The 72089-nt window shown below is 34.3% G+C and overlaps 1 protein-coding gene and 1 long non-coding RNA gene across 2 annotated transcripts; one reads left to right on the top strand and one right to left on the bottom strand.

Annotated features, from left to right (window-relative positions):
- Positions 1–13987: 13987 nt before the first annotated feature.
- On the bottom strand, positions 13988–14419 carry LOC145240382 (uncharacterized). The gene has a single exon (XM_080103962.1). It carries the CDS (start codon positions 14417–14419, stop codon positions 13988–13990), a length of 432 nt encoding a protein of 143 aa, XP_079960088.1.
- A 5525-nt stretch (positions 14420–19944) lies between these two features.
- Positions 19945–34856, top strand: LOC145240019 (uncharacterized). The gene is made up of 3 exons (XR_013862464.1): positions 19945–20179; positions 21135–21194; positions 32011–34856. It is a non-coding gene; the product is annotated as an uncharacterized LOC145240019 (long non-coding RNA).
- Positions 34857–72089: the final 37233 nt, after the last annotated feature.

Raw genomic sequence — 72089 nt, 5'->3', positions numbered from 1 at the left:
TGAACAAACATCGTTTCACAACTCATTAAGGATGTTCTGTTCTTGTGGTCTCTAATATATAGTATCCCTTATGTGTCAATGTACCCAGTTTGGGATTAATGATATTTTTTAAAGTAGTTAATTAATATGAAGAAAAGGTCTCCGACCATACACGCTTATTTTATTGAGTGAAAAAGCGCTAAAAAGTCAAAGGGTTTTGTATTTATATAAAAAGCCATGGGATTTTGTGCTTACTTAGTGGAGTAATACCGAGAAAAGGCCTGTAATCATACACACTGGTTTGAGTGAAAAGTGGCGCTAAAACGCCATAGGGTACAGATCTTTATATGTGTTGCCTAAAGACTCAAACAAAAAGAACTTATTGTAAAGATATGCAGACATTGATCACAACATTTTTAAGACACAATGATAAACCAAGGGTGATAAAAGAGTATTAACTCGTCGATCGTTTTTTTAGAAGAAGCAAACGCGTTCAGAAAGACAATTAGAATTAAAATGATAATTGTCCATCAGCCTAATCAAACACTGAAAAAGTTCTTGGCATGAAACAGAATGCACCTGTGAAATTGATAAATGTAAGAACCTCACAGGAAGGTACACACACACACGCACGCACACACACACACATATATATATATATATATATATAACTACTTCATTTACTCACATAAAATCAATATACGAAAGTATAGATTTATGCGTAAACTTTAAGTATTTACTTCAAAAGTGCTGAATATGTAGGTAGAGCTAGTTAGTAATTTAGAAAATATATATGGCGATTAAGCTACACTGAATATTCGGCGTTTCATCCACTCTAGGACCCTTCAGGCTTATGCGCATAAGCCTGACGAATCCTAGAGTGGATGAAACGCCGAATATTCAGTGTAGCTTAATCGCCATATATATTTTATAAATTACTATATATATATATATATATATATATATATATATATATATATATATATATATATACGAGCAAACAGTTTATAAAACATGTTAAAAAACACTTTGAAGTGAGTTAAAAACATATTTAATCTGAATAGGAAACACTAGATAAGTGGATAGTCCTTAATCCGCGGAGTTTCGAAGAAATACTTTCCTTCTCATCAGAGGGTAGGAATTAGCAAAATACGGGATCGCATATATATATATATATATATATATATATATATATATATATATATAGTAATGTGATTGACAATTTAAAATTCAAATTAGAATTAAAAATGTGTTTCATAAGAAGAAACAACAACAAAGGCAATAATCTGTACGATCGTTTAGGAAAACAATGTTTTTATTGTGATAGACATTAAGCCACAGACAATAATTTTGACACATAGTATTTTTTTTAACAAAGTCTCCTCATCAGCAAAAATTTTTGGTAGGGTTTTTTGATATATGTAAAAGACACCATAAATAAACCTAGCATTTTTAAGTAAGGCAGATGTATCTGGAAAAAATTAAAATAAAAAGGAAGATATTTACTTAATAAGCAAATTAATATGGGTTGAGGATAAAAAATAAAAATAGAATAAAATTATAAATCTGAATTTGGTTTAAATATAAGGTTATAATAATAAAAATTTAAAAAATACATATATACATATGCACACATACGCACACACACACATATATATATATATATATATATATATATATATATATATACATACATACATACATACATACATATGTATATACATTTACTTATTTACCTTTTAATTCTCCGCCTTTTGAAAACCGTAATTATCGTCAAAGCATTCATTTGGATGTTGATTGTAGCTTATAATCGCATGAAATGATGGATTTTCAAAAAGAACGCCAATGGAAAATTTAATATCGGTTAGAATATGTTTGTAAACGCTTAATTTAAAATAAAGCAAATATTTCAAAAGAGGGGAAGATAATCTTATTTCTTTAATTAAATAATCAAAGGGAGATAATTAGTGTTTATTCTATTTATATTATAATCTATTTTGAATTTACTGAATTTAGTATTTAATAATTTATTTATTGAAATTAATAAATATAGTATAGGTTAAGGTTAAGTATATATTTAAATAATATACAATAATGGTACATATATCGGATAAACTAATAATAATAATATTGATGATCAAAATTTTTATTAATAAGGGTATTAAGTTAAACTATAATTTCAAGATTAAATATTAATAAGTAACATTTTTAATGAGTTATGGTGTTTTTTTTTAATGAGTTATGGTTAAATTTAAACCAACGTTTATGACTGCATGCGGAAATAAGTTCCTCTCTTGAATTTAGGAGGGTGGTTCTATTTTTGATATCGTCATATTTTAAAATCTTTAGGGTCTCTTGTATACAAAGTGCACAGAATCTATCTCCTGGTGTATATGCTTTATATAATTATATTATTTGCCATTTCAAATTGAATGAAATATTCTTATCTTTGAGTCGCCAAATATGCTTGGATAGGGTTGTTTGGTTCAATAGGGAGTGGTTTTTAAAGGAAGTTTTATGGGTTGAAATTCTATGCTTAAAAAGTCCAGATATGGAACCAAAGTAGATTGCGTCTTTTTTAATGTAATTATTTTCAGGTAGATTAGGGGTTGCATTGGTATGTGGTGGGTTAATCTGTATTTGATTGGTAGATTGGTTAAAGTTGGTGTAGTTATTTAATTGGGTGGTCGAGTTATGATTGCTGTTAAATTCATTTACATTTGGGGTTTGTGATACTGTGCAACTATAGACTACATTTTTTATTTTGCATGAGCCTTGTAGGGGACATCTATTTTTTCTTCTACAGTTACAGCCTGCTATATTTTGTATATTTGTATTTTGTATCTTATTAATTTTTTTATTGTTAGAACTAATTATTTTTATGGAGGTTTGGCATAGTTGAGTAAGACACTTTGATTGTGTTCTTATTAAAGATTTTACTGTATCTATGAGGGGCTTTAAAGTTTTTATCCAATATTTTAAAAAATTCTCTGGCTATGTTTGTCTCAAAATTTTTGGAATATGGACGGTTGAACCATAGGGTCTCCCTATGTCTGTTTTTACATTTACGGGCTTTGGTTTGCTGTTTATTTGTTTTAGTATCTAATACTTGTGGTTTGATTTTGCTTTGCCTTGCTTTTTGGTCATTTTTTAAAATTCCTACACGGGATGACATGGCCATATTATAGGTTATTATGCTCTTAGTAGGTTTATTTTCAATGCAGTTTTTGTTTCTATAATTTTTATTTAAGAATTGAATTTGTCATTTGTATCCTGAGTTTTTAAGGGCTTCATTGTAATATTTTTCATTTTTGTTAAATACAGATTTGTTAGAAGATAGCCTAGAAATTCTTAAAGAGACATTGGGAACTATTGATTTCAATGTTGATTTAGGGTGGTTTGATTCGTTATGGACATATAGTACAGATTGGTTAGCTTTATGATAGGGTTCAAAGGTAGAGTTTTCAAGATTTAAGGTTATGTCTAAGAAATTAAATTGTTTTTCCTTCTTATGAAACAGATTTTTTATTTTTTATTCTAATTTGAATTTTAAATTGTCAATGACATTACTAAATATTAAAGTAGTTCTAGGATATTTACCTATCGAGCTTATTATATATCTGAATTACAACGAGAACTGTTCTTTTCTTGTATTTTAATTTAATTTTTAATAGTAATTTTACTATCACATTAAAATACACTCTGCTCTTTAGATTACTGTTCTAATCTCCTTTAAATTTATATATATATATACATGCACACACACACACACACAGACACACACACATATATATATATATATATATATATATCATACTCATCAGTTCAGTATGCCCTGTATTTAAGAATTCTGGTGATCGGTCATCTTCTCATTACAGACCAATTAGTCTCTTGTGCGTCATAAATAAATTGCTGGAATCAGTGATAAATAGAGAAGTAACCAACCGCCTCAAAAATAATCTTCTTAGTGGCATACAATATGGTTTCTGTTCTGCTAGATCTACAGCAGATGTGCTGACAATATAACCGCCATAGAATTAGTGAATATTTTGACGGCGGCTTCCTTTCTAGGACAATTGCGCTTAACATATCAAAGGCTTTTGACAGGGTGTGGCATAAAGGTATAGCTGAAAATCAGAAGCTTACAGTATTAATGCTGGAGTCCAACAGGGGTCCATCCTGAGCCCAACTCTCTTCCTCATCTGCATCAATGATCTTCTAAATAACATCCTAAAATCATTCGTTGATATCTATGCTGATGACGCTACCATCTATGGCAACACATCAAAGGCCGTCTGACTCTTTCTCCTCTGATCTTAAGCATGTGGTGCAATGGGGAAAGTGGTTGCTGGTTACTTTTAATGCTTCTAAAACCGAACTTCTATCTTTATATCATCACCAATCTGATCCTCATCAGGCATCAATTGAAATTAATGGCTCTCGTCTTAAAGAAACTGCATGTTTTGATAAACATCTGGGCTTGACCTTTACTCCTGATCTGAAATGGAACACATACATCAAATCCGTTGTCAAAGCCGCTGGAAAAATGGTAGGATTCTTCTACTGCTCCAGAAGATATCTCACTCCTGGTGCAATTCTCTACCTATATAAAAGCCAGATACGGCCAATGATGGAGTACTGTTGCCACATCTGGACAGGAGCTGCTAGAAGCAGCTTGTCCTGCCTTGACAGAGTTAAAAATAGACTTCGTATCTTAGTGGGGGATGCCCTTTTCTCTTTCCTACAACCTCTTTCCTACAGAAGAGATATTGCGAGCCCGTCTCTGCTTTATCATTGTTTTCTTGGCAAGTCCTCGTCTGAGCTTCAATCTATGGTACCCCCCTCATCAAACTTTCATGAGAAACACTCGTCTAGCCAAATCCACTATCAATGATTTCCCACACTCTTTATCTGTGCCTAAACCTAAACATAGATTCCATGAACAAAGCTATTTTCTTAGAAATACACGCTCGGGGAACTCTGTTCCGTTTGCTTGCTTTCCAGTTTACTACAATTTGATTGTCTTTAAGTCTAACGTAATTAAGTTCATAATGAACTATCCCCCTAAGTAATTCAATTTACAACATTTCCACTACTCATGTATACCTATTAATCCTTATCCTCGAGTGACCTTCGGACTTTGATAAGTGGTGATTCCTTTGTAAATATATATGTGTGTGTATATATATATATATGTTTGCGCGTGTGTGTGTGTGTGTGTGTGTTTGTTTCTTGTTTTCTGACCATGATTAAAATCCTACAATTAACCATATAAAATAGCTCTATGCATAATTGTCTTTTAGCAATTTCTGGGGATTTTGTTATGTGTTTAAATTAATCTATAGGTTGTGAGCTCAATCCCAAAATATTCAAACATAAAAATAATATCATTTTAATGCTGATACTAAAAATCTTGAATTTCTTTTATTTTTCATTTACAGATGTTCCAGCTTAAACTGCTTTATTGAACTTTATTGGACTTTAATGGACTATCATTTTCTTTAAACATTATTGTTTAAACAGTTATTGTCCTATGTGAAAGACGATAGAGACATCTAAGTGGATATTTATTTCTATTGATGCAACTACAAATTTTCTGAAATAGTTAAAAATCAAATATTTTGAAGATAATATTTATATTGACGAAAAATGTTTTAACATCCAAACGTACAAAGAGATCAAAGAACAAAATGTGGCTTTGGAAATAATTCTGAATTGTGTTTCTCTATATTGCTAAAACATATGTAAACTTGAACAAAAACTGCAAGCATAAAAGACCATATTATTTATTATTACGTTTTTTAATCTTATTCCAGGATAACTTTCATAAAACATGGAAGTACACTCTGAGAAAAAGCCGCATTATTGTGAATTTTGTGGATATATGTGTTCTAGAAAATCAACGTTAGTGAAACATAGGAGAATTCACACTGGGGAAAAGCCACATGCTTGCGAAGTGTGTGGATATTCTTCTACTGAAAAATCAAATATAGTGAGACATATGAGAACTCACACCGAGGAAAAGCCTCATTCTTGTGCAATGTGTGGAATTTCTTTTTCGGAAAAATCAGATTTAGTGATACATGTAAGAACTCACACCGGGGAAAAACCATATTCTTGTGAAGTGTGTGAATATTCTTCTGCTGCAAAAGCAAACTTACTGGCACATATGAGAACTCACACTGGAGAAAAACCACATTCTTGTGAAGTTTGTGGATATTCCTGTTCTCAAAAAATAGATTTAGTTAGACATATGAGAAAACACACTGGGGAAAAGCCACATTCTTGTAAAGTGTGTGCGTATTCTTGTTCTAGGAAATCGCATTTAGTACAACATGTAAAAATTCACACTGGGGAAAAGCCACATTCTTGTGAAGTGTGTGGATATTCTTCTTCTGGGAAATCAAACTTAGTGAGACATATGAAAACTCATGCAAGCAAAAAGGTCAGTGCAGGTTTTGCCATTCAATGAATAAGAACCCAAGCCATTTAATGTCTGGATGCTCAATCATATTGGTAGATGATCTTTACACTGTCTGCCACAACAAAGTATGTAAATACCTCCATTGGAAGATCTGTGGAGAGATGCAACTTGACGTATCATCCAACATCTGGGAACACGAACCCTCACTGATAATATCACATGGAAAGCAACATGATCTCTGTAAGAAATACACATTATACCGGTTGTGATATAAGCAACTGGCCTAATGATAAAAATCTAAGGAAATACTTGGAAGCAATACCTAAAAGACCGAGTTGTAACAAAATATGGATAGCAAACATAAAGAGAACAGTGTCTATTTTTAAAAGACATCCTTGGATATAAATTGTAATGAAAACAAGTGTTAGCCCTAGGACGGAGCCCTTGATATCATAATACTTACTAATGTAAAATAATAAAAAAGGAAAGAGAGCCTCGAATATAAATCCAAATCTTTTGAAATTAACTGAAGTAAATTATAAAAAGGAATGAAAAAGTCAAACTGGAGAATAGGCCTCATTCTTGACGAAACTATTCCGAATTCCTATTGCTAATAGTATAGAGCAAGAGGAGTGAATATAACAATATGAGGAACTATTGAATTATTTTATAAATAAAATGAAAGAAAGAAATATTATGCATATTATTATAGGAGGACCAAAATCCTAAGAAATACAGACACTATCTTTGGAAGACTTGTAAATCTACCCAATGAATCAACTGCAAGATATATATATAGTATAAATGTATAAGATAGCGAGTGAATGTCTTGTATTAGTTAATATGTTCCCTCTGTATTATAGGAGAAATTTAAAAAAAATTATTAATAAAGACCCAATAGATATTCATTATAGCTCAATGTAAAGAAAACAAGACTGAAATTCCAGAACTTGTAATATTAGCCGGAATGTTAAAGTATATCGTTAGATCTAGAAAAAATCAGTGCATATAATGCTGTGTGATTTGGATTTTATTTTTAAAAATACGATGCACACAAAAAATATTAACAAACATCCATTAGATATTGATTATAGTTCAATGTAACGAAAACAAGGCTGCAATTCCAAAACTCTGTGCATTCAGCAAATATCTGGTGGAAAAAGCTAGCAACATTCGATAGCAATTACAATGCTTGTTTCACCAAATGGTATCGATATTTTGACAATTCTTCTTTATAATTTTTGTAATGCTGTGTGATTTGGATTTTATTTTTAAAAATACACAAAAAATATTGACAAAGGCACATTAGAAAATGATTATAGCTCAATGTAACGAAAACAAGGCTGCAATTCCAGAATCCGTAATATTACTTGGAATATTATCGATATAGTTGAATCGATTACAGTATACAAAATCCGTGCATTCAGCAAATTTCTAGTGGAAAAAGCTAACAAGACTCCATAGCAATTACATTGCTTGTTTCACCAACCTGGTTGATAAGGGGGTTTCTAATATAGATGTTTTCACAATACTTCTCTATCTCTCCTGGATTTTATGTTGTTATATTGAAATGTCTTGAAGATATCGATATTTCGACTGTTGTGTCTGCACAAATAATTAACAAGAACACGGAAAGTAAAGGTATTGCAATAATAGGACGAAAAGTTATATACATATTTACATGTCTTCAGATATACTTCAGTTGGAGATATTCCGGCAGATGGCGTGTTGCATGTCTTACTGGAGGCAACATAGGCGTCTTGCATATTTGGCGGTCGTTGCCGAACTCTCCCAGTATTGGTGATTGATACCTTTATATATCTCACTCACCCACCTGTGTTAATTAGTGGGCGTCTCCACAACAACGACAATACTTCTTTACACTTTTCATAATGCTGTGCGATGAAGATGTTATTTTAAACAATACTATACACATATATGTAAATTTCTGATGAATATCATCGATATTCTAACAATACTAATCTACAATTGTTGTAATTATGTGTAATTTAGTTTTATTACAATTCTATAATTATTGTGATATTCTCAGGTTTATTGCATTTTCATGCTTCAGTCGTTTATGATTTCTTTTATATTTTTCATTTTCAGTTAGATTTTCCCAGTTTAATAACCTTATAGTTTTAAATAAAGTTTTAATTCCAGGAGAGAGTCCCTTGATCTTTTGAAACTAACTGACGTAAATTAAAAAAGAGGAAATGAAAAGTCAAACTGGGGAATGGGCCTGATACTTGTGAAATGTGTGAATGACAAAACTGTTCTAAATTACTATTGCTAATAGTATAGAGCAGAAGGGGAGAATATAACATAAACAAAAGGCAGGGGTAAAGAGTCATCCAGCGTAAGTGACAAGTTTCGCCGTTGCCTACAACGCACCCACCCTTACCGTAGTCCGTATGTCTGTCTGTCTGTCTCTCTCTCTCTCTATATATATATATCTTGTCAATGATAATCATCGAATTGTAAATAAACTCGTATGGTGACAACAACTATCATAACAACAAAAGAATTTGCAAATGTATATATAATTTTGCAATATTCTGAAAAAGTGCAAACCAGAAAATTATATGTACATTCAATAACGGAAATATCTACTTAATCGAGAGGGCAATTGAAAAAAATAACATTACGGAACCTCAGATATTGAAAATTAGCTACTTCCCTTTTAAAGGAGAAGTTAATGCCTGGCAGTATTCAATTCATGACAAATAAAGTCTTATCTCACCAGATGATAACACGAAACCAGGCTCATATTAGCAAAAAAAAAAAAAAATTGAAAAGGTACTTCACTTTTGCTATGAACTTACTGTGTTCTAACATGCAAGGTTTAAAAATGTCATTGTAAGTTTTATCGAATAAAAACTAATTAAAATAATGCTTTTTATATCTTCATATAATTTTTTTAATGACTTTGACACACACACCAAAACATACACTAAATAAATTCCAAGAAACCTTGATAAACTATTCTAAAGTGTGCCGATTTCCAATAGGAAGCATTATATATGTCACATCGTATTACAGGAAGCATCGACTCAAGACGGAGGGGGTGATCTTAGCAAGGCAAAAAAAAGTCTTTCACCTAACAATGGCAACTGATGGAGAAGAGGAAATAAGAAGAGTATACCTTACCTTAATTTTTGCAACAGATTGCTGATGTTGCGAACTCGTGTAAAAAACCCTGTAGCAAGGCCCGGTAGTTTCGGGGAATAATAGTAATAGTAGATCCAAAAGGATCTTGATACGGAAATACAAAAAATAACGCTTGAGCTGCCAAAGGGAAGAGAAGAGAGAAAAGCAAAAAAATGGGTGCACCGAGCCTCGTTTATGGCAGACGAGTGCCACGTGACACTGATTACAAATAAAGTTAATTGTTAGCAAGGCACTCACTTCCTAGTCTCAAGCATCTCCGTCAGAAGCTGCAGGAAGGTGAGTACTGTAACTTTTTCTGGCATTCTCCCATCTCAAAAAAATAAATAAAATAATAATAACAATAAATAAAATAAAGAATAAAACAATATTAATCATCATGCTGCAAGCTTGAGAGGATTGACTCATTAGTCGTCTCTCTGGTTCAGGCAATCACGACAATACCAACCTTCCTCGATTGGTGCAGGTTGACATATACCCACGCAATAAAAATGATACCAGTTATCGCACTGATCACAACATACCATGGCCCTACCATCATCTGGTTGGTCGCAGTCAGGACAGATCCAAATGCGACAACTATCTTCTGCTGGAAGATAATCAGGATGAAAGGACGAATGGCCATCAGAATCGACAGAGTCATTTTGATTTTGTAGTAGCAAACCAGGACACTCAACAGGATCCTCAATCGACAATTCCAAAGGATGGAGGTGTTTCAGAGAATGAACAAGCAAGGATCCATCTCATCGCTTGATTTGAGCAGATCTAACCGATCAATCATCCCCTGGGTAAAGATGTGTGACTCTACCCAAGCTTTATTAGGTATCTTAACTATTACAATCTCTCCAATCTTGACTCCAGATGCAGATCCCTTTAATTGCTTTTGGGCATGTTCCTTTAGGCTCAATAAATAGTTTTCGTACCAGATCCTTTTAAACATTTTCAATGCTTCGTAGTCAAGGAGTCCAATAGCTGTCTTCTCAAGGAGGTTCGAGTTGGTAGATATGTTACATATTTATTGTCATTATTGTTCTTGTTGTTATTGTTTGTTGTTAGGACTTTTTAATAGTGAGAGTCTTAGAGAGAGATGTTGTATCTTAGAGAGATGTTGTTGAGTGAGATGTTGTTGTAAGAGAGATTGCTTGTGTTATGACGCGATTTATATATATATATATTAAAATGTTCATACTTAGAAGTGTAATAGAAGCTCTTAGAGTGAGGAAACAGTGTTCAGACAGTCTTAGTATTCACATTGTAGATATGAGATGTGTATGTCAAGAAATTTTAAACCACATGATATACAAGACATAAAATAATAATTTTCACTTTACCTTTTGGTAGAATTACAACACAAAGACGACGTTTATAAAAACACATGATGGGTTTATTTCTTCTCACGACCGGTCGTGGTTTTCATCATCAAGAATTCAAAGCTTCACATATTAAGTTTCAAAAGTGACCGTCTCGCTTCTAGACGTTCGAATCCCAACTCAGACTATCGTCTCGTCCTCAAACTCCCTCTGACTCTCCCTCAGTCTCTCCTTGCTTAACTCTAAAGTTTTCTAACTATATTGAGAACTTCCCATTTTTCATGACGTCATACACATGTTAAAACATGTGTCTTCTTTCACGTGTTCTGGAAATGAGAGTCCAAAACTTTTTCCTTTGTTTACAAAAGGAATTTTAACCTATATTCCCAGTAACCTATATTTCCAATATGTTAAAAACATGTTTATTAAATTATCTTGTAGTTGCATTCCTCAATTGAATTTTTCATAACAGAATTGACAACGCACATTCTTTTCTTGAAACTATTTTATCTCTAAGCTAAACAATGGTTTGTTTTCACATTCCATTGCTAATTCTCTCTCTTAATCTATTTCTTAACCTAAATTACGAGGTTCGAATCTCGTCTATGCTATTTCATTTTCATTTTAACTAAGTCTCTCTATTTTTATACTTACATGAAAAGAGGAATGTCCTTATCATGTAACAGATACTCCAATTGTTCAGTCTCAATATTATCTTTGGGTTGACGGTTGGGTGCAAAAAATGATTTGGAGTTATGATTTCCAAGCTTGGATCTGCTGAGCTCCTATAGGTCAATGGTCGATCATTGACAGCATTCTGAACATCAGAAAGGATGGTCAACAGATTGAAATAAGAGTAGCTGGCACGGCTAATCAATTTATATAGACAAGATTTTATGGTCTTAATTAATCGTTCCCAAACGCTTCCATACCAGGGTGAGTGTAGAGGTATCTAAATGTTCTGAATTACACTAGCACTCAAACCTTCCTAAAATTCACTGGATGGAATCACATCCTTCAACGAAGGACTTGGCATGGTCACTATATGTGTGATGGTATGCCATAAATGTTACTAAATCGGATAAACGCCATCAAAAATAAGTACATCGTCATGTCTTCAACCACTTCCAAATGTACTGCCCTCACCTCCAAACAAGTGAACACAAGGATATACATTTTCGTCCTTTCTCCACCATTTAGGGCCCACAGATGACCCGTATAATCTTCTCCATTATGTAGGAAGGGTTTTATCATATTAACCCGATGCTTGGGTAAATCCGTCATCCTTGGGTAGGTGAAGGAGATGGTGTTAAATTTCCGGCACCGGATACATCCAGATAAGACCTTTTTTACAGCTTCTCTGCCTTGAGGTATCCAATAGCCAAACAGCCTCACCTTATTCAGGGTTGTGGAAACGCCAAGGTGCTTGCAACGCTTGTGGCAGTCCAATATGATGAGGCTGGTCTACCGGTGGTCCTTAGCTATTAGTATGGTATTGATAACTTTGTATTCATATACTGACATCTTACCAATTCTTCTTCCCGAACAAATCGCTCCATCCTTATCCAAAAATAAATCCAATCTGCCCACCCTCTCATGTACTGCCTTTCCAGAAGATCTCAAGGACTCCAATTCTTCAAAGAAGGCCTGCTATTGCATTACTCTTATTAGGTGGAAGCGAGCCGCTGTAATAGGATCCGCTTCTTCCTTCCTTAAATTATTAATAAACCTAAACACATAGGCTGTAAAGTTCACAAGTTTAGACAACTCCGAATACCTGTAAAATTGGACAATAGGTTCATCCAGACGACTCGTTGCGGTGTAATATACCGAAGACACAATCCTCCTATTTGCAGGGCTTAAGCAGGGCAAGGCATTCTCAGGCCAAGCAGTTGGTTCTTCTATTATCCAAGATGGTCCAGAAGTCCAAAATTCTATATTGCTCTTCAATTTGGCGGTAGACAATTCTCTGGTTTCAGCAGGATTCTGTCCTGAGGGCACGTATTTGTAGTGAATAGAGGTTTTAAATTCAGATGTTAATTCAGCTTCTAGTTGAGAAATTTCTCTTAATCGGGTTTTGGCAAAAAATATTGTTATTGTTAGTTTGCTAGGTTAATAACCAAGACAGAACTATCTGTGCATCCACAGCAACAAACACGTTTTTGAAAGTTACCCCAGAATATGCCTTCAGTAATGTTGGGAAACATTTAATAGCCAGGAATGCTGCTAATAGCTCAAGCGTAGGCAAAGTTTTTGATTTTAGTGAAGCTACCTTGGCCTTGGAAAAAACTAAAGAAGAAAGGCCCCTCTGAGCAGCAGAGGCCGCAAACCCATATGCCCCTTTAGAGGCATCACAAAATAGAAATAAGTTAGTCTCCATGCCCTCATTAAGGGGTTGCCTTTGAAAATTTATGGAACTAAGTTATGATAATTCCCTCGCAAGGGATGCTAATCTAGACTGAAATTCCTTTGGAATAATCTCAGCCCCATCTTCCACAACCCACTGATGAGAATTCGAGCTTGTATGGTGACTGGTAGATACAGAGAAAGGGGGTCAAATATTTTGGAGGCATCAGACAGTATGTGCCTCTTGGTTCCTTTTCCGGGGTCACATTCATGGTGGGCAATGCTGATGGTATCGGTTTTGGGGTTATATCGATAACCTAATACTTTCTCCCAAGAGCATTCGTGTTTTACCAGTGTACCCTTTTTCTCCATTAATTTCCGTAGTCTAGGATTATTTGAGTTGCAGGATTAAAGTTCAAACTCTCCCCTCTGGAGTCTCTCCACTACTTGCGAATATAGAGATATTAATTGACTTGGAGAGTTGCTCGTTTTGATAAGATTGTCCACATAAAAGTGGGATTGCAACATTTCAGAGCAACTGTCCGATGGAAACTGTCTAGTGTGATATTTATAACACAATTCCAGATAAATGGACTTGCATTAAATACGAAATTAGAAAAAAGCAACATTTATTTTTATCCGAATCCCGTGCTAAGTAGATCATCAAAAATGCCTTCCTGATATCCGCCAGAAAGACATACTGATTAGTCCTGAAACGTAATGCCAGATTTAGCATATTTTCTGTCAAATTCACTCCAAGCTAGGCCGCATCATTGAGCGAAATAAAATTCTTAGTTTTGAAGGAGCAGTTGAACACAGGTCGGATTTTGGTTGTGCTGGTGTTCTCGTTCTTTAACACTTGTCTATGAGGAACCCATACATAGTCCTTATACTTTTCAGGTGGGCATTCTAGGGGCTCGATTATTCTCTTTTTCTCCTGGTCCCAAAACACTTTTACATACTCCTGGTAGAGGTTTTTCTTCTCTAAATTTTGGACCACCCTATCCAGATCCTGAAGGGCTACATGATGATTAAAGTGGACATGCCGCAATCTGTCTTCATGCCATGGTAACCTCACCAAGTAATGACCATTCTGGTATTCAATGCTGTGCATGAATTCATCCACTTTTTGATGATCATAATCTGATATAATTTTTGCCTCTGGGAGGTCCAGATACTCCAGACTAAACATCCATTCTAGCCCCTATCTACTGAACTCTCTTCAAATATATCTGCAAAAGGATCCGAATAGGAAGGTGCAGGATGTATAATGCTGTGTACAAGGGAATCGGGGTAAGAATGACCCTTGACCATCTGATCATAGTTCTGAATGTTGGTAACTGTGTTGCTGGGATTGATCTGTTCCTCGTGCAGGAAATGGTTCGTGTTTCCGATTGGAATAATTCCAGTTGGAGTCTGCCATGCAGTGCCACTCATACATCTTACGACCTAAATAGGGTGCATATATTGAATTAAGTCCACTCCCATGAAGCCCCACAACTGGACACAGCCACTTCTTATCTCTGCTGCGAACTCATACTTCTTGAAATTTTTACAGACTACTGGTAAGTCAGGCACTTTATATGAAAGATTTAATTACTCATCAATGAGAATAGGTAGCTGGGGAGAACTTTCTGGAAACAACTCCACAATAGCCGTCACCTGCCCGAACTTTCAGTGTTTCCTCTCTATAAAGGTCACTACCTCCATTGCCACTTCTTCCAAATTCTTGTGGTCACACCTCAGATGATCCAATATTTCCTTTGAAAAATACGATCTTTGACTGCCAAAATCAATGAGACAATTCAGAGAAACCGAGTATTTACCCCTTCTGATGGTGATCTTCACCATAAGAAGAATGTTCTGTGTGTTTTCCATCTGAGCATTTATGCTGGTATTTACTTGGGTTTCCTCCGATTTAAAATGAGGACACACAGATGAAAAGTGTTTCCGAGATCTGCAAAACCTGCATGGATATCTAAATCCTTTGACACCAGGACAGGATTCACCATCATGGCCCGCAACTGTACAAAATTCACTGTAGTACTTACCAACAAAACAAACGCCCACGTGTTTGTGCCTTGTATAGGCATGCGTGACAACAAAACTTGGGTTTTTATAAGCGGAAGTCTCGAGGTTGTCAGGAATCTACGGGCGCATGCGCAAGAGCAGGGATTGAGATAGTGGTATAAAAGGCAGGTAGAGTGAGAAGGTTGTTGTTGTTGTCATTCGATGTTACAGTGACGCGTGCATTAGCAGGTGATTAAGAGGCTGTTTTTTTTTAGTGTCAAGTTGCACACCTCGGTGAAGATCATATAAGTCATGCACCTCGGTGAAGGTGAAGGTCATAAGGTATTTCGGCTATTTCGTTTTGTCTCTTTTCCTGGACAACTATTGCTTGGGCAAAGTTTGATTTAAAACTGATACCCGAATTCGACGGATCCACTTCTGTTGTCGACTGGGTTGAAAGGGTTGAGCTGACCTGCAACCTCTGTGAATGAGTGGGGTGTCCGACTACGACTGTGATGTGCTTGTGTGCCATCAGGGAATGGCATTGCTGAGAAGAGCCATCGCAGCATCAAGAGAATTGCTGCCAGAAAGCAATGCACCATTACAGAGGCCACGTATTGGTATAACATCACACCAAAGGATGGGAAGACGCTAACAACAGCACCGGCCAATACCATACACAAATACCGTGTTAGGATAAAGGGCATTGACACTGTCCAGCCAATCGACGAGGAGAGCCATGACAAATACAAAGGTAGGGGATCCAGTTTGGGTTAGACCCCCTGGAAACCGGTGCACCACCAAGTTCAAGCGAGGACAAATATCTGGAGTGATCAGCCAGCAGTCGGTCCTTGTTGATGGAACGCCATGTGCGCGATCTTCGCCCAGCTAGTGAAGTACATCCCACAACTACAGAGAGTGATGAATCATCAGATGATGAGCTGCTGATGAGTGAGGTCACCGAGCAAGAGAGTGGTAGTTGTAGTTCGTCTGATCAGGCAGGATCAGAACCAGAACCAGAACCACACCCAGAACCAGAACATGAATCCGAGATTGTAAATATCACCCTTCGCAGAAGCCAACGAACTAAGAGGCCACCCCCGGAGTGCACTCTATGTGATCATCAGATCAGTGGGAAGTGTAGTACTTACCAACAAACCAAACGCCCACATGTTTGTGCCTTGTATAGGCATGCGCGACAACAAAACTTGGGTTTTTATAAGCCGAAGTCTGGAAGTTGTCAGGAATCTACGGGTGCATGTGCAAGAGGAGGGATTGAGATAGTGGTATAAAAGGCAGGTCGAGTGAGAAGGTTGTTGTTGTTCTCATTGGACATTGCAGTGATGCGTGCGTTAGCAGGTGATTAAGAAGCTGTTTTTTTTTTTTTGAGTGTCAAGTCGCGCACCTCGGTGAAGATCATATAAGTCGTGCACCTCAGTGAATGTAAAGGTCATATTCACATATCCCGAGCTGTCCACAGCGCATCAAGCGCTCATCATAGGATGGATAAATCTTGCAGTTGAGACTGTCATATCCATTCCTTGCGCAGAAATTGCAATAATATATATGTCTGCAATGTTAATATCCGCATGAAAACTTTCCAAGGCAGATCCCTTGGACGTGTCTTTTGTCCAAGCAGGAACTTTACTTTTTACTCGTAAACTGGAGTTTGTTCGAGGAGTCAAAGTTGGTCTAACCCGGATTAGTGCTCTTATAACATCCTTACTATTTTGCAGTAGGCAATTACAGCTAGGATATGAACTGTTTGCCCCCCTAATAAGTTCAGCCCTGATATCCTCTGGGATCCTATCAAATAAAATATGTGCCACCAGAGCTCCACGACCAGAAAATCATACCCATAATCTGTATCTAATTCCCCCAGTTCATAATGAAGCTGAGCAAGATATTCTTTTATTTGCTGGTAAGACTTATCGATTTTTGGTGCGAAATTTAATATTTTCTTAAAGATTTCTTCTCGAATTCATTCTTTGTCACAATACTCCTCCTTCAGTATGTTAATAGCCATGTGGTAGTTTCGGTCGTTTTCTGACAGATGATGGATCAAGTGGAAAGGGACTAAGACATTGGAACAGACATTGCAAGTCTCCAAAGGTGCTGAGTTCAATCCTGAGCAAAAGCAGTGACAACACAATGGCAGCGACAGCAATAGACGTAGCAGCAACAGCAGTAAGCGGTAGCAGCAGGGACAGCCTGAATGGAACGAGAACATGGTACCCCCGTAACAATAAAGGGTTGGGTTCGAAATTCCAAAAAAACAGTTCCCGAGTTCGAGATACACATGAAGAAGGCCTAAGGATGATACGGCTGAAATGTAGTGGAAAAAACACCGAAGGTGAGGAAGTGAATCCAAAAAATGAAATCCATAAAAAATTACTGCCCCTTAGAATTGGAAGCACTCAGCATAGTGTTCGCCTGCAACAAATTCCATCAATTTATCTTTGGAAGAAAATTTCTCATAGAAAATGATCACAAAACATTAAAGCAAATTTTTTTAAAAATCCATTACAAAAAGCCTCCAAGAATACAAAGATTCTTACTTGCGCTTCAGAAATATGAATTCAAAGTAATATACATTCCAGGGCGAGAATCCGTAATTACTGATGCATTATCACGTGCATATCAAACAGCGAACAAGAAATATCGGATACAGAAATGGACAAATATATCCATACCATTATAAAACAATACCCAATGAGCGACCTAAAACTCAACATATACCGTGAGGAGACTGGGAAAGACCCAACACTAAAACTGCTCATGAAATATGCGACATCAACTTGGACAGAAAATAAGGACATGCAACACACAATAGCACCATATATGCCAGTCCGCGATGATACATCAGTCGTGAAAGGACTAGTATTGAAAGGTGCATGAACAGTAGTCCCAACCTCCCTAAGGAAGGAAGCCCTACAAAAAATCCATACTGACATTTAGGCATAGAAAAGTGCATTGCAAGAGCGAAAGAGGTCGTATATTGGCCTAACATAAACAATCAAATAAAAGAAATCGTTAGCACATGCACACATTGTCTAGATCACAGAAACCGACAACCGTCAGAATCACTAATACAGCATGAAATACCCGTGACACCATGGACCAAACTTGCGACAGACGTATTTTACTTATATAGTAAAACATATGTAGTGATAATAGAATACACAAGATATTTCGATATCCACAAACTTGATGACTTCAAATCAAGTACAGTGATCAATAAAATAAAGAACACCTTCACAAAATTTGGCATTCCACAAATAGTGATTAGTTACAATGGACCTGAGTACCGATCATCAGAATTTAGACAATTTGGTAAAGATTGGGATTCCAGGCATATCACGACAAGTCCGAACTACCCACAGTCCAATGGCTTAGCAGAAAGAAACATTCAAACAATTAAAAGAACATTAAAGAAATCGTTTAAAAGTAGACAAGACCCATACCTAGCAATGTTAGCGTTACGGACTTCACCATTAATAGATAAAACCCCGTCACCAACCCAACAGTTGATGAAAAGAACGCTAATGACAAATCTTCCAAATATCATGCACAACAAAACAATGAAAAAGCATGAAATAAATAAAAAGTTCAAAGAACTACCAAAACTAAAGAAAGACGATACTGCCCGTATTCTTTCACAAGAAAAATGGAACCTAAAAGGTAAGATTGTGAAAAAATTAAAAGAGCCTCGTTCATATCTAATAAAAACAGAACAAGGAAAATATGTACGGCGTAACAGACGTCACATTTTAAAAACAAAAGAAAATAAAAAGTTTAAAGTCAGACATGACTGAAAATATATTTAACCAAGAAAATACTAAAAACAAGCCGTATCAAAAACAAGCTCAGAAAACGAAATAATACCAAACTCCACAAAGAAAGGGAGACCAATTAAACGTCCAGCCCGATACAGAGACTAAATGAGAAAACTTTAAAAATAAAAATACTTTTATTTTTCAGTAAAAAAAAACAAACCTGGAGATGGAGTAAACATGAGTTATTTCCCTTCGACTTAGTAACTGCCACCATCACTCTTGACTGCAACCTCCCACTACGGTTGAGTGACAACGTAGTCAACTGCTTCTTTCTATTCAGTATAAATAAATTCCTTGTTACGATACCACATGCGTTTCGTCTCTTCAATGAATGTTTCACTAACAAATTATTAACATGATTCTAACTAATAGTCACCTGTATCAACCCATAATATAAACCAAATTAAAACCAATTTGAAAATATTATTGCACAATATTAAACATTTTGTAGTCCCACCCCCTCATATTTTCTTTGTCTCTTTTTACCGAACAAAATATAGAAACCCGTAGGTAACCAAAAGAACATTCAGTAAAACCGTATTTCATATTTAATATACAAATGTTTATAATATTATTAATCATTAAACTGTGTAAATCTTAAAACCTAATGGAATTATAACAAAGATTAATTATTAATTGCAGTTTGAAGAACATAAACAAAGGTTTTAAAAAGTCATTAAGTCGCTTCTGCTTTTTCATAGTTTGTATAGTACACACAAATCTGACGTCACGGGAACATGCGGTCCAATCTTCACAATCGTTTGGCAGTCCCTAGAAAACAAATTCGGACACTCACTTGCACTGCACTAATGAACGGATATTTTTATACAAGGAACGACATAATATTTACACCGTGTTACGATGACCTAAATTCATTGTTCTTTGGCAGTTGATTTTCTTTTTAACTAATTTCACGTTTAAATCGTGTTTTTTTTTTTATCTGTTACATTGGATTTTTTTTTATATTTTCATATATTTTTATTTGTTAAGAAATGAGACACACATAAAACGGTGTATCAATTTACTAACGAAATCTTAAGAAACAAAACAAATTGAACAAACAATTCAGCCCGGTTTTTTTTCGTATTAAATTCCTGTAAGAAAAGGTAAGTTTTTTACACTTTAAACAAATTAAATAACTTTTAAAATTATCTCAAATATAAAAACAAGTTTGCTTTTATTGCAATCTAAAAAATATATACATATATTAATGTCGCCATACTTTATAACAGGTGGATTAAAAAAATAAGCATCTCCGCTTAAAAAAAAATATCTCAAAAATATATTATTCAATCTGACATTAGATTTTTTTCAAAAATGTGTTTATTTTAGTAGAATTTGTGAATTTTTTGAAAAACATAATAATGTTTACTATAATAATTGGTAATGGTGTAGGTTGGCCTTCTTTTGTTTACAAAGCCATTTGACGGAAGTGACGTCAGACATATTTTTATCTACGGATGGGCAAAACCGTATAGAATTAACCTTCTTTTTTTCTTTTCTTTTTAATATATATAAGTTTTATTCAAACAGTCTTTATTTGAACTTAATGGACTGTGTTTTTTTATTATTATTATCTGTTTTATTCTTTTTATCAAACAAAAATAGAACTTTTATAATGAAACATCGAAATTTTAAAATTAAAGTTTTATTTAAAAAAAAAAGACCATTAGAACTTCGCGCCAGTGGAACTCTCTGCCGCTTGCCTATTTCCCACCTGACTACAACTTGGATGTCATCAAGTCCAACATAAACAAACTCCTGACAAACCGCCCCCTTAAGTAAGACACTCTATCAAATCTCCAATACTAATGATTACTACAATACTATCTCATTGATTACTGTACACGCAATAACCCTTATCCCTGAGTGGCTTTCAGGCCTTGATAAGTGGTGACCCCCATGTAAAAAAAAACAAAAAAACTTTGTAAATCCTGTCTCTGTTACATTTATTGAGTAGGTTTCGACAAGTATTTTGTTTAATTTTTAATTTTTTACCGATTATCGGGACTCTTTAAATGACCGTCTCATGTCTACCATTTCTTTTCTTGTTCTAACTAGACTATGCAACTTTTTCAAAGAAAATAAACGCTTCAAATTAAAGAAAAGTACAACACCTAGGTAGGTAGAAGAGTAGCTTATTTTTAATAAGATTTGTTTATTATTTATTTCTTTTTTACTACCTTTTCGTGTTTTTTTTTTGTATAAACTATAAAAAATCGCTTTGTGTTTAGAAAATTGTTTATTCTATATTTTTATATATATATATATATTTTTGGTTGATAAACTACAAAAACAACTTTGTGTTTATTAAATTGTTAGATGAAAGAACAAATAAGTTAGCAAGGAGCCCATTCCCCATGTTAAGAATAACTTTCAAAATAATAACATTATTATTGAAGGGAGATATTATTTGAAACTGAACAAAAAAATAAACTAATATGAAATAAGATAATGCCTCCTCCCCAAATTCGAAATTTAAATTAGAAAAAATTGAATCCCTCTATTTTTATAAAACAAAAAAAAAAAAAATAAATGAATAAATTGACAATTTCATTATCAAATATGAATTGCAATAATCAAAATTAAGAAAGCCAACAAAAATATTTTAGACTGTTTTTTGTTTATTAAACTTTTAGGTGAAAGTGCAGAACACTTATCAACTCGTAAAGTCAAATACTCCCTAATAAGATGTGAGAAAACATATATCAAGTATGTATATATATATATATATATATATATATATATATATATATATATATATATATACAGTGATGGTCATATTTATTGGCACGGTAAAATAAAAGTTAAATTTTGTCTAATAAATTCTAAAAAAGGGATTAAATTAAAGAAAATAACAAAGTATATTATGTATTTTTAACTGGCCTTTCCGATGCAGCAATCGGATTTTAGAAAAAATAAATAACAAAGGAACAACAAACATAATTGCAAAAAACCCTTGTTCAAAATTATTGGCACGATTTATTTAATAATCAATTGTATAGCCTTTGGCCTTGATTACCTTCCTCAGTCGCTTTTCATAGTTTACAACCAAGTTGTTGCACTCTTCAGTAGTAATTTTAGCCCACTCTTCCTGACAATAATCCTCCAATTGAATAAGATTCTTAGGCTTCCTTTGCATTACCCTCAATTTTAATGTTCTCCATAAATTTTCAATTGGATTAAGGTCTGGGCATTGTGATGGCCACTCCAAAACATTAATATGATTGTCCTCAAGCCATTTCTTAGTCAGTTTAGCCGAATGCTTTGGGTCATTATCTTGCATGAACCACCAACGACGACCAAGTGAGAGCTCTTTAGCAGAGTCTTTCAGGTTTTCATCCAATATTTTAACATAATCTTCCTTTTTTATGCTACCTGTGACCTTAACAAGTCGCCCTGGTCCAGAGGCAGCAAAGGATCCCCAAAACATCAAACTGCCTCCACCGTGCTTCACTGTGGGTATGGTGTTCTTAGGCAGGAAAGCTTCGCCAGATTTTCTGTAAATATAAGGCACTTTATTATGGCCAAATAACTCTATTTTCGTTTCGTCAGTCCATAGAACACGTTTCCAGAATGCAACATCTTTATCAATATGACGTTTTGCAAAGGCTAGCCTTGCTTTCAGGTGCATAGGCTTCAATAAGAGAGTCTTTCTCGGACGACATGCTTTTAAACCAGCTCTCTTCAAAACTCTACCAACTGTATGTCGAGATACATTCACTCCAGAGGTGCTCTGTTCATCAACAATCTCCCCAACAGAGATCCTTGGGTTTTGTTTTACTTGTCGAACAATTTTCCGTTCATCTCTTGGGGAAAGAATCCTTTTTCTCCCTCTACCCTCTAAACTCATAACGTGGCCTTGCGATTTGAACTTGTTTATTATGGCTCTAACAGTGGATTTGGGAAGGTTTAGCTTCTTTGAAATCTTATCATAGCCCTCCCCATTGGTATGGCATGCTACAACAAGCTTCCTGACGTCTTCGCTGTGTTCCTTAGTTTTAACCATGGCGATTGAAAATTATAATTTAGTCACTTATAATAGTTTAAATAAATCGCTATCTAAAAATTATCTGAAAAAAATTATTCACTGAATTAGCGTTAAACAAGCATAATATGGCTATAAAAAAGTTCAGAAAGCACGTAAACCGGAAATTGATTGATATTATACTGATACTAAAAGAAAAACAAAGCCGTGCCAATAATTTTGAACAAGGGTTTTTTGCAATTATGTTTGTTGTTCCTTTGTTATTTATTTTTTCTAAAATCCGATTGCTGCATCGGAAAGGCCAGTTAAAAATACATAATATACTTTGTTATTTTCTTTAATTTAATCCCTTTTTTAGAATTTATTAGACAAAATTTAACTTTTATTTTACCGTGCCAATAAATATGATCATCACTGTATATATATATATATATATATATATATATATATATATATATATATATATATATGATATAATTTGTCATATTTCTATACCAAGTATATTTATATATAATATACTTTTTCATATTGCTATATCAAGTATATGGATATGTATATATAATTTGTCATATTGCTATATCAAGTATATGTATATATATAATTTAATTTGTCATATTGGTATATCAAGTATATATATATATATATATATATATATAATTTGTCATATTGCTATGAAGTATATGTGTAGCAGTTAACAAACTATTTACTATGAGCGGATCAATGCCCATTGCCAAAGTGATTTGGCCACACTGACCAATCGTTTGGCAGGGCGCATTGATTTGAGCTGTTCCCTTAAGGACTATTTTTAGCCCTTTGGGATCTCAACTGCGATCGCCAGAGCGACGCTAGCAAGCGACCTATACAGACCTCTCTCACTCAGCCCTCCCACTGCTACTTGATGACTGTAGTCTGATGGCAGACGACACATTCAAACCGACATTTACACTTTCTTTCTTTCTCTTCAATCTGAGATACAATCTCGCCTTTTCTAAATAAACCCTTTATTATTGTTTTGTTAAAAGCAATATCGTTTGGCCTTGATGTCACTCACCTTTGCCTACTGTTTGAACGGTTTCAACAATACCAGGTTAGAATTAACCCTGGTAAATGTGTTTTGGTGCTTCAGAGTTAGTTTTCCTGGGCCACATCATCAGCCCAGAGGGTATATCTCCCTTACCTGAAAAGGTTAAGGCTCTACAAGACCTTAAACCCCCTACTTCACATTGCCAACTTAGGCACTTCCTCGGCCTGCTAAATTACTACAGGCGCTTCATCCCACACTGTGCGGATCTCTTGTCTCCTCTTTCTGACTTGTTACGTAACAGGAAGGAGAAAAATGATCAGATTTCACTGAATGATATTCAGCTGAAAGCCTTTAAAGAAGTGAAGGAGAAACTAGCAACACACACATTACTTGCACATCCTGTGCCTGATACCCAGTTTTCACTGGTTGTGGATGAATCGGGCACAGCTGTAGGTGCAGTGTTGCAACAACAGCACCAACAACAACTACAACCCCTCGCATATTTTTCGAGGCAGCTGATACCAGCAGAACAAAGTTACAGCACGTTTGGCCGCGAACTCCTGGCTATGTACCTCGCAGTGAAACACTTTCAGCATTCACTCGAGGGCTGACAATTTGTGGTCTACACTGATCACCGTCTGCTTACATCCGGACTGCGTGCTAAGCCAGACAAATATTCACCTCGCAAAACTCGTCACTTGGATTTTGTTCGCAATTTACCAGCGATATTCGATATATCTCTGGGGAACAGAACACTGTGGCAAACGCTTTATCCCGCCTCCCTATTAATTCTCTCTCTTTCCGTTTGGATATCGATTTACAACAAATGGCCTTAGGACAGCGAAGTCTGGACACATTGGATCTGTCGTCACCTGAATTTGCAACTTGCAAATTTGCGTATCTGCCTGTGCCTACTTCGGATATGCAGATAATATGTGACACTTCAACAGATTTACCTAGACCGTTTGTTCCCATGACTCATTGTAGAGCTGTTTTTGACACACTACACAAGCTGGCACACCCTGGATGCAAAGCCACAATGAAGCTGATTACAGCTAGATTTTTCTGGCCTAATATGGGGCGTGACATCACTGCCTGAACACATTCCTGCATTTCCTGTTAGAAGTCAAAGGTGCACAATCATATCCGCGCACTCCTGGGAACATTCAGCACCCCAGATGCTTGGTTCAGCCATGTTCACATCGATCTGGTTGGACTATGGCCAGTCAGCCAGGGATTTACTTATCTCCTGACCTTCATAGACCGTTTCACACGGTGGCCTGAGGCTATTCCCCTTTAAGGACATTTCGGCTAAATCTGTAGCACGAGCCCTTATATCGGGCTGGATATCGCGCTATGGAGTCCCCACAGCAATTACCACAGACCGTGGAGCACAGTTTGAATCCCACCTGTTCCAGGAACTTTCCAGGATTTTAGGGATCAAATGTACTTGAACAACAAGCTATCACCCAGCTTTGAATGGGATGATAGAACGTTTCCATCGACAATTGAAAGTTTCCTTATGCACTTACCCTAACCAACAGTGATGGAGCGAATACATACCTGTTGTCCTTCTTGGCTGTCGTGCAGCTATCAAAGAGGGCCTAGGATACTCTCCAGCCGAACTTGTCTATGGAGTACCTCTATCGCTGTCAGGTCAGATGCTGATACCGATAGAACTATGATTGTCAGATCCAGCTTGGTTTATAAACAGACTGCAAGCTTACTTCAGTAAGGTCCCACCCATGAAACCTAGAGAGCATACCATAAAATCTTCGTTCCCCAAAGATATTTCTTCATGGACACACATGTTTTTAGAAAAGACTGTGTGAAAGCCCGTCTAACTCTGCCTTATACTGGTCCTTAGCGCATATTATCACGCACTTCTAAACTTTTCACCCTGGATATTAGGGGCAAAAAAGAAACAGTATCTGTTGACAGAGTGAAAAGAGCTTTTCTTGACTCAGAAACACAAGACACACATATCCCACCTACATTCACACAGCAAACACCTGAAGTGAATACTGAAAATGACAACTATATCATTACTACACGTTGTGGCCGCCATGTACATTGGCCAAAAAATTATGCAAAACTTTGTATATTTAAACCCCTGTAAATTTGGTTTATTTAAAAAAAAAAAAAAAATTTAAATAAATTTTATCTGGAACTTTCTATTCTCATTACCCCTTTATATATTCTTTCTTCAACAACATAAACTTCCAGACATTACGTTGCCTTGTGTTCTGTATTTTTCTAAAGACTGTTACCTTTTTATTTTTCTTTATCGGCTTTTAGCCTAAGCAGGGGTGATGTAGCAGTTAATAAACTATTTACTATAAGCAGATCAATGCCTGTTGCCAAAGTGATTCGGTCACACTGACCAATCGGTTCGTATGGTGCATTGATTTGAGCTGTCCCCTAAGAGATTATTTTTAGCCATTTGGTATCTCAGCTGCGATCACTAGAGAGACGCCAGCAAGCGACCTATAAAGACCTCTCTCACTCAGCCGTCACATTGCTACTTGTTGAAGACTGCAGTCTGATGGCAGACGACACCTTCAACATAAATTTACACGTTCTTTCTTTCTCTTCATTCTGAGATACAATCTCGCTTTTTCTAAATGAACCCTTTATGATTGTTTTGTTAAAAGCAATGTCGTTTGGCCATCTGTTTATTGAAGTAATTATTAGGAGAGAAATGCACAACATTTCCCTCCTATACATGTATATAATATAATTTGTTATATTGCTATATAAAGTATATGTATATACATAATATAATTTGTCATATTGCTACCAAGTATATGTATATATATAATATAATTTGTCAAATTGCTATATCAAGTATATGGATGTATATAATTTGTCATATTGCTATATCAAGTACATATATATATATATATATATATGTATATATATATAATATAATATAATATAATTTGTCATAATGCTATATCGAATATATGTATATATATATTTGTCATATTGTTTTATAAAGTATATGTATATATAGTATAATTAGTCATATTGCTATATCAAGTATATGTATATATAATATAATTTGTCATATTTCTATATCAAGTATGTGTATATAATACAATATAATTTGTCATATTGCTATATCAATATGTGTATATATAATATAATTTGTCATATTGCTATATCAATATGTGTATATATAATATAATTTGTCATATTGCTATATCAATATGTGTATATATAATATAATTTGTCATATTGCTATATCAAGTATATGTATATATATATATATAATATAATTTGTAATATTGCTATATCAAGTATATGTATATATATATATATATATATATATATATATATATTTAATATAATTTGTCATATTGCTATACCAAGTATATGTATATATATAATTTATCATATTGCTATATCAAGTATATATATATATAATTGTCTTATTGTTATATCAAGTATATGTATACATAATATAATTTGTCATAATGCTATGTCGAATATATGTATATATATAATATTTGTCATATTGCTATATCAAGTATGTGTATATATAATATAATTAGTAATATTGCTATATCAAGTATATGTATATATAATATAATTTGTCATATTTCTATATCAAGTATATATATAATTATCTTATTGCTATATCAAGTATATGTATATGTATAATATAATTTGTCATATCAAGTTTTGTTTTATCGTTATTTCCATGGCAGGTGCTCGTCTGAGCTCCAATATCTGGTCCTCTTTCGCCTATCTTTTCTGAAAAACACCCATCTAGCTGAAACCACCGTCAAAAATTTTCCAGAAGACTGTGAGCATAACCTTGCCAGCGGAGGGCTGCGCCCTTGCCTTCTTTGAAGGTTGTGAGTCCAAGTGCTTCCATTGCATTGACTGTGCTTTGATCTCTGAATAATAGTAATGGACTCAGGTTTCATCCTGTGTAATCAGTCTTTTGAAAAAATTGACTCATCTTCTTGGCACATCTTCGAATTCATCCTTGAGCACTCAACACGTTCTTGCTTCTGGAATGGTGTGAACAACCTGGGAATCCATCTTGCAGACACCTTATGCATATGCAAATGGTCATGAATGATAGTTTCCACAGACCCTGTACTAATCTTGACATCTTGGGCTATTTGGCAAATAGTAATGTGCCGATCTTCAAAAATGGCAGCTTCAACTTGACGGACAGATGCCTTATCAATGGCAGAAGGGAGGCAACCAGGTCTGGAAGCTGTTTCCACAGACTTCTGACCATGTTTGAATTCACGATGGCAGCGTTTTACAAGGTTATATCATGGGACATTATCAACATAAGTTTCTTTCATTTCATCAAAAGTCTCCTGTGGTGTGCGCCCCTTCAAATACAAAAACCGGATCACAGCTTGACATTCAACAGGCTCCATTTCACTCCTGACTCAGTTCAAACATCTGAAAAACAAAAACCACAATTAGTTCAGAGCTGTAATTTGCCACAAACCCCGTAGAGATATAAATCATTGTACATGCAAAATTTCAGCTAGATAAGACAACGGAATATATATATGTATATATAATATGATTTGTCATATTACTATATCAAGTATGTGTGTATATATAATATAATTTGTCATATTTCTATATGACTATGTATATATATATAATATAATTTTCGTATTTCTATATTAACTATGTGTATATATATATAATATAATTTGTCATATTGTTATATCAAGTATATTTTTATATATAATTTGTTATATTGCTATATAAATATATCTATATATAATATAATTTGTCATATTGCTATATAAAATATATATGTATATATAATTTGTCATATTTCTATATCAAGTATATGTATATATATATAATTTGTTATATTGCTATATCAAGTATATGTATGATCAAAAATTTAAGACCACTTTAAAATCTTTAAAAAAACATTTTTTAAGGATAGATTTTAAACTCATCCGACTGAAGATTACCAATACTACAATCTAAAAGGTTATTGATACAAAAAGCTACATTCCAAAGATTTATTTTTAAAATTTACATTTTTATTAAATTAGGCTTTTTACACATAGTCAAAATTATAAGGCTAGGTACAAATATTCTATTAAATTGTAAAAAAAAAGGGTGCGAAAAGTGTATGAAAACATTCAACAATCAAATTAAGAATGAGTTCTACCTCCACTGCTTTTGATGACTTCAAAAATTCTTTGGAGCATGCTAGAAGTAAAGGTTTCCATTAAGGTGCGAGAGATCCTGCTCAAGTTTCTAAAGATATCTGCACAATGTTTATTATTTGCCGAATATTTTTTTCCATTTCGATAAACCGCTCTTGTCCTCAATCTCCAAACATTTTCAAAATTCTAAATTGAATTTTTTCTCATCAGAAAACAGGACGTTCTTCCACTTCTCAACGTCCCAGGTTTAATATTCACGACCAATTCTAAAGTGGTCCACTTTGTGACGTGGAAGCAATCGAATAATTTGTTTACGCTTTTTATTTACCATGCCTTTTTGTTGTAAGTGTACTCTAATGGTTATTGGTCATTCATAACAACCCGTCTGATTCTCCTACTCGATGCAGGAGAATTTTTTTTTTGGGGGGGGTTACCAAAGAGTTTTGTTTTTCCATAATTCTCACTGTTCTTTAGAAAGTTGCAAATAACTTTTTTACTGGGATTTACCTTAGCTGCTATCGCTCACTGTGAGAAACCTTGCTTATGGAATCCTAGAATTCGAGAGTGCTCAACTTGGGTTAGTTTTCTTGTTTTAGACATGGTAACACCTTTACACAGTGATTGCTTATCTATAACTGAACTAAAAACATTAGAATTGCCATACATCTAACAATGTATACCCTTGGCCTTATAGTTTTGATCATGTGTAAAAAGCTTAATTTAATAAAAATGCAAATTAAAAAAAAAATTTGAATGTACCTTTTTGTTTCCATAACCTTTTAGATTGTAGTATTAGTAACCTTATGTCTGAAGAGGTTAAAATCTATCCATAAAAAGGTTTCTTTTTAAAGATTTTTAAGTGGTCATAAATTTATGATAAGCAGTGTATATATAATACTCTATCCACATGCTGGAATGAATAAGCTTCACAATGGAAGATCATCATTCTATCCTCGCATGGATAGAGAATTTCTTTATAAAGCATAAATTCCTTCACGCAAGATCCAGTTAAAAGCAGACATTGACTATTGTTCAGGCAGGGCTTCCAATTATAGGACAGGTCAAATTCTGATGGACATATCATAATTTCAAGCATGAAATATCGCCATATACGTCCATAGACGTCACAACTATATAATCATGCTAATACGATACAGGATATGAGGAAAGTTCAGGTAGCATTGATCATGGTGAGGGGTAAAACAGGAATAGCTAGGAGTAGGGAGTGTGTAAAATTTACCTGTCTTTTCTACGCACATGAAAATGCCTATTTAAAAATCTTTTGTTGCCCATTAAAATAGAATAAATATTTACTCAAGTCGATTAGTTCTATGAAAATATGGTTAAAATAAATTTTAGTTTAGGAGAATTAATAGCAAAACTATTAAAATATTTTTGTTTAATTAAAAGTGAGAGTGGGTGAAGTCTGAGTTATGAAGTTATTTCTGGAGCGTGCATTACTTAAGCAGTTTATGAGAATTTTAATATGTATTCTGTGCAGCTATTTTTAGATGAATTGGAATTATGGGATATCAGTCAAGAATAACTTGAATGAATAAAAGGTGCAATGGATGAGGGGTTGAATCTCCATAAAACCCTCAAAAGATATATTTTCACTGAACTGCAATTGAAGGGATAATTAAGACTTTTCTTTTATTACAATATTCCTATACACATACAGCTGTTATCAAAGAAAAACAAAGATTTTTTTTCCAAACAGAAATTATTGAAAAACTAGATTTTTTGTGGTGAGGTTGTCAGCGGAATTAATATGATTTCCATATTTAATTTTTCTTTTGTGTCTACATTAGTTTATGATTTCAAATTCACATTAATTACATTTAGATATAAAGGTGCTATAATTATTACTTTGGCATCTTAGTTGCAAAATGATCAATATTAAGATTGTGTGCAGTAAGACCTTGATTTTTGTAAGAAGTTTCCATTTAAAACAGTATTTAATATAATTTGTCTTTAAGTTTCTTATGTTGTTATGGTTGTTTTTGCTTTGGAATTATTGTTTGTGATAGAGATATGGTTTGTGATGCGAGTGTTTATGGGATAAGGGGACAATACTATATAACTGTGGACTTTTGATGTTGGGCCATTGTGTGTGGGTTGGATACATGAAGGGGGTAATAATGTTTGGTTCTCTGTTGGGGGTATCTGGAAGAGCAGAGGCAGTAGAACTACTGTAGTTTGTGGGGTTTGGTTGTTTGGGCATAGTGTTGTATTAATCAGGGCTTTGAGTCTCAGTTCGGCAATAGTTGGCTAATGATTTTAGGTGGAGAATTGTGAAACTTGTTGTTATTCAATAATTGTGCATGAATAAATCACAAGTGAGTGTAGGCAGTTATTTTCAAGACGATAATTCTTGGATGAGTTGCAGTTTCAGGTGAGAGTGATGGAGTTTAAATTATAAATTATGTTATGTTAAGCTTTACTTATTTTTATTATTAGAGTATACTATGTTTTGCATAATTGAGAAGGAATATATATATATATATATATATATATATATATATTCCTGATTTCTCGCCAGGAATCGAATTGTATACAAGTTCTAGTTATAATTGTTTCTATACTATATCCTTAGCAGCACCTGTATCATCTTGTTTATTTTGCTTCTGTGTTTTATATGACATTTTCGACAAAATATAACAAGTTTATTAGTTTTATCCTATCATATTTACAATATACAAAAACTTATATGCGATCAACGATACTAAAATATCAAATTTGTTATATTTTTTACAGATGTTCCTGTTCCAACACGTTTACTGAATTTTAATGAATCAGCGTTTACTTTAATTTTTCGACTGACAATTGCTGACTTGTGTGAAACAAATAGAGACATCAATGAATGGAAAGTAAAATGGAATATTATTCATAAATACATTGACTATCATGTTCTAAGATCAATTTTAGTGAAACATGCAGGTACACAGTGAGAAAAGGCCATATTCTTGTGAAGTGTGTGGATATTCTTGTTCTCAAAAATCAACATTAGTGACACATATGAGAACGCACACTGGTGAAAAGCCACATTCCTGTGAAGTGTGTGGATATTCTTGCTCTTTAAAATCAAATTTATTATCACATATGAGAACTCACACGGGAGAAAAGCCGTATTATTGTAAAGTGTGTGGGTATTCTTGTTCTCTGAAATCAGATTTAGTGAAACATATAAAAACTCACACTGGAGAAATGCCACATTCTTGTAAAGTGTGTGGATATTCTTGTTCTGAAAAATCCACATTAGTGATACATATGAGGACTCATACTGGAGAAAAGCCATATTCTTGTGAAGTTTGTGGATATTCCTGTTCTAAAAAATCAAGTTTAGTAACACATATGAGAACTCACACTGGGGAAAAGCCATATTTATGTGAAGTGTGTGAATATTCTTGTTCTAAAAAATCAAGTTTAGTGACGCACATGAGAATTCATACGGGAGAAAAGCCATATTCTTGTGAAGTGTGTGGTCATTCATGCGCCCAAATATCACAGTTGGTGAGACATATTAGAACCCACACTGGGGAAAAGCCATATTATTGTGAAGTGTGTAGATATTCTTGTTCTGAAAAATCAACATTAGCGACACATATGAGAACTCACACTAATGCCTACTAGACACTTTCCTCGAGTGTCTAAGGTCTCTCTGTACAGAGGTTTGTCAGAACAATGTGGCATGAGGATACTTTTTCCATAAAAGTAAACCCTGACCAAATATTCAAAATCACATAGTATTCACTACACAAATAAGATTTCCTCACAATGGCTAACACACATTAGCTTTTACGAGGAATGGTGCACCTTCTCCAAGTGATATTACCTCAAGTAATAGCACGAAGCTGGATACTCCACCAGATTAGATAAATTCTTGTCCTGGAATCCAGTAAGACCAAGAGACCACAATAAAAGATATACTACAACGTATGAAAATGGTTAATTGAGGAGAGGAAAATTATGTTCTGAACTTCTTTAATAACTCGGTGTTTGAGAGATAAAGAACTTAAATGGAACATTCGAATATCTATGTATCTCATATAGAGTTCAAGTGTTTGCCCCAGGTAGTGGGCCCCTTGATTTCTGAGAACTTCGACTGAAGTAAAATGAAACAAAAAAGGGAAATATCAGGACCTAAGGAATGATTTAAAAATTGTCCCTTAAATAAATTAATATTAAACCAGTTGTGAAAGGAGCTACTGGCCTAATAAAAAAAAAATCTGCAGAAATAATTAGAAGCAATCTGGTAGGAAATACAGATAGCAGCAATAAAGTGAACAACGTCTATTATGTAAAGAATCCTCGGATATAAATTAAAATAATAATGAACTCAAGTGTTGTTCCATCTTGATCTCTTAAAACAAAACAATAAAACAAAATTGAAATACCACATCCTCGTATCGATGTTCTTATTCTCACACATCAAAGTTATATGAGAACTCAAACAAGAAAATCCATAGTTTTTAAATGATTGGCTATTCTTGTTCTGAAAAAATCAGATTTATTGATACATATGTGCATTCACAGTTATAAATAATGAGACAGAATCTTAAAACAAATTTGCTACAAAAATAGGTGAAAATGTGGTAAAAGATACACATTATAAAAGAACCTCAAATAATGGGCAAACCAACGGCGTTAGAAGTATTATCTGGACGAATTCCTCCAGGACTATATAGATAATGACGGCTCTATAGATTGGCTAACAAGTGAATCGCTCCACTAGACTCAGGAGAGGATTATAATGGCTGCTGAAGATCAAGGCTTAATTATTAATGCTTTAAGAGAATTATTATGGCTGGCGGGTATTCAGTACCAGGTTATACATTTTGAGATGGAATATTCACAAGCTACCTTCCAGAGGATGATGAATCTATGTTTGCAATAGAGTTATACATAATAATAGTTGGCTTGAGCGTAAAACATCCTGAGAACTATCACATTCCATTTAGTGCGACTTTGAAAAAGCTGAAGAGGATACACGGATGGTTATTGAAAAATATTCCTGTCAGAGCCAAAATCCAAGGTATCATCGATTCCTTGTCTCTACCTGAAGTATCTTATGGCATTCTTCAGCCGGATAGTATATGAAAATTTTTCCACAATTTTGTTGATAGAGCAATGCCGTTCAACTAATTGATTTCTAAGAAGATAAAATTCCTCCGAACAGCAGCCTTTCCTGTTCACATCCAGTTTTGCAAGTTGATATCCAGCATATTCAAGGAGTAAATAATGTTTGTGCAGCTGCGTTATCACGTGCATAGTGTTGACATCAAAACAATAACTAATTTGGACCTTCATGAAAAAGTTTAACATAGTTTAGGTGTATTTGCCGCTGGTAAAATAATAACACTATAGATAAAATAAGCAATCACATAAATTAATAAATACAAATAAAATAAGAGCCGGTTTGAAGTGCACGTAACATATTAAAAAGTAAATAAAAAGAAAACTAATTTAATTTTTTAAGCTGAGAGAATATATATCTTGTTTTCTATTATTTTTCTCGCTTTTTATTAAAAATCTAAAATGTAAAATAAACCACAAATGTTACAATATTCCCAGGATAGAATGCAAAAGAAAAAAAAAAACAACTGAAATATAGCGATTTATAGAAAGTGAACAGGAATATAATGTATTTATAATACACCTTAAGAGTAATATATACATGTATACATATAACGAACAGGAATATAAGAATGTATTTACAATACGTCTTAAGATAAATATATACATGTGTACATATAACGAAATAATTGCTCAGTTCTAGAAGATGAAACGGAAGAAAAAATAGCAAATCCATAAATGCATACGCAGAAAAAAGACAAAAAAAAGAGACTTATATGTCATGCATAATCAACCCTTTTATATATCTCTCATCAGCATATTACAATTTGATTTTTATATATTTATTTGAATTTGTGTTTGTTATATTTTTATCTCAGCATTTAAATATAGAGAAACATTATTATCGGGCTTATTCCCCTGGTTCTTTTATCTGGTTCTTTATCTATTTTATTGCTGTTCTGTTAGTATCGTCTTTTAAATAAAAGTTGCTTTGACTTTTTTCTTATATCCTAGCGTATGTTTTGTTTTCCTTTTTCACAGCGTAAGAGTAATTTCCCCTGCCCTTGAGTGTTTTGATAGATATATATTATCACTAGACAAAACAATTTTATTGTGTTCTTTTTTTTCTGATTCATGACCTACCGACCTCAATAACAAAAGGATTGCTCTAATATAATCTGGAAAGGATTATAATGGTTACTGAAGATTCAGGCTGGACGATCAATGCTTATAAGAAACTTAGTGGTTTAAGCAATGACAGCAAGTGTAGTTTCTGCCACACAGCATGAGAGAGTGTGCCACATGACATCCAGCTGTCAGGTTCTGCTGAAGGACAGCTCTTATACGAGGCGACACAATGGTGTGTAAATATCTCTGCCAGACTATCTGGAAAAGTTGAATATCGAATGCAGTACAGGTTCTAGGAACATATACCAGAAAGAACAGTTAGAAAAATACACCATTCACTGTGCAATCCCTACAGCTACGTACCTAGAAAACTCAACCATAAAACCTGATATAATGATATAAGACAAGAGGAAAGAAGCAACCTTATGGGAAGTTAATGTCACAATGAAGCTGGGTTATTCACAGCTGAGAAGGAAAAATAACGAAATACCAGTGTCTTATTTATGATAGGAAAAGAAACTGGAATCTTAAGATCTCGATCATTTCACTTATTATAGAACAAAAGTGCAAGAGAAATTCAAACAATCGCACTGAATTAATATCTCAGTAAAAATTATCTGCGTTTTTTGGTGAATGTTTGACATTTGGTAAAATGCCTCATCCTTAACTTGAACAATTTGAAAAGATAATTTAAAAAGGAAAATGTTTTATTCTTGTAAAAATGTGGATATTCTAGTTCTGTAAAATAAAGTTAATCAGATATATAAAAACAAAGTTTATTTTATTTACGTAATAAATGTGCTACTTAATAAATGCTTGACTGCTAAAAATCTGAGCCAAGGCCTTCCAGGAGAACCACTCGAAAGGATTCTGTAATGTGCTTTGATTTATTAACTCAAACTTTATGTTATCTCAGATGCAAAATATCTAAATCTAATTAAATTATTATATTAAATCTTGAATCTAAAAACTGACAGAGTGCCGATCAGAATAAAATGATCTGAGCATTGCTAGGCACTATGTCATATGAGGTAATAACAGATTAGCCTTTTTTTGTATGAGAAAAACAAAATATAAAGGAAATTAAAATGCGGTACTTGAGGTTCAAATTCGAAGTTTTCATTCTCGTTAGAAAGTAAGCTAAAACTAAAGTCAAATAAAATATGTTAATGAAGCATAAGCAATCAATCAGTCTATACAATATTTAACTGAATTTGCATGAACCCAGTATAATAAAAAATATTGCAAATTTTAATAAATTTATCGGTTGTATGAGACGATTGCTAAATCACGAAACCATGTTTGTTTAGCCGGAATCTCATGAAATATTGTTTTTTAAAGATGATTTTTAACTTTAGGGGTCGTCTTATACGCCGAAATGTACAGGTTTGATAGCAAAATATGCAATGTTTGTTTTTTAAATCGGTTTTCTTTAAAAAAGATTTCAAGAAAACCAACGAATTTTAACTTACTTCGAATATAATAAATATATATATTCCAAAAATCACTTACCTATAAAAAATACTAATCAATGGGTAATTTCATTCTTCATTGTTAAGAATTTATCCATATTTTTATTTTATATTCCATGTACTTTTTAAATAAAGGATTTTATATGCAAGTATTCAAAAATACCGCCATTTTTAAATTGTCATATCATATCGTCACAGTGCTGTTTCTCCCTTTCTTCCAGTTGAGAATTATGGTGGCCTAAAACGTGTTAAAAAAAAGGTTTTAAACTTTTGACTTTACAGGTAAATTTGCAAAAAACTATACTTTTTTGTTTTAAATTAGATTATTTTATTTATTGATCTTTCATCTTCAATTTGTGATATATAAATCTGAGGTGAGAAAATTAATTATTTTCATTTTAAGAGACATTTCAAAATGGTGGGGAGGGATGACTTAAAAAAAAACGTTTGTCTAGAATATTATATTCGGTTTATTGGAAAGAGCATAAAATTTCACATTAAACCTGCAAATATCGTAAAAATTGAACAAAGAATAATTTTAGTAGATTTTTAAAGTGAAAAATTTGAAAAAAAATTAACTCGAAAAATTCAATTCCTTTAATTACGTCGAAAAAATGGCTGCATGAGCGCGCATGCACTTCGTAAACACTTCTTTTTTAAAAATAAAAAATCATATTTCTATTATTTTTTTTAAACTTTAATAGTTTATTTTAGATGTATATTCCATAAAGCAATTAAATAACCTACTTTAAAAACAGGAATTACGAGATTTTATATTTTATTCGCGGTTTTGTGCTGAGGTGTCAGAAATTCCAAAAAAAATTCTGACACACCCGGTGATAGATGAAATTTCAATAAACGTTTTTGATTAAACGATTGATTACAAAAACAAATCCAATTGAATTTCCACAAAACCGATTAAATAGGTAAAAAAAAAAAAAAAAAAAAACTGACGCTGATATGAAAATGATTTGTCTGAATAGAACACTTACAACTGCTGCTAATTTCTAAATACTACTGTCCAAAGAATGATATTTAGAAAAAATAAGTACATATAAAGATAGAAGTTAACTGTCAAAAGTTTAATTTCTGAAAACAATGCCTTCGTTATAGATTAAATTTCTTCATCAAAATCACACATTAATTCATCGGAAGACCAATCCAGTATAATTATAACGCAACCCATTCGATTCAGCAAACTGACACAGTATCACTTAGACCAAACTTGAAATTGCTACTATACGAGATATTCTCGAAGTGACACTTCAACGAATAACGAAATATCTCCGTAAATAAACTTTTGTTTTGTAAACTCTTGATTATCTGATAAAAAGTGAATACAAAATTATTAAAGTCACGCAAATGAAGTGACCTCATTTAATAGTGTGACAGCAGAAACAAATAGAACTCTTTTCCTTGTGCGTCAGTACCTCCCCTGACTGTGCGATATGGCACATGCTGACCAATCAGAGGCATAGCGCAGGGACCTTCCTTACCGCCTAAGAAACTCTAACTGCTTCCGTTCCGGACGAGAAAAACTCTTGCCTTTTCCAGCCAGACGCCAAAGAGAGCGGACATGTTTCCCCACTCTCCCTCGCTGCCTACACCACTATCGACGATTCTTACTTGGGAATAACTACCGGGCAATGTTACGATAGGATCGATATTCCTGCTGTATTTGAGTTCAGAGTGTTTTGCAACATTGCTTTTACGCTCTATAGTTCTGGGCTTTGTCGTTGCAATGTTGCCCTCTAACTTTGCATCAGTTGAAATAACCCCAACGTGTATTGAGCCGAGACGTATATTTTTTTTATTAGCGGAGCATCGTTTGTAGTCAGCTTTTAGTCTTATATGTTCAGCTATTCCCTTTCTCATATGTGTGATCGACTTTAGAGTGACACCAGCTGGACTGTCTATAGAAATGAGACAACACAATGGAATTTCATTCTATATTAATAAACAAACTTAATTTGTTATCTTCGTTAGTGGAGTGTATAAAAGATAACGGGTTAATAGGTTGAAGTGTTCTTGTGTAAAGATAGAATTAATATATTGCCGGCTTGTTGAGGACAGAGTAGCTCAGTCCACACATGTTTATAGCTAGTAGTCGCCGGGATGATGGAAGCCAATTAAAGGAGAAAGAAAGGGCTAAGTCTTAAGTGTGTTCACGTGTTGTCATGCGTGGGTGGGTGTTTTGTTATATGTTCTTTAGTATGATAAAAATGTTCGTTTGGGTACCACACGTGAAAACAAATGGGAGTTTGAAAAGAGCCATTGTTAGCTTGTAGTACTAACGTTTAGTCTGGGTTGAAAGCCACAGGCTAATGTCTGCTACCAGCTGAAGCCAGTGAGTAAGAGAGGGAGAGGGTTTGTGATTTCACATGTTATGTACTCTGACACGTGATTGAGAGCGGACTTCTGATTGGACAAGCCAGGACGAAATGGATTTCAAATCTCGAATCGTGGGAATTAGCTCCTGTCTGTGATTGTAGCGAGTGTCGGCTGCTACAGATACCCCCTTGCTGGATTCGTTTTCAGAAGAAAACCAAAAAATGTTTATCGAGATAAAAGAAAGGTTCTTTTATGTGTGTCAGTCGTAATTTAGAAAATTCGAAGTAGTGAGGATTTGGTAGCATGTCCGTCCATGACAGTTGCTTGTAAAATCCGTTTTTTTTTTGTGTCAACATAAGGCTTGATGCTTGTGACTGTGTTCAAATTTGTTTTGTAGAATTGAATATAATTTCTTTTAATTTGAACGGTTCCAGTGGAATTTGAAGTTTTTCACTTGCTCGTTGCTAAACGTTGGTGACGAATGTTTTTTGACTAGTTCATTTCAGTGTAGGTTGTGAAAAAAATAAATGTTTCGAGTGTGTTCTTCTCTGAAGAGTGTTTGGCGATGGCTAGTCACCAGTAACGCGTTTTTTGTTGGACTCAACTGTTCGGTAAACAGTTATTTTTTCTGTTGAAAAAAAATGTTGCTTTTAGGCGAAAAGAAATTTTTTATGTGAGGTTATTTTGGAAGGGGAGCGTTTCTTGTAGCAACGCTGTGTGTAAATGGAGTCGAGTTGACCCATATTTTTGTTGTTGTTGTTGTTGTTGTTGTTGTTGTTGTTGTTGTTGTTGTAATGTGCGCGGTGTGTGTATAAGTCAGGGAGTTAGTAATAGGAAAAAATAGTATGAAAAACAGCGAAAGTCCAGGCCAGATATTAGAATTCTCCGTACACTAAGAAAGTATTAACTCTTTTTCTTTAGGCTGGTGGTATTTTATATGCATCCGTTGTGCAAGAGAAGCTGTTTTTTCTTTGTTTTGTTTGTTTCGGTTGAAACGTTTTATCATTTTCCATGAAAATATGGGATGTATTTCAAGTGAAATCTGTTTCCGCCAAAATGTTCTTAGCTTTGTTAATGTAACACGTCTTTGAACAGGTTTCAGCTTTTTTTTTTTTGTTTGTTTTAATCGTCCAGCAATGACGTTTTGTTTTTCTTTTCGGCGAAAAGAATGTCTGGTGTTGGAACAGTGTTCTAGAGAATTCAAAAGTGAGGAGTAAGCAACATTTGAAGATTGTTTTTGATTTTCTGTGAAAAGTGCGTCCTTTTTTTTATCGTGACGAGTATGCGGTCAAAATGAGTTTTTGAAAGGAAAGAATCCTGTAGCAAAGTGGGGTGTAGCGATACTGAAAATTTGTTGTTTTTAAGTATAATGAAAATAACAAACAAAGCTTAGAAAGTTTCATATTCCGGGATCACCATTTTAGTAAATAATGAGGACAAAGAAAGGAAGTATAATTTTAACATTTAATCAACAACTTTATTTGTTATCTTCGTTAGTAGCGTGTGCAAGAGAGACCGGCTTAGTAGGTTGAGGGGTTCTTGTATGAAGATAGAATTAATATATTGCCCAATTTGTTGAGGATGGCATGTGTATTTGTATTAACTTATGTGTGTTTGTATTAACTTATGTGTATTTATATTAACTTATGTGTATTTGTGCTAACTTATCCCTTAAAGCCTTTTTTTCTAACTTTAAAAGATACACGGCTGCGTAGAATTTAGGCCAGATTTTCATGGTCAGGATTTTCAAAATTGAACCTGGTAGCCTAGCGTGGTATGAGTGTAGATTTCCGTCCAGGCTTTGTATAGCTCGTTAAATTCGAAAATGATCGGTTATTGAAATTTTGTCATTTCTTATTTGCTTGATACAACCGAGCCATCTTCTGTGATTGTTGTTGCGCCTTTTCCTTTCTGATGGTTTGACAGGTTGTGAAAATCAGTTTACTTTTGTTTTGTTTTTTAAAATTTATTTATGTGTGTATAGATTTTCGAGTTTGTCTACCCATTTCTTTTAACAAATGCTGGTTGTGTTCTGGTCAGCGTGCACGCACAGTGAACGTTTGGAAATTAGTAAACAACCACTGGTCATTATTTAATTTCCTTCCATGTGATTGTGTAAAACGCCGTCTTTTTTTTTTTTTTTTTTTGTTAATCCTGGACTGTCCCCGAAAAAAAGGGAGACAAATACATACATATCCGCTATATCTTTTTCTTTTAAACAAACATCGAAAAACACTACACCTGTTCAATCGTAAGAAATTCGTGAAATTATTGCTTTTAAATATTCATATATATTTTTTTAAAAATCACTACACGTGTTCATCAAACAGTTGCTTTTAAATCTTTACAGCATTTTGATCTCGTCACTAGATGAAATGCAGTAAAATGGTCTGTTCCACAGGTGTGAGTATGCGAGAAAATAGAATAGAACACAAATCGATAATTAATTAACTCGCAAGTTTTTTTAATTTTCCTTTTAAAGGGCAAGTAACTCTTATGGGAGTTGTGTCCCTTTGATGGCAACATTACAGGATGATCCAATTCATGAGACTCACCTGAACTCTAACACATTTCAATGTCAAAAAGCAAAGCACATGCCTTTAATTTTCCATGATAATTATGTGAAACATGGTTGCTATAATAATAATATAGTACACGAATCAAAAACAGGTACAACACTTACATTTCAGAGAATTGTCTCAATATTCATAAATTTTTCATAAAACGTGTGCAAACCTCGACAGTCAAATAAACTAATTTCCATTTAGTATATGATTTAAAGCGCAGCGAACTTTCGGGGAGTTACGCCTCTTTTATAGAAACCTTACAGAATGATGTAACTCACGTGACTTAGCTGAACTCTCACAAATTTCAACAAGCAAAGCATGTCTTTTTTTATAACCGTGATAATGTGAAACATGGTGGCTACGAGTACATAAATCAGAAAAAGAGACTACACCTTTATTTTAGAGCACTGCCCAAAGAATCATAAACATTTTATGAAAACGTATGCAATTCTCGACATTTAAATAAACAATTCTGAAAACAATGAAAACACAAAAACGTTTTTCTTACACACAAGTTTATTAACCATGTAAAAATGTAAACCTATAAACAACAAGAAACATAAATTTTTATATATTTATATTTACATATGGCTTTTATTAGTTTATGATTCTCGGAAGAATTTAACCATTTAATGTTTAATATGGAAACAGCTTGAGAGTGTGAGTCTCACCTAAAAAAAAAAAATAAATAAATAAAAAAAAATAAAAAAATAGAAAATAAAATTAAAAAAAAATAAATGACCAGGAAGGTCAAACTGGTATCACTTAGTGTTAGCGCCGCCTCGGTTGTTGGAAACTAGTTACTTCCTTTTCAAATAAAGATTTAATCTTTTTTATTAGTTTAGGATTCTGCAAAGAATTTATGAAGGGATGTGCAATAAGTAATGCCCCTGACCCACTTCCACTTGTCTGATCTAGCTGAAATTTTGCATGTGGAATGATTTATATCTCTACGGGTTATGTGGCAAATTACAGCTCTGAACTAATTGTGGTTTCTGTTTTACAGATGTTTGAAGTGAGTCAGGTGTGAAATGGAGCCTGTTGAATGTCGAGCAGTGATCCGGTTTTTGTATTTGAAAGGGCGCACACCACAGGAGACTTTTGATGAAATGAAAGAAAGTTATGGTGATAATGCCCCCTTCATATGACCTTGTAAAACACTGGCATCGTGAATTCAAACATGGCTGGAAGTCTGTGGAAACAGCTCCCAGACCTGGTCGCCTCACTTCTGCCATTGATGAGGCATTTGTCCGTCAAGTTGAGGCTGCCATTTTGAAAGTTCGGTGCATTACTATTCGCCAAATAGCCCAAGATGTCAAGATTAGTACAGGGTCTGTGGAAACTGTCATTCATGACCATTTGCATATGCATAAGGTCTTTGCCAGATGGATTCCCAGGTTTCTCACACCATTGTAGAAGCGAGAACGCGTTGAGTGCTCACGGATGAATTTGGAAATGTGCCAAGAAGATGAGTCAAAGTTTTTCAAAAGACTGATTACACAGGATGAAACCTGGGTCCATTATTATGATCCAGAGACCAAAGCCAAGTAATACAGTGGAAGCACTTGGACTCACAACCTTCAAAGAAGGCAAGGGTGCAACCCTCTGCTTTCAAGGTCATGCTCACAGTCTTCTGGGACCAGGACGGAGTAGTGATGACAGATTTTCTGGCAAAGGGTACCACGATTACAGGAGCCTATTATGCTTCACTTTTGAGGAAATTAAGGGGAGCTATCAAAATGAAGAGGCAGGGCAAGATCAGCAAAGGTATCCTCCTCCTGCAGGACAACGCTCCAGTCCACAACTCGAATGTTGCCAGATCAGAAGCACAGGCGTGTGGTTATGAAATCCTTCCCCATCCTCCCTACTCTCCTGACCTTGCACACTCTGACTATCACCTCTTCCCAGCCATGAAGTTGTTTTTGAAAGGAAAGCATTTCCCATATGAGGCAGCCTTGATTTCTGAAGTCACGTCATGGTTGGAGGACCAACCTGAGGTGTTCTACAAAAAACGTCTCCAGAGCTGCATCAAACGATGGGAGAAATGCATAACTCTGGGTGGTTCCTATGTAGAGAAAGACTAATAACTGTGCTAAGTTTCGTTGCTCTACTGCTATGGGAAGTGGGTCAAGGGCATTACTTATTGCACGCCCCTCGTAGCTAATTAATGTTAAATATGGAAACATGGTTGACATGAGCATAAAAGCCAGGAACCGATACTGTAGTTTCATCACTGTTCGCTGGGTGCTGGTTGTATGTCTAATAGGTAGGCTAATTACCAAATTAAGTCTGAAATATTAAGGGTGTATAGTTAAGAGGGAAGGGCCTCACTCATAAGGGAAAGACAAAAAGACACGGTAGTGTATTTATTTGCTTTCCCACTGAGCAAATTAGGCACAAGGCCGCTTCTTAATGTGGAGAGAGAGGGAGGGAGAGGGAAAGGGGGACCAGCTCCCGATGAATGGGAAATGAGAGCTGGATAGTGGCATTTGGTATGAAGGGTTGCCCCTACATTGACCAAGGTCTGATATGTGAGGTTACCCCCACATATGGTCTTTGCTTGCAGTATCTGCCAGAACAGATACTACACTTTGATCTTGTCGCCCGGGCCACGCTAGTTAATCCCGCTAACTGACATACATGTGTACCTTTATTGGGTCCGCCATGACATTCTTTTTCTTTCTCCTTCCTGGAGAGCTCTGGTCAAGGGTACATTTAAAAAAATTTTTTTTTTTTTACATAGGTATCACCATTTATCAAGGCCAAGAGGACACTCGAGGATAAGGGTTAAAGAGTGTACAGTGGAAATTGGACAATATAGTAACTGTTATATAATGGAAATTCGGTAAATTTGTTAACTTATATGGAACGGTTCATCAAAAACTTGTTTACATTAGACTTGAACACAACCATATCGTAGTCAGCCGGAAATTAGGAAAATGGAAGACAATTCCATAGGCGTGCAGTTCTAAGAAAGAAGCTTTGCTCATGGAACCTATGTTAAGATTTAGGACCACAGATAAAGAGTGGGGGAAATTAGTGATAGTGTTTTCTGCTCGATGGGTGTTTCTTGTGAAAGTTTGGCTAGGGGGGATCATAGAATGGAGCTCATCCGAGCACTTGCCATGAAAATAACGATAAAGCAGAGACAAACTCGCAACATCTTGTCTGTGAGATAGAGGTTGCAGGGAAGAGAAAAGGACATCCCTTACAAGGCTACGAAGTTTATTTTGAACTCTATCAAGGCAGGATAAGTCCTTTCTAGCAGCTCCTGCCCAGATGTGGAAACAGTACTCCATCTTTGGACATACCTGGCTCTTATATAGATAGAAAATTGCATCAACAGTGAGATATCTACTGGCTTGATAGAAGGATCCCACCATTTTTCCAGCGGCCTTGGCAACGGATTTAATGTATGTGTTCCATTTACGATTAGGAGTAAAGGTAAAGCCAAGAAGCTTTTCAAAACATGAGGCCTCCCCAAGACGAGAGCCATTCATTTCAATTGATGCCAGATGGAGATCAGAGCGTTGATGATATAAAGATAAAAGCTTGGCTTTAGATGCATTAAAAGTAACAAGCCACCTCTTTCCCCATTGTACGTCTTGCTCAAGATCAGAGGAGAGAGAATCAAAGAGAACTTGCACGTTTACGGTCTTAGATGTGCTACCATAGATAGTAATGTCATCAGTATATATGTCAATGAATGATGTAAGGATGTGATTTGGAAGATCATTAATATAGATCAGGAAGAGAGTTGGGCCAAGCATGGACCCCTGAGGGACTCCAGCATTAATACTAAGTCCTTCTAACTTCTGACCATCAATCACTACACTTATGAACCTATCAGAGAGAAATGATTTAATAATTGAGATATTTCCAGCTATACCGAAGCTGGAGATCTTGTGTAGTAAACCTTTATGCCATACTCTATCAAAGGCCTTTGATATGTCAAGAGCAATTGCCCTAGAAAGGTAGCCTCCATCGAGAGATTTGCTAATCCTATGAGATATAACTGTAAGCACATCTGCTGTAGATCTAGCAGAACGGAAACCATATTGCATGTCACTAAGAAGGTTATTTTTGCTCAGATGGTTGATTACTTCTCTATTTAACACAGATTCCAGCAACTTACTCATGACGCACAGGAGACTTATTGGCCTGTACTGTGAGGGAGATGAACGATCACCTGAATTCTTAAATACGGGGCATACTGATGAGATTTTCCAGGGCGATGGGAAGCAATTGTCCTTAAGACAACGTTTAAACAGTTTTGTGAGGATGGGCGCTAGTTCTGGTTGAAGTCTTTTGAGTACTATAATTGGAATACCGTCAGGGCTGGTTGCTTTACTGGAATCAAGTTTTTTGATTAGCTTGGTAACATCACGTACAGATATTTGTATATCACATAGCATGTTTTCTGGTACAGGAGGAAATATTGGAGGTTGGCAGCCTTGGTCGCAAAGGGTAGAATTAGCTGCAAAGTTCTTGGCAAAGAGTTTGGCTTTCTCTGATGCTGACGAAATTACTCAGATCCATTTATGAGAGTTGGTATAGAGCACACGCTTCTGTTCAGGATTCTGTTTGCTATTTACCAAAACTGGTGGGAACCAGCCGCTGCTCGACTACTTTTGACTTGACGGACTGAGCATACAAATCTCTTGCGTTCTTTATTACTTTTTTACGGTGGTTGCTGGCAGTCCTGAAAGCGGTACATAACTCGGTATTATGTTTACATGTTATTTGTCATTGTAAGTTTTACCAAATCAGTTTTGATAACAATAAATTACAAGTTTCATAATGTAATCATATATTTACAGTTTATTTGCTTGGTTCAAATCTACTTTTTCATTTTACTGATTTCGTCGTTTGTGCATTTCTAGGTGTGCCAGAAATTTTGTGAAAAATATTGAATAATTCCACCCCTGTCTTTCCAAGCTTATAACTCCTCGAAAAATATAATTCAAGCCCAATTTTTTTTTCAATTAAAAAAAGCAAGGACCAAGGTTTCAATTAAAAAAAAACGTGTTTAAAAAAAAAAAGGTTTTAAACTTCGGACGTTACAGCTAAATTTCTAAAAAACACTACTTTTTTTGTTTTAAATTTGAATATATTATTTATTGATCTTTTATCTTCAATTTGTGATATAACACTTTAGTGAGTAAATTAATTATTTACTTTTTAATATACATTTCAAAATGGGAGGCGTGAATTAATTCGACCCCCAGTCTTTCCAAGCTTATAACTACTCGAAAAATGTAATTCAAACCCTAATTTTTTTTTCAATTAAGGGAGCAACGAACAAGGTCTCATTTAACAAAAAAAAAAAAAAAAAAAAAAAACCTGGTTAAAAAAAAAGAAGGTTTTATACTTCGGACTTTACAGGTAAATTTCTAAAAAAACACTACTGTTTTGTTTTAAATTTGAATATATTATTTATTGATCTTTATCTTCAATTTGTGATATACAAAACTTTGGTGAGTAAATTAATTATTTACTTTTTAATAGACATTTGAAAATTGGGGGGAGGGTGAATTAAAAAAATAAACGTTTGTCAAAAATACTATATTCGGTTTATTGGAAAGAGCATAAAATTTCACATTGACCCTGAAAATATCGTAAAAATAGAATCAATAGAAGAATTTTGATAGATTTTTAAAGTTTAAAAATTGAAAAATAATGAGCTCGTAAAATTCAATTAATTTCATTACTGTTAAAAAAAAAATAATAATAATATTGCTATTACTTTTTATACGACTTTAATAGTTTATTTTGGAAGTATAATCCACAAAGAAAATAAACAACCCACTTTTAAAAGAGAAATTACGAGTTTTTTTTATATTTGAAGTTGTTGACTGGTGCATTGTCCTGATGGAAATTCCATGGACTTGATTTGAAGAGTGTTGGCCTCTTCCAATGGAATCTCTTAAAACCTCAACATAGTATTCCCTGGGAAGTTATTTCGTACTTTAGCTGTTCACTTGAATCTGAAATCATAAAACATGTGTCAGTCACCTCATATGTTTTATAGCAATACCATAATTAATAGCAGAAGAGTGTTAAATGCCAGTCACCTTATACGCTTTATAGCAATCTCATAATTAATAGCACGACAGTTTTAAATGTGTCAGTCACCTATTATATTGTATAGCAATAATATTATTAATAGCATGACAGTTTTAAATGTGTCAGTCACCTCATATGTTGTATAGCAATCTCATAATTAATAGCACGACAGTTTTAAATGTCAGCCACCTTATAACTTTTATAGCAATCTCATAATTAATAGCACGACAGTTTTAAATGTGTCAGTCACCTCATATGTTGTATAGTAATCTCATAATAGCACGACAGTTTTAAATGTGTCAGTCACCTCATATGTTGTATAGCAATCTCATAATTAATAGCACGACAGTTTTAAATGTGTCAGTCACCTCACGGTGTATAGCAATCTCATAATTAATAGCACGACAGTTTTAAATGCCAGTCACCTCACGTTGTATAGCAATCTCATAATTAATAACACGACAGTTTTAAATGTGTCAGTCACCTCATGTTTTATATCATAATAAATAGTACGACAGTTTTAAATGTGTCAGTCACCTCATATGTTGTAAAGTAATCTCATAATTAATAGCACGACAGTTTTAAATGTCAGTCACCTTATACGTTTTATAGCAATCTCATAATTAATAGCACGACAGTTTTAAATGTGTCAGTCACCTCATATGTTGTATAGCAATCTCATAATTAATAGCACGACAGTTTTAAATGTGTCAGTCACCTCATGTTTTATAGCAATATCACAATAAATAGTACGACAGTTTTAAATGTCAGTCACATCATATGTTTTATAGCAATAACATGTTTCATAGCAATAACAATTAATAGCACAACAGTTTTAAATTTGTCACATGTTCACAAAGAGCGCTACAAATGTTCACCTCCAACTAGTTTCTCCGAACCCAGTTAAGTAATAGCGGGGGCGGAATAAAAAAAAATAAACTGCAGAGACGGTGATATTAATGAGGATTTATTAAAGAAAAAGTTAAAACCGCGGGAAGGAGAAATTAAACGACTATGATAATGTATTAAAATACAAAAGGGACAATTGTCTGAATAAATTAAATGATACTGATTATGATGACAATGACAATAAAAGAATATCTGAGGGGGAGAGTTTCATTGAGGAAGCCAGTGAAACGAAACTTTCCTTTGTTGAAGAGAAAGTTGGCGAAGGTCACAAGACTTTATGCATAAATGACGATAGTAATAATGATTACGATGATGATAATAGTGATATTGATAAGAATAAACCAAACAAGATGACGATAATGTTACTTGCGAGAATAAACCATTTGATGGAGATAAAATATGCAAGAAAATATTCATGGCAGCAAAGATTTCAGTTAATAAGTAGGGAGAGGAATATAAGGACTATAGTAGGAAGGAAGAGTTAAGTGTGGAAAGCGTTGACGACCCTAACGAGAATAAGCTGACCCATAGTGACGACAATGATAGAGGCGGTAATAATGATGAGTTTAACAGAGACAGTGACAACTATGAGAACAAGATGAAGATGACGGTGATTATAAAAAGCGACTACGTAATACAGACCGTAGAGATTATGAGAAAAGTGGCATTCCGATGTTTAGAGAAATATATCGAAAGGCTTAATTAAAAAAAAATAATCGAAGTTCATATGACACGCGAAACCCGTTTTAAATTTAATAAAAAATCGTCACATGTGACACTTTTTCATTTGTTCTGGTGGGAGAGTGTGATATAACTCTTAAATTGGATTACGTATTTAAATAAAAATTGAAATATTCAATTTAAGGCCAACGAGAAATGTATCGTTTTTTGTTATTCTTATATTTTATCACCGAGGCAAAATGTAGAGAAAAAGAGAGAGAGAGATGGGAGCGATGTTCAACGGAAAAATTGCTAATTAATAGCGCGACAGTTTTAAATGTGTCAGTCACCTCATACGTTTTATAGCAATAACATAATAGCACGACAGTTTAAATTTTTTCAGTCACCTCATATGTTCTATAGCAATCTCATAATTAATAGCACGACAGTTTTAGATGTGTCAGTCACCGCATATGTTTTATAGCAATAACATAATTAATAGCACGACAGTTTTAAATATCTGTACAAAAAAAGTATATACTTAATGTTCTAGAGTCTTCGCCAGTTTTAAATGTATATAAGAATCTAAAAAATATTGAAGGCACATCGTATATTGCACACATTTTGGAAATTACATATTCCTATCATAAATTGATACAATGGTAAATCATTGTAATGGTATGTGATTTGCATTTTCTGTCGACAAATATCGCTCACATTTTGAAGTTACTGGTGGATCTGATCGCTATAAGTACAATGTAGTCTCTAACAATTCGAATATGTCTATGGTAACCATTATTAGTTCTATTAAATGTTGCAAGCGTTTTGTAAGTATTTTATTTTATTTTTCCTATTAGGTTTTCAGCTATTTTCAGTTGAATAATAAAATTATTTTATATAATAATTTTTTGCTCGGTTATTCATCAAAATTCATTGGCTTGGTTCAGTCTCGATAGACAAAGGATATACCCTTGTAAGGGCAGATATACGTGTAATTTTGAGCAAAGATTGAACAATTTCAAACGGCACATCATCTGAATCGACACTGTTTGAGACCAATGACATGGAGAAATCCAGGACGACTGAAAACAATACCGAGATAAGCAGAAAATGCATACAACACCTTGAAGTCTCAAATAGTCACCCATTTAGTACTGACCTGGTTCAACGTTGCTTAACAATGGGAATCGGTTTATCAACATTATTATCTCATATTATAATCCTCTACATTAGTTAATAAATAATCATTTCATGTTAGTTTATCAAGTGTTCTTATGAACTAATACTCGTTTTTCCCAATAGTATTTTCTATTTTAAGAAAAAAAATAGTTGGTTTTATCACATGTCATCGCGGAAGATTTTACCTTTCCAAACGATTAAAACATACTTTTTTATTTGTATCAGATCAAAATTTTTCTATTCTATGACTATTGTTATGGGGACGCCCACTAATTAGCATACGTGGGTGAAAAGATATAAATAAAGGTATCAAGTTAGCAAGACTGGGGAGCTGTGTTGAATGCCGGATAGGCAAGACGCATGTGCCGGTTGCTCCATGAAAGACTTTAACACACCCTCTGCCAGACAATCTTCAAACTGCAGTACAACTGCACATTTGTAAATATGTATTATCTTTTCGTCTTAATATATTTGTTTTACCTTTACTTTCTGCGTTTGTGTTGTTATTGATACAGACACAACAGTGGCGACGAGATTTCGAAAAAGATTTACGTGTGAGAAAATATACTATCAAACTCAACAGTGGTATTCTGGAAATACTCGTCAAAGATTTTAAAAAATTCACTCGGAAATTCAATGTTTAAAACGCAGCAACTACGAAATTGCCGAACGCGATATACTTGCAAAACACCAAGGTTTTTTTTGCGACTACTTGAAAAGGAAATTAAAAACCCGGGACACTTGAAAAAAAAAAAAAAAAAAACAGCAAGCACTTTATTTCAAACTTGAAAGTTGCAGTAACCTTTTCTGCAAAGTGCACACACAAAAAAAGTCTCGCTAGGATACCATGAACTTATTAGGTAGACGGTTTTGAAAGAAAAAGTGATTTTTTTTTCTCAATGTGCTAAGAAGGGATTTTTTTCCTTTCTTGTACGTAATTAATAACGTAACAAAAAGAATCGGTTGTTCGTAGTTATTAAAGAAAGGAAATTGAAAAGTGACTGATTTACTAATTTGAAAAACAAAATGGATGATCTTATCAAGTTATTCACGGAAATGCAAATGCGTCAACAAGAAAGAGACGAATTACAGAAAAAAGAACAACAATAAAGAGACGAATTACAGGAAAAGGAACTTCAAGAAAGAGAGGAAAGACAGAATGAATGGCTTCTTAAATGTATAGAGCAAATGCAACTTGGCCAAAAAGATTTGTTGGAAAGATTAACGACTAATTCTGCACAGGAAAGCAATACAACTTTTTCCAACGCAACAATTGTGAATAGCATAGATGTGTTCACGCACCTACCAGAAGAGGATAAAACTTTTGAGGCATACTTTAAGAGGTATGAAGATATTTTCGAAACAGATTGCGAAAGCTGGTCAAACGCAAGGAAAGTAAGTTTATTACTTCGAAAGCTTGGTACCAGTGAACATTGCAAATTTGTTAATTTCATATTACCAAGGAGAACGAATCAGTTAGAGTTTGTAGGGGACTAAAAATTAGAGGACACCGGGGAGGAGTAATCTGCCCCTGCTCTAAGGGTGGTTGGTTTTTCCCTTTGGTCACGGGCAGACGTGTTGCCTTTTCCCTCTCAAGAGGAGGAGAACCTTCGTTCCACCACGAGGTGAGCTCTGAGAACTTTTTCCACCAGTCGCTCTTGTATTGTGTTTTATTGTTGTTTAAATGTTTGTCAGTGTATAATAAATGTGTAAACGTAATTAAGCAATTGTGTTTTTTCATATATTTTTTGTTTAGTTAAAACTAACAAATTGGTGACCCTGAGAAAATATATATGTACACGCACATACATAATAATAAGTTCTGTTAAAAAAAAGTAAAATAATATTTTTATGCACAATAAGAAAAAGTTAGGATGTAAATTTTATTTCTAGAATTCTAATTATTATTCCCTAAATAAAAATTCGTAGGGTAGCGTAATTAAGATAGCAACACGATTTTTCTTCTATTCTTTACATATTTTTGTCGATAGAATAAGGATAGAACTAGGGTTTTGTTTTAATCGTACACAAAAGATGCAACAAGTTTTTTTTTCGTAACTAAATTATCCCTTACAGGAAAATTTCGTTCCTGAAACGGCTGTCGGTATTCCTGTCAAATTCGGCGCCTGATACAGGATTGGCTGATATGGGCGAATACGTTGCGTTCTGTCTCCGTGCCCCCTTACCCTCCGTATTGTATTTTTACTATTCCTTTCTTTCCATGCCCTGCTGATAGACTGTTGTAGTTTCCAGAGCGGTAAAATAAATAAATACATATTTTTTTTTAAATGGCGACAACTTGTAACGTTAATGCCTCGTTAGTTCGCGACGACCCTGCTTTGTTTTTTGCTCAAATCGATTTATTTTTAAAACAAAAATCGATTGACAATCAGGCAGCGAAATTCTGTTATGGCGCATCCATTTTACCTCAGGATACAATTATTGAGATAAGAGAGTTAATAATCTCTCCACCTACAGAAAAGCCGTACGATGTACTTAAGGAGAGAGTCACGACTGCTATGACTGTTTCCACACATAAGTGTATTTCGCAGTTGTTGGAACAAGAGACCCTTGGAGATAGCAAGCCGTCCAGATTTCTAAAACGGTTACAAAAATTAGCTGAAGGTGCGATGGATAAAAGAATCGTTAAGCATATTTTCCTCCAACGGATCCCGACGGAGTATAAGGTGGCTATCGCTGCTCAGGACGAGTCCACGCCAGTGGAACAACTCGCCGTCATAGCAGATCACATTGCAGACATATTATCCACACAATCGTCTGCAGTATCCAGCGTGAAGACCTCTGGAAGAGACGAGCTTCTGGAAAAATTAATGGAGGGCCAAAAACGGTTGAAAGCCCGTATGGACAGAATAGCGGAAGACATCGCCAGACTATCATTAAAACAGAAGCAGGGACATGGCAGCAGAGGAGGTCGCAGCCAGTCCCGGAAACGCAAGCAAGAAGCTATTTGTTGGAAGCACAGACAAATGAGAGTGGCATCAACTGTCGGTGCATCCTGCTCTGGCCGCCTACTTTATGTTGTAGATAAAAATACAGGCATCTCGTTTTTGGTGGATAGTGGGGCACAAGTTTCTCTTATCCCGGCAACATCAGTCGACAAAAGGTCTCCTCCCAGTAAATTTACACTGCGAGCTGTAAACGGTTCGATAATACGGACTTATGGGGGGAGGTGCATGGACCTTAACTTGGGTTTACGCATATCGTTCATCCACGTTTTCATAGTGGCTGACGTAAGCAGTTCTATACTGGGTACTGACTTTCTGCAAGCATTTGGCCTGGTAGTAGATATGTCAGGCCAGTGTCTCCGAGATCCAAGCACACAACTTGCAGCATGTGGGGTGGTGGGGACTGGCACACCATTAGGTCCACAGGTAGCACATGCAGACCAGTACGAAGCCTTCCTAAGTCTGTTGAAGGAATATCCTTCGATATCGGTCCCCTCCTTTCACAAGAGAGTGTTACCATACACTATAACTCATTACATTGAGACAAAAGGCCCACCCGTCCATTGTAAAGCCAGACATTTAACACCTGAAAAAATAAAGGCTGCGAAAGCAGAATTTCAGCAGATAATGGAGCTTGGCATAGTTCGTCCTTCAAATAGCGAATGGGCCTCGCCTCTTCATCTTGTTAGTAAGGGTCCAAATGCATAGCGGGCATGTGGGGACTACCGAGCTTTAAATGCCGCTACGAAACCAGATAGGTACCCAGTACCACATATCCAAGATATAACAGCAGTGGCCCAGAATAATAGGGCATTTACTAAATTAGACCTTATTCGGGCATACCACCAGATCCCTGTGGAGCCCGAACATATTCCCAAAACGGCAATTACCACACCGTTTGGAATGTTTGAATTTTTGCTTGTTCCATTTGCTTTACGCAACGCAGCTCAAATGTTCCAACGTTTTATTGACCAGGTACTGCGAGACTTGCCATTTGTGTGTGCATACATAGATGACGTCCTCATTGCTAGCAGGAATAGGCAGGAACACATAGATCATGTGCACCAAGTATTAGATCGCCTGAACCAATATGGTGTTGTTTTAAATCCATCGAAATGTACTTTTGGTCAATCCGAGGTTATATTTTGGGGCACCATATTTCAGAGAAGGGAATTTCCTCATCCCCAGAGACAGTCAAGTCCATCCGAGATTTCCCTATCCCTGCTACAATGAGACAGTTGCGGCAATTTTTAGGATTAGTTAACTTCTATCATAGGTTTCTCCCTCATGTTTCCCAAGTACTTTTGCCATTGACAGGTATGCTGACAAATGTGAAGAACTGCAACATTACACTATCGGAGGAAGCAATAGCAGCATTCAACAAAGTAAAGGCCATGTTAGAAGACACCGCAAAGCTGTCCCACATTCAACCCGATAGTGAACTTTGCCTGGCAGTAGATGCATCTGCAACTGGAATTGGAGCGGTCCTGCAGCAAAAATGTAATTGGAACTGGCGACCTATTTCTTTCTTCTCCAGGAAATTGACTGATGCAGAAACACGCTATAGCACATTTTCCAGAGAGTTGTTGGCCTCGTTTTCCGCAATAAGACAATGTCGGCAGCTCCTAGAGGGACATCCATTCTACTTGGTGACTGACCACAAGCCTCTATTAGGCGCTCTGCAGTCTTCCTCAGACAAATACTCTCCCCGAGAGGTTCGTCAGTTGGACTATATCCTACAGTTTACGTCGGATGTCAGACACGTGAAGGGAGCTGACAATATACCAACAGATACACTGTTACGAGGAATAAACTCCTTCACATTGGGACCTTCCGTCGAAGCCAACACCTTAGCTATGGAGCAAGAAAAAGACGAGCACCTGCAGAAGCTTCAGCAGAATAATGGAACATCACTGCAGCTGGTGAAAATGGCACACCCCCACAGCCCTAGAAAAATAGTGTGTGATATCAGCACGAACAAACTGCGCCCATATGTTCCAGCATCCTTAAGGAAAGACATATTCAACACGGTACACGGGTTATCACATTCAGGGGCCAATGCGTCGATACGTTTGATGACAGACAGGTATGTCTGGCCGAGGATGAAAGCAGGCGTGCGAGAATGGACAAAGAAGTGCGTGCAGTGTCAAAAGGCCAAGGTCGGTCGACATATATGTGCGCCACTAGGCACATTTCCAGTACCTGATGAGAGGTTCAAGCGCATCCACCTCGACATCACTGGTCCATTTCCGACATGTGAAGGCCAATGCTATCTTTTGACATGTGTCGACAGATTTTCAAGGTGGTTTGAAGCCTTACCAATGCCGGACATGACAGCATGCACAACAGCTAGAACTTTCCTCGCTGGATGGGTAGCAAGATTCGGTGTCCCGGAAAATGTGACAACTGACAGAGGTAGACAGTTTGAGTCCGAACTGTTTCATAAACTCTCAGGACTTTTGGGCACCAGAAGTATACACACGACAGCATACCATCCACAAGCAAACGGAGCAGTCGAACGTCTACATCGCAGCCTAAAGGCCTCTTTACGCGCAGTGCTTACCAGCAATGCAAAGTGGTTAGAACACCTTCCTCTAATTTTGCTGGGTTTGCGTACAACAGTGAAGAAGGATATGAATTGCTCAGCAGCAGAAGCGCTGTATGGTACCACACTACGCCTGTCAGCACAATACTTTTGTGATACAGCAAATAAAGTTTGTGACCCTGCATCATTTGTTGATAGACTGACAAGAACCATGGCCAAAATGGCATATTCTCCATCAGGAATAAACAAGTGTGCCAACACATATGTGCCAAAGGCACTAGAGACATGCACACATGTGTTTGTTCGCGATACAGCTAGGTCGCATACCCTGCAACCACCGTACCGCGGACCTTTTAAAGTCAACAAGAAAAACGAAGTATTTCAGCATCCTCATAAAGGACGAAGAACAGTATATCTCAATTGACAGGTTGAAACCCGCAACACTCGAGGATGCATATTTAGAAGTAGATCCCTCACAAAGGATCGCAGTCGAAGTGACATTGGAAAAACGCCCTTATAAAAAACACGTTCGGACAGACAGGTAAAATGGCCTGCCCATTTGAGAGACTTTGTCTCTACATAAAAAAAAACAAAAAAAAAATCCTCTCACAACATTCAATTAAAAGTACTCCGTATTTGGGGGGGGGGTTCTAGGGGATTAAAAATTAGAGGACACCGGGGAGGAGTAATCTGCCCCTACTCTAAGGGTGGTTGGTTTTTCCCTTTGGTCACGGGCAGACGTGTTGCCTTTTCCTCTCAAGAAGAGGAGAACCTTCGTTCCACCACGAGGTGAGCTCTGAGAACTTTTTCCACCAGTCAGTGAGTCTTATCGAACTGTTGCTATTGTATTGTGTTTTATTTTTGTTTAAATGTTTGTCAATGTATAATAAATGTGTAAACGTAATTGGGCAATTGTGTTTATTCATATATTTTTTGTTTAGTTAAAACTAACAACTTCACTGAGACCGTAATATTCTTAAGGAGTTATTCGGACCGAACATGTCTCTTTTTCACAAGAGATGGTCGTCTATGAACTTAAAGAAAACGGAGGCGCAGGACTACCTGACATATGCGTCAGTAGTGAATAAACACTGTGACACTTTTAAATTATCGGAACTTACGGTGGACGACTTCAAATGTTTAATTTTTGCACAGAGGCTAGTTTCTACAAAACATTCAGAGATCCAAAGACGCGTTCTCTCATAATTATAGACAGAACAAGGTCTGACACTGCAAAAGTTAGCAGAAGATTGTCAAAGGGTAGTATCACTAAAAAAATACTCCAGAGATATAGAAGATTCAAAAATCTGGCAGAAACGCAGGGCAAAGAAAGTGTGAGACTCGTCAAAATCCAAAAGATTACGCAAGTTATAAATACTCAAACTCTAATTACAGAAAACGAAATTACGATTCAAGTCAAAGGAATTATAGAAAATCGGGAACAAGTAATAATTGCGGAAGATATGATGAAAAACATTGGGGAAAGAATTGTCCTTACAAAAATATCAGATGCTTCAATTGCGACAAAGTCGGACATAAGAGTATTTGTTGCAGAACAAAATATAGAGTACACCAAATGAGAACAAACGACAAAGAGAAAGACAATTTACGAAAATATGTGTTGGTTAATATTTTCGACAAACAAATAAAATTTCAACTTGATTCTGGAGCAGATTTTTCGGTAATAAATGTTCGCACTTGGAAAAAACTGGAAAAACCGACTCTGAAAAAGTCAAGTAAGGGTGCTAGAACGGTGACAGGAGACGAAATCAAATTTGATGGAGAAGTTGGCCTGCCTATTAATTTAAATGGCACGACGAAGAAATTGAAAATCTTCGTAATTAAAGAAAGCGAGAATTTATTGGGAACAGATTTTATTGAAAAATTCCACCTTTGGGATAAACCGATGAATGCTTTTTGTAAAAAAATAACCAGCTGCACCACAACGTCAGAAAATATTAAAAATGAACTAAAGAATGAATTACCAGAAATATTTACTATTGGACTGGGAAGATGTAATAAATTTAAAGCTTCGTTCGCGCTAAAAAAGGATGCAACACCAGTATTTAAGAAAAAACGGAACATGCCGTTCGCTGAATTAGACAAAATAGATAGCGAATTAGACAGACTTAAAAAAACGGGCATTTTATCGAAAATCGAAACCAGCGTTTCGGCAGCGCCTACGGTGTATGTAAAGAAGAAATCGGAACAAATTCGAGTCCGCGGAGATTTTTCAACCGGGTTAAATAATATGCTACAAGATCACCATTACCCTTTACCAAGCCCGGAAGAGATTTTTGCCAAACTAAATGGTGGGAAAATTTTTTCAAAAGTAGATTTGTCCGACACCTATTTGCAAATTTCGATAGAAGAAAAATGCTCAAAGATTTTATGCATTAACACACACAAAGGGTAATTCAAGTATAACCGATTACCGTTCGGGATAAAAGTTGCGCTGGCGATATTCCAGCAAGCAATGGACACAATGATGAACGGTTTAGATTGTGCTTGTGCATACCTGGATGAGATAATCATAAGGAGCGCGTCCATAAGTGAACATATAGAGCATTTAAAACAAGTGTTCACAAGAATAAGCGAGTACGGATTCAAGGTGAAAGAAAACAAATGTGAGTTTTGTCTAGACGAAATCAAGTATTTAAGACAAATAATAAGTAAAGATGGTCGACTCCCTGATCAAGAAATAGCGATAGCAATTAGGAACATGCCAGAACCACATAACGTGACGACCTTACAGAGCTTCTTAGGTCTCGCGAACTACTACCAGTGTTTATCAAAGGCACGCACGTCCTAAGAGCTCCGCTGAACGAATTATTAAAGAAAGAAACACCATGGATATGGACAAAAGAATGTCAAGACTCATTTGAGGAAATTAAAAAGACTTCGACGTCAGATTTATCCTTAACTTATTACGACCCAAAATTACAAATAATTGTTGTGAGTGACGCGAGCCCGTATGATATAGGAGCATGTATACAGCATATCATGGCAGATAGAATGAAGAAACCTATAGCGCACGCTTCAAGGACCCTAATTCTGTCAGAGAAGGCTTACTCCCAAATAGAAAAGGAAGCATTAAGCATTATTTTCGCGGTGACGAAATTCCACCGTTATCTGCACGGAAGACATTTTATACTGGAAACAGACCACAAGCCCCTAGTGACTATTTTCGGCTCAAAAAAGGGCTTACCAGTATATACGGCAAATCGGTTACTCCATTGGGGTACGATCTTGCTAAATTATGATTTTCAAATAAAACATCTAAGTTCGGGAAAAATAAGTCATGCGGATGGATTGTCAAATCTTATACCGAAAAGGGATGAAACCTTTGAAGAGTCAGTAATTGAAGCTATACGTTCCAATTATGAGGAAGAAAACATGGTGGCGAATATAATAAGAGAATTACCAGTCACGCTTACCGATATAAAAAGGGAGGCTGAAAATGACGACGTCATCAAAGACATAAAGAAAAAATTAAGGGAAAATGACGGAAAAACGCAGGGTATATTTTCCTTATGCAATGAGGTATTATTATATAGTGAAAGAGTGGTTGTACCGAAAACCTTGCAGAAAAAAAACTTACGTGATTTTCATACAGGACACCCGGGTATAAACAGGATGAAGACACTTATGAGGAGTCATGTTTACTGGCGTAATATGGATGTGGATATTGCATTAACAGTAAACAAATGTAAAGGTTGTGCATTAGCCACTAAGGCAACACCGATAGTTCATAAACCTTGGAAAAAAACTAACCATCCATGGTCACGCATTCATCTAGACTTTGCTGGACCGATCAAGGGACAATACTACCTAATCATAGTGGATAGTTTTTCCAGATGGCCGGAAGTAAAGCGGGTCAAAAACCCAACGACAGATAACACAATAAGTTTTCTGCATGAAATATTTGCACGTTTTGGGATACCAGACATTGTAGTCACAGATAACAGAACACAATTTACTTCAAGTGTTTTCAAGGATTTTTGTGAATCGTTTCAAGTAAACCATAAAACTACACCACCGTTCCATCCTAGATCAAATGGATTAGCAGAAAGCTTCGTAGATACGATAAAGCGTGCCCTTAGTAAATTGATAGGGACACCGATGGATAAAGCATTACAACAGTTCCTGCAAATATACAGGATAACTGAGAACCCAAATACACCGTCGAAATTATCGCCAGCAGAATTAATGTTTGCGAGAAAAATAAAATCACCATTTGATAAATTAATACCAAAGCAAGCAGTCGTATATAAAACGACACACACATCACGTAAAAGGTTTAAACCTGGTGATCAGGTATATTTAAAATGTTTTAAAAATAATGTCATATTGGGAGTCGGGTATGGTAGATAAACGTATCGGCGACTTGGTCTACATGATAAAAGGTCCAAAAGGGATAGACAAAAGACACCAATATCAATTGAGAAAACGTCATAGGAAGGACAACGAACAGGACAAACCTGAGGAACAGGAAGATCCAATTGATATAGTATACGAAACGTTTAATATTGAACCACCACAGACCATGTCCCAACCGAGGAGATCGGGAAGGAACAGAAAGGCTAGAGACCCAATGATAATGAACCACAAAAGGAAAAGATATCGAAATCTACACGACTTCAAATCTTGGGAGGGGGTGTTGTGGAGACGCCCACTAATTAGCATACGTGGGTGAAAAGATATAGATAAAGGTATCAAGTCAGCAAGACGGGGGAGCTGTGCTCGAATGCCGGATAGGCAAGACGCATGTGCCAGTTGTTCCATGAAAGACTTTAACACGCCCTCTGCCGGACAATCTTCCAACTGTAGTACAACTGCACCTTTGTAAATATGTATTATCTTTTCGTCTTAATATATTGGTTTTACCTTTACTTTCTGCGTTCGTGTTGTTATTGATACAGACACAACAACTATACAGAATTATTGCAGAATTATTGATAAGAAGTTCACCATTGTTATTAATACTAAGGACTTATTAGCTTAGCTCTCAATACACATTGAAAATAAGTAACGCTTGAAATCTATTCAAACAGTTTTAATATTTTGTACATATGATCACATTAAAGTCTTTAGGTTGATTTATTCAATTTTGCATGATCTACCTATACTTGCAAACGTTTGTCTTCTGTTGTTGATATTGCTAGGATTGGATACCAATCTGTGTTTACTGTTACTTTCATTATTACACGACTATTTTCAATTCTGATAGGCTCCTCTTGTAGTTTATCTAGTCTGTTAATGGGACACTTTCGTGGTCGCACATTGTATAGCACCGCATCTTCTTTTAAATGAAGTATCACTGTACCCAGAAATTCTGTCAAATTGTTCAGTGCTGGTCTGGCCTATGCCCAGATAATTGCCGATTCTGCCAAATTGTCCTTGGAATAATTTGGTCAAACCATCGACACAGTTGATCGCTGCTGTGTTTAATGTTGGTTTGGTTTGTAAATGGAGAATTGCTAATTCTATAAAATTGTCCTTGAAACAACTTGATCAAATCATCGTTGCTGTGTTTAGCGTTGGTTTAGTTTGCCATGCTTTGTTCGTTTTTGGTCGGTCAATGTATGGTACCACATTTTCTTTTAAGTGAAGTATGACTGTAGCCAGAAATTTTCCAATCTTGTCAAATTGTCCAAATATAACTTGGTTTAATCGTTGACACTGTTGATCGTTGCTGTGTTTGGCGTTGGTTTGGTTTGTACCTAGAAAACTGCAAATTCTGTTAAAGTGTCCTGTTGATTGTTATTGTGTTTAATGTTGGTTGAGTTTTCCATGATTCGTTCGTCTGTGTTATAGACCAGTGCATTGTCACAGTTACTAGATCTGGACTTTATCGTACTCTGCGACATATGTAGTTGGTTTTCAAAAGTTAGAATATATGTTGACTGATCCAAAGCAGTTCATGACTTTATCAAACTCCCGGCATAAAATTTTGTTGCTTTCTAAAGATATCTCTACGTTATGTTTACTGATCGAAAGCACTTCCTGGATGTTTTATTATAACATTATTTATGTGAGTTTCATTACAAGCAATAAACTTTGTGTGCCTCTCTGATTTGATCTTGTTCACATCCAGAAATCCCGTCTAACCCGTCTGGAAACATCTGGCAAAATATGTTAACTGGTAAGGTGTTACCCTCGGCACTGATGTCAACATTTATATTCAGGTTGCAGTTGGACCTGGTAGTTAATATTTACAATTAAATTATAGCATATTAATAAAATATTATTCACTGTCTCAAGTAAATCATAAAAAGTAATTTTCGAATATCATGAAGTGAATGGAATATATTTTTTATATAATTTTTATATTTTAAAAAATGATAAAATATTAAAGAATGTTGTGAAAAATATAATTTTTTTAATTTACTTTTTTGGAAAGAGAAATTGTCTTTTATAAAAATTATAGTTATAATGCTTTGAAAATGTATTGTTTAGAAATCGGCGAAAAAACTTCGGGTTAACTAATAGTTACTTGTCCCAATTCTTATATATATATATATATATATATATATATATATATATATATATATATACGTATTGAGTAAAACGATTCATAATTTGAAATTAAAAATCAGTTTCAAAAGGAAATCAGACAAAATCAATAGATTGTACGATCGTTTCGGAAACGATGTTTTCATAGAAATAGACAATATGTCTTGAACAATAATTTCATAAAAGATTTTCTTTAAACAGAAGGGGGTGAAGGCACCAAAATAAAACTAGCAGTTTTTGTAGTAAGGCAGATATTCCTTTTTTTCACTCGCTTTTAAAACTTGTAATTATTTCAGTCCATCTATTCTTTGGCATGTTCTTATATATTTGGTGGACGCCTGGCATTGCTCGGTCATGCAATACACTTAAGAATGATATTTTATTTTATGCAAATTGCTTATGTATTTTTATAGAATCAATTTTCTAGTGAATACTATATACTTTAGGCAATAATTTTCCAAGTGGAGTTTCGCTAACACAAACAAAAAATATATTAAATAATAATAATGATAATAATAATAATAATAATAATAATAATAATGTACTTCATCAAATTCTGTTTCTGTTTGTTTGAAGCTGATGGGAATTTACTTCTAAGTAATGTTTACTTCTAAAATATGCAAAAAAGAAATTATTTGATTCGATATTAAAAGCTACCTCTTTTATCGTATATTGAATTCATTATGAAGAAAAAATAAAAACAAATGGTATGCTATACCCTGGGGGCTTCAAGACGGGATCATTCTATATGTAATCGAATGCTTTACCACTGAGCTATGTTTCCAGATGTCAACAAATCTGTTTTTTACAAGAAATTATTTATTATACATTTGCAGACTATTATCCTCATCTTTATAGTTGTCGTTTTAGAAGGTTTCAGCCAACTATTCCTCTGGCCTTCATCAGGTGGTTCATTGCAACGTGATAGTAATGCTGAATCTTATTTTAACTGTATCTTCAATAATTACTGTCTTCCATAGTTTTTGTCTCACCACATTTTTTGCTCAACTAATCATCTGGCCTACTTTGGGTAGGATGGAAACTGCTATCTTCAGACAATGCTCACCTGGAACCATAGAGATTCAATGTTTCCATCCACGGTTTGTTTTTCTTCAGTGCTTAAGCTATATTTTTGTTATATTTTTTTATGTTTTGATTTACTTTAGCTTAATAGACGGTTTTGACTGACGTCCAGATCTGGTTATTGTATAATTTTGAGAAGTGAGGGTTGGGAATGCTGTTTTTACGTTTTTTTTTCTTTTGGTAGATGGCTTTTTACATGGGACTCTGTTCTATGAGCCTCAACTATTTCGGGTGGTTTGGATACAATGTGTCATCAATTGTGTCGGAGTTTTTGCTACTTCACACTCTGGTTCGCCCTAATTGGATAATCAGCAACCTTCCTCATACATCCCAGTCAGGTAACTTTCCAAATAACGAAGGTTCCGATTGCCTATTTTCCCATGCATCTAACAGCTTCGACATTGACCCCAATCGGCTGTGCTTTTCTCATATGTATCAATAAAGGTGAGTTTTGAGAATAACAATATCATATTTTAAATAAATATATCTTTCACTGGTGAGTTCTTATGTGTTTCACTAAACTTGATTTATCAGAACAAGTATATTCACACACTTCACATGAATATGGCTTTTCCCCAGTGTGAGTTCTCATATGTATAATCAGCTTTGATTTTTCAGAACAAGAATGTCCACACACTTCACAAGAATGTGGTTTTTCTCCAGTGTGTATTCTCATATGTTTCACTAAATTTGATTTTGCAGAACAAGAATACCCACACATTTTACAAGAATGTGGCTTTTCTCCAGTGTGAGTCCGCATATGTATTACTAGCTTAGATTTTTCAGAACAAGAATACCCACACACTTCACAAGAATGTGGCTTTTCCCCAGTGTGTATTCTTATATGTCTCACCAACATAGATTTATCCAAACAAGAATATCCACACACTTCACAAGAATGTGGCTTTTCTCCAGTGTGAATTCTCATATGTTTGAGTAACTTTGATTTTTCAGAACAAGAATATCCACAGACGTCACAAGAATATGGCTTTTCCCTAGTGTGAGTTCTTATATGTTTAATTAACGATGATTTATCAGAACAAGAATATTCACATAATTCACAAGAATGTGGTCGTTCCCCAGTGTGAGTTCTCACATGAGTTACTAATGTTGATTTTTGGGAACACGAATATGCACACACTACACAAGAATATGGCTTTTCCCCAGTGTGTGTTCTCATATGTTTCACTAAAGCTGACTTTTCAGAACAAGAATACTCACATAATTCACAAGAATGTGGCCGTTCCCCAGTGTGAGTTTTTATATGCCTAACTAACTTTGATTTTGCAGAACAAGAATATCCACAGACTTCACAAGAATGTGGCTTTTCCCCACTGCAGACCTGCATGTTTCAAAAAAACTGATCGCTGAACAAAATTTCAGTGGTGTTCGGAATATTATGGTATTTTGTCTTAATGTTTTTGTCTAACGTCACAGATATTTAAGCAAATTTGAGAACAGACACATACTTTCAAATAATTTATAATGTGTTTTCTCCATAGCATATATTGGGGAGGGCTATAGTTTCCTGTGCTATATATAATATAATCTTTTCTGCAATTTGTCATTCGATCTGTTCATACCTTTTGATTTATTATAACATTTAACACAGATTTCACAAGCAAAATCTTTGAGATGTATGATATCAATAATTTCCTATAGAATAATGTTTAAAAAATAGGATGATCAAAATTCACTAAAGTTGTTAAAGCAGGAACATCTGTAAATAAAAAATACATGGAATTCAATATTTTTAGTATCGTCATTCACATAGTAGTATTCTGTTTTTCTAAATATTTTATTTGTTTAATAATGCCAATCTTATTGGACTGAACTCATAAAATCTAGATTAAGTCAATCCAATACTTCATAGGAGACACATAAAAAATAACCAGATATTTTCTAACTTGACAGTAAAAGAGTAGATACAGGCGTTCTTAACGATATATTCTAGCTACCATTATTGCTATTATTATAAATTATTATCAATGTTTTAAAATGTATTAAGCAAATTTTATTGAAGTAAATAAAATTTCATAAGATTGTCATTGCAATAAAAAAAAAAACAAGAAACGTTGTTTTAAGTATATTTTATTTAAGTAGACAGAAGACAAGTTATGATGCCACTTTAAATAAAAAACAAAACAAAACTCAAAATGATCAATATAAAGGTAGTATATTTACAGACAATGTATGAAACCAATTAATATAAGATGCAAAAAGAACAAAAGAACTAGATTTTCTTGTGTATTAAATACACAGGGATTGAGTTATAATTTCTTGGTCGTTATGCAATTAAAACATCATTTTCAGTTTCCAAGTTTTGACGCAGTGGTGATAAGAGCATAATGCTGTTGTTGTTTTTACGTTTTAGAGCCAACACATTGTTAACTATTCTGAACTTTCACCTAACAAATTAATAAACAAAATATACCGTCAAAATATAAGATTCAGGAAGGGAGCATTTTTTTTACTAGTTTATCAGGGTATTTGGCAGGGAATCTAACAAACAACTATACGAAGACAATATATATCACAAGAAATAAATGTTACCAAAGCAAATAAAATTTAATTTATAAAATTAACTTTTTTTCTAATCCACTCGGAAAAACTGAATTCGAGATTAAATAATAAGCAATAAAAACTACTGAAAAAAAAATGAGCCAGATAGGCATAAAATTAACTTATATTGCCGATGAAAACATTTATTTCTTGTATATATATTTGTATACTTTTTGTTGGCTTATTTGCTAAATTACCATTTATTGTTTCTTGTGTTTTGTTTCAAATTTAAAGAAAGTCTTTACTCATTCCTTATCGTTAAGAAAGACATTCTAAACAAGAGAGTGGGTTCCTGTTAGCTAATTTGGACTTTCACCAAACACTCATAATAATAGGTGCATCTTCAAGTGTAAAGGAAGAAACAAAAATGTATGTTGTAACTTATTTTTAAGCGTTTATTTGCTTTGAAAAATGATTAATCTCTGGTTTTACATTAAAACAATAAAAATGCATGACTAGGTGAATTATTAATATATTTCACGCATTCATAAGGTCAGTTTCGGACACACCTAATGCATGACTTGTTTCTTGTATTTTTGTTTTGTTTAAAATTTATAAAACACCTCCTGTAATTAATATTATTTAGAAAACCATTCTTAACAAGAGAGGGGTCCCTTATAACTAATTTGTACTTTCACCAAACACTTTTATACACAAAAGGTGCATATTGAGATATAAACAAAAATACATAAAATAAATACAAATAATAATGAATTAATGTTAATTACATGTATAAGTTATGTGTTTTAACTTATTGTAAAGCGTTTATTTACTTTGAAAAATAATGCCTGACATGAAACAGTCATTTGTGAGTCTCGGTAATCATTTATCAATCGAAAATTAAACAAATTACTCGAAGAAAACCACCTAATAAATGTAATGGTGACACTTTGCAATCTTTGTTATGACAAACGATATTTTCACAGTATTTTTAATTTATTAAATCATTAGGTGAAGTACAGATTGGTTCTAATCCTACAATCCTAAAATGAGAACAAAAATCGATACAAGGTCTTTCTTCTCCCTTTCGCCCGCCACAAAAATTATAAACTGCAAACGATTATGTCTCGTTAACTGCGATTTGGCCCTGAAGTGGGTGCTCATTTTACGTTAAATTTAAATAACAAAGTCTTAAAGATTTATAATTTGTTTTTAATTCTTTTTTTTTTTGGGAATATTTTTAATGGCTTTTCAGGCAAAATGGCAAACAGAAAGTAGATTTTATTTTTTTGTTTATTACCCGCAAAACTATGTTGGATTCGATTGTAAATATTTACCAATTATTTTTTCTACAAGAACCCAAGTTTGCCCAGCTGGGCAAACTTGAGTCCCAGCAAATAAAACGTTTAGTAAATCGTTATTTTTATTTTATTTCTTTAATTTTTTCTTCATTTCCATACACCAAACATGGATATAAATATCATCAACACACCCGCTGGGTCATAAGCTTCATTTCGGTACCTTACTTACCTGGGTGGGTTGCCTCTAGGCCGAGATAAACCGTGTCACGCACACACACACAATAAATCGAACTTACTAAGAGAGATAATACCGGAAAAATATCCAGTAAATAAAACGTTGTTTATTAAATCATTATTTTTTTTTTATTTTCATTTCCATACACCAAACATAGATATAAATATCACTAAAACATCCGCTGGGGCATAAGCTTCATCTCGGTACCTTACTTGCCTGGGGTGGATTGCGTCCCTCTAGGCTGAGATAAACCGCGTCACACACACACACACACACAAGAAAAATTTCTAATAAGATATAAAGTTTCTGTTAATTCGTGATGGCAATAAATGAGTGCTCATTTTATGTAAACTTTATTAAAGAAAATGATCTTTAATCGAAAACCTATTTATTTGATTAAATATCATAATTCAAACGAAATTCTCTAGCGGCATAATAGGTCAATGTGGACGGAAAACTAACACTATTAAAAAAAATTATTACCAGAAAAACAGTTTTGTGCTCAGTTGTCTAACAATTCGACCAACTTCGAAGTAAATTATTGTGTTTATTGTAAACATTATTATTTTATCAGAAATAAAGAAAGATTTACTTTAAAAAAACAAAAAAAAAACATATTTTTATTTTAAAAAAATCTCAATATAAGATTAAATAATCTATTAGGAAGTATTTTTTTAAAATCTGAGCTTCATACTTTTTTATTCAAGTTTGTTATGGCGAAATCAATATTTTTATTGGATTGCAATAAATATAAACGTTTTTTTTAATGTTTCAGATTATTTTAAGAATCAATATTTTGGAAAGGTTGCAAAAAATAAACTTATTTTTTTTCTCTTTCAGATTATTTCAAAATTTATTCAAATGATTTTTTTAAAGCGCATAAAAACTTAACTTTCATATTGAACTGCCATAAAAACAAACTTATTTTAATATTTAAGATTATTTTTTAACTTTGTGAATTGTATTTTTTAAAATGTAAAAACAAAAAAAGACAAAATAAACTTACCTTCCATTCTAGAAATTCAATATGAAAAAAAAGTCAGTTTTTCCTTTGTGTTTAAAGCAGAAAATTTGTTTTGTTTGTTAGGATTTTTTAAAGTAAATTGACACAACTTTTTGTGTGTCCAATCCATTAAGAAATAAAATATATGAAAATATAAAAGAATTAAAATTAAAAGATGAAAAACACGATTTAAACGTGAAATTGTTTAAAAGAGAAAAAAAAAATGAACTACTAAAGAACAAAGAACTTAAAGTCATCGTAACACGGTGAAATCATTATTTTGTTCCTCGTGTTAAAATGTCCGTTCAAGTGTACCGAATTGTTTTTCTATCAAGTTGAGATTATATTTGTCGGCGCTGTTTTACAATTTTTCATCGTGCAGTTACAAAGAGATTGGCTCATTTTTTTTTCTCAGAATTTCAGAATTTAGTACGGGACGATATTTTTTATTAAATCAAAACATTAAAAAAAGAAAACTGCAACGATTTTTTTTAAGTAAACGGAGAAAGTAAAAACGTTTATACATTTTAAGCATCGGCTATTCATTTTGCACGTACATACTTACAAAAATAAACTTCATTTTTATATGTTCATATATTTCAATTTTTAATATTAATTAGACATACAAAAAAGAAATTTACTAAATTGTATTATCTTATCATTATTAGTCTTAATATTTATTCGTTTAGCACTAGCTTTTCCCGAGGCAAATGCACTTAAATATGATATTTTAATTAGTCCAGATTTCGTATATTATTATTATTATTATTATTATTATTATTATTATTATTGTTGTTGTTGTTATTGTTATTGTTATTGTTATTATTATTATTATTATTATTATTATTATTATTATTATTATTATTATTATTCAGTCATGATTTCAAAAGTTAAAAAAAAACAAAAAAATACAAAGCATTTAGGTGCCATCAGCTAGAATCGAAACCGAAACGATAGCATTCAAAGCTGGTGACGTTACAACTGTATGAACGTACTGACACTGACACGCACATGAACTGAATCATGAATTAAAAATAATCTAAGATGAATATACAAAATATATAGCGACATATATTTTTTAAAAATGTTTACCACTTTTTGACTCTTAAATCTATTTTAACCGGCTAAAGTCGCATAAGTGAACAGAACAGTGCGTAAAAACCCAATCATTTGAGGCCCCTAGTGCCACTCTGCGACTTTTAGTTTCGGGGGAGATAGAGGTTGAAAATATGTAGACAGATAGACATATAACCTTTTTTTTTACAATAGTATTTATTAAGCATTATTCGCACACGTGCATGCATGACCTAAATCCGGGATTTCCCCGTTTGTACAATTCCTTCCTCATCAAATTTGAAAAAAAATCTTTATAATGTACGTACCTGTCACTGAATGAAGATGTTCTATTCCAAAAATCACGTAAATCGATCAAGTATTTTTATTATTATTATTATTATTATTATTATTATTATTATTATTATTATTATTATTATTATTATTTACGCCGTGCTGTCTTAGAGGTAACGACACTGACGACACCTGGTGGGAATTTGGTGCAAATATGTGATCACTGATCATCCAGTGCAGCGCAGCAGACCATCGACTTTTTAAAATTTTTTCCCTAAATATATCCCTAAAAATAAAATAAAAATAAAAATAATCCCTAAAAATCGTAAAATTTGATTTTCTTAAAAAAAAAAAAATGATTGATTTATCTTTATATTTTCATGTTTTTAATATTCGCTTATTAAAGTCTGTTTTCAAACGAAAAAAACCCCAAGGGGTTTCGACATTCTCTTTCTTTAAAGAAGTCAATTTATTTATTTATTTATTTATTTATTTATAAAAATAAGTTATTATTTTTTTTTATTTTTAGGGATATATTTAGGGAAAAATAAAAAAATAAAAAAAGGCGATGGTCTGTCCTGGATAATTACATATTTGCACCAGATTTCCACCAGGTGTCGTCAGTGTCGTTACCTCTAAGACAACGTGGCGTGGAGTATCCGATAAACTGTGGGATGCTATTTGATTTTCTTAAATAATAATAATAAAAAAAATACTTGATCGATTTACGTGATTTTTGGAATATAACATCTTTATGCAGTGACAAGTACGTACATTATTAAGATTTTTTTCAAATGTTTCTTTGAAGAAAAATGTTTTTTCCCCTTTATAGACATATGCACCAGCAGCAGCACGCAGTGCAGTGCAGACTGCAGCACTGCAGCAGTGCAGCACTGCAGCAGCACTTTTTTTTTTTTTTTTGTAGGAATTTTTGACACCCCTAACACGACCCTGCGAATAAAATATAAAAAACTCATAATTTTTCTTTTAAAAGTGGGTTGTTTTTATTATGGATTATACTTTCCATATAAACTATTAAAGTAGTTTAAAAAGTAATAGAAATATTATTTTTTTTATTCTTTAAAAAACAGTAATGAAATTAATTGAATTTTACGAGTTCAGTATTTTTCAATTTTAAACATTTTAAAAATCTATCAAAATTTTTCTATTGATTCTATTTTTACGATATTTTCAGGGTCAATGTGAAATTTTATGCTCTTTCTAATAAATCGAATATAATATTTTAGACAAAGGTTTTTTTTTTTAATTCACGACCCCCCCCATTTTGAAATGTCTATTAAAAAGTAAATTATTAATTTACTCACCAAAGTTTTATATATCACAAATTGAAGATAAAAGATCAATAAATAATATATTCGAATTTAAAACAAAAAAGTAGTGTTTTTTTAGAAATTTATCTGTAAAGTCCGAAGTTTAAAACTTTTTTTTTTTTAATAACGTTTTTTCTTGTTTGTTTGTTTTTAAATGAAACATTGGTCCTTGCTCCTTTAATTGAAAAAAAAAAAATAGTATATGAATTACGTTTTTCGAGTAGTTATAAGCTTGAAATTTAATTTGTCATTCAGAATGGATGGCAACTATCTTTAACTTTCTGCACCCAAAAATGTGTAATCTCGGTTATAGAAAAGAATTTACTATGAGAGAAGCTTTCATTTTTCAACTTTTATTTCACAATAAAATAATTAAGCTGTTTTTTTTTGTTTTTTTTTTACATAACTGGATCCGAAATACAAAATAAGAACAATTATTTAAAACTTAACAATTTTTTCTCTCAAAATTGTTAAATAATAAAATCTGTTTTTATAAACATTATTTTGCAGTTGAGTCCTTGAAACAAAGTTCTTTTTCAATTACGAAAAATAATTCAAATAAATATAAATGAAAATATGTTTTGAATACAATTAACGTAAATTGAGATTTGCTAAATAA

The sequence above is a fragment of the Euprymna scolopes genome, chromosome 19 (assembly GCF_053919585.1).
Source record: "Euprymna scolopes isolate OS-2025 chromosome 19, ASM5391958v1, whole genome shotgun sequence".
In the NCBI taxonomy this organism is placed as follows: domain Eukaryota; kingdom Metazoa; phylum Mollusca; class Cephalopoda; order Sepiida; family Sepiolidae; genus Euprymna; species Euprymna scolopes.
Note: the sequence above shows the minus strand (reverse complement) of the source record. Positions and strands in the feature narration are given on the sequence as shown.

What these genes read in the sequence shown, in the direction of transcription:
- LOC145240382 (XM_080103962.1), bottom strand. Translation starts at nt 14,419, where the DNA reads ATGTTTAGTCTGGAGTATCTGGACCTCCCAGAGGCAAAAATTATATCA.